Source organism: Rutilus rutilus (genome assembly GCF_951802725.1).
Source record: "Rutilus rutilus genome assembly, chromosome: 17".
Lineage (NCBI taxonomy): Eukaryota > Metazoa > Chordata > Actinopteri > Cypriniformes > Leuciscidae > Rutilus > Rutilus rutilus.
This window is the reverse complement of record NC_140230.1, coordinates 19,334,156-19,406,244: the sequence shown is the minus strand read 5'-3', so window position 1 is coordinate 19,406,244 and position 72,089 is coordinate 19,334,156. Positions and strand designations below refer to the sequence as shown.

Genomic DNA, 72,089 nt, shown 5'->3' with positions numbered 1-72,089 from the left:
TATTATTGTTCGTCAATTTTATCCATAGCGTATTCAAGGGAATGCAAGAACATTATTTAAAGAATAGAGGCATTCTCATGGGCACCACGGCTCAACACATCAGAACAAACATGCTAACCGCTAGCCAGGCCACAAATAAGATCATTTTCTTACTTTGTGTACTGTAATTCTGTTTATTCTGTTTGTCCTGAGGCGGTTTTTGCTTTCAAGAATTTTGACTTGTAGATCAGTATCATATAATTTGAGGTCACATTTGTCTCTGCCAAATTAAAATGACCTCAGACAGTTTAATGAAATAAGCCATGTCATTCATGCGCTTGAGATTTGGTTGTCTGGCCTATCAAACATGTACTGCCAACCTGTAATGCCACTGTAATGCTATTATGATTCAAGAGGACATATTGATCAAAGCAGATATAGATATCTGGCTGTATTAGCTATAGTGGTTATAAGCTCTGCTCCTAAGCTGAAGTTTAGTCAGTCCTGATCTTGAGAGGATTCCTTACTGGGACTTTCCTACTATAAATCAGATATATCCAGTTGGATAACATGACTGGAGAATATTTAATGCACCTTGTAGGGATTTAAAAATGCAGTGCTCAATTGGAAAGACCATTAGAAAATCCACTGCTTATGCCAAGCTGACTTTTGAGGTTGTGTATGTGCTCACATGCTCTGTGTAAAGTAGCAATGTAGCAATACTCCTGAAAGTAACATTTGACAAATATACTTGGTTTGCAGTCATGCATGTGTGACGCAAATTGGGGTTTGTCTGAAAAATGTTTTTTTCCGATCCGATCAGTTGAACTTTAAGTCAAGTCAAGTCAAGTCAAGTCAAGTATATTTGTATAGCGCTTTTCACAATACAGATTGTATCAAAGCAGCTTCACAGTATTAAATTAAAGTAATACAACAAGGTTTGTTTCTAGTGGAATTTATTGATTGATAAAATTAAATATCCCCAAAATATCCCCAACTGAGCAAGCCAAAGGCAACAGTGGCAAGGAACCGAAAAACTCCATCAAGTGACCTAATGGTGACCTAAAACTCCATCAGGTGACCTAATGGAGAAAAAAAAAAACCTTGGGAGAACCCAGGCTCAGTCGGGGGCCAGTTCTCCTCTGGCGTTTATGAACTAGAGACAGGATTTAACTGTAAGATTAAAAATATTATATGAATGCCTGGCTGAAGAGATGCGTCTTTAATCTAGTTTTAAACTGGGAGAGCGAGTCTGAGCAACGAACAGTATCAGGAAGGCTATTCCAGAGTTTTGGAGCTAAATGTGAAAATGCTCTCCCTCCTTTGGTGGTTCTGGATATCCTAGGTATGACCAAAAGCCTCGAATTTAGTGATCTTAGAGAGCGCGATGGATTATAGGGCGATAGAAGATCCGTTAAATAGATAGAAGATCCGTTAAATAGGATCTTCTATCTTTAAACTTGAACTTTGCAATAAGTACCTTGTTTGATATGGACACATTGGGTCATCAGTCTTCTTCATGAAGTGTAAAGTAAAAACAAACATTTGAAATCGCATGTATGTTCCAATTCTGTAAGATGATTTTTAAATGCTCTTTATTAGATTCATATCAGTGAGGTCATATTTAGAACATACAAATTTAGTTCAGTTCAAGTGGCTAACAATTTATCGTTAAATATGTGAACAGCTTAAAACGTTAGGAAAATGTACAGTACATTTGTGGTCAGTATGATTTTTTTTTTAAAGAAACTTATATTTTTTATTCAGCAAGGATATAATAAATTGAGTAATGTCATTTATAATCTCACTAAAGATTTCTATTTCAAATAAATGCTCTTCTTTTGATCTTTCTATTAAAAAAAAAAAAAAAAATGCATCACGGTTTCCACACAATAAACAGCACAACCGTTTTCAACTGTGACAATAAGAAATGTTTCTTGAGCACCAAATCAGATTGATAAATCATGTGAGGATTATGTAACACTGAAGATGAAGTAATGGCTGCCGAAAATTCAGCTTTGCCATCAAAGAATTAAATTACATTTTAAAATAGAAAAGTGTTATTTTAAATTGCATTAATCTCAATATTGCTGTTTACAGTATTTTTGATCAAATAAATGAAGCCTTGATGAGCATGAGCAAGACAAATCTTTTAAAAACTTAAAGAATTGTACCGAGCCCAATCTTTTGAAAGGTAATAGTTTGGCAGTACATATGATTATATAGATACTAAAAACATAACACACAATAAAAGATAATAAAAAGGAAGAATGTATATGTGCTTGCAAAACTGCACAGCATTTTTTTCTCTATAGTAATGAAACAGACGTCATGACTGAGTAAAAGTCGAATTAAGTTTCGTAGTTGTTCTGTGGGAGGGGTGACGTTAATGGACGGGGTGCTGTTATCATCCAGTCAAAGGACAGTGTAATGCAATTAGTTTTAAAAGTCTTAAGAGCTCAGGTAGACCTCAGCTTTTATCCCGCCCCAGCTGCTCATCTACACATGCATGTAAACATAGCTAACACATATGTTTACATTAGTGCTGCTCAATTCCAACATACAATCACCTTACAGGAAAAAAGAGGATATCTAACTAAATATGTACAAAATATTTGTCATATATTTCATACCTTTAATGGACTGAAGATTAAGTAATGGAGTTAATAGTTTAATAGTATGCATTCTTGTGTGTAGTGTGCCCTGGGTGGTGTAAGGACAACGTCTGGCCTTAGTTACAAATAATCCATGTCCCTGGGTTCATCTAATTATTTAATTAGGTCAAGACATCCGATATCTATAGCAACCCAAACCCAGTGACCCAAGCTGAAGGACTCGAATAAAGCCAAAGCAACTTCCAAATGAAAACGGCATTTCATGAGAATTGTTAAAAATTACAGTGCTTTACAGCGCTAAGGATTTTTTTTTTTCATCTGGTCGGGTCAGTAATTAAATTTTTTAGTAATTAAAATTCAGTAATTAAAATTTTTACCTGCCCAGCCAAAAGGTTTACTGGCCCCACCAGAAAAAAGTATGTTTGACAATTCTGTGTGAATTTGTCCGTTCAAGCACAAGAAGATGAGAAAGAGACCTCAATTCAGTATCTTTAGCATTCAGGCGTGGCTTTCTATGTTCTCAGACAGCGCGCAAATACCGAGTTTTCTTTCGCTTCTTCTTTGGCTTAAATATATTTAAATGGCCAAGGCTTAAAAACACTTGTAAATGACACACTTTTAGAATGTCTCATCTAATCTAGTCTAGGAACATTTCTGTTCATTAAAATCCCAATAAATGAAATTGGCTCCAGAAAAGAAAATGTCCAATTTTTATTAAACTCATCCAAGATTTGAATAGGAAATGTGTCAGTATCTTATTGGTCACTGTGCTTAGTTGAAATCTCATGTCAAACTGTATAAAGCTTACAGTTTGAGGATTTTACGCAGATTCTCTCTCTTTTTTTTTTTCTGCTTTTTCCACTTTAATTTCCTTTTAGTAACTGGACTACATAAGTGTAAGACTGAACATACTGGTTGAGGCCTGGTCTGAGACAAAATGGCCCTGCTGGCTAATTAACATACGACCTCCCCCATACAACCTCACTTCCTCTTCCTCAACTAAGAACTCACACAAGAACATGGTTTAATGTGAATGTTTATCATTGACTGTTATGTTTTTGGTGTCATTTGAAATGTCTCAAAGTGAGTGGTACAGATGTCTCATAACCAGATAGATCAAATAAAAGGAAATAAGGTTTATAGAAGTTTAGAGAAAACTGGTTCAGAGATAAGGCCAGATAAGGCAACCCCCCTTTTGTCGGATGGAAGCCATTTGAGGGTGGTCTCCCCCATCCCCCATGTCACCTGGTCAAAGAGGATAAAGGAAGGTGTTCTCTCTCTCTCTCTCTCTCTCTCTCTCTCTCTCTCTCTCTCTCTCTCTCTCTCTCTCTCTATCTTTCCCTTTCTCTCTCTCTCTCTATCTCAGGTACAAGTTGGGTAAGATTACCCTTCATTTATGGAGTCAGATGAAATAACAAGTAAATACATATGATTAATGTATTGCAAATTTAACCAACCAATACTTTGCATGAGTGAGGACGGAACACGTGATAACCTTCCCCGTGTATTGGCGAACCGGCGTTGGACCAATATATCGGGCCTTACATAAGTAACAGGAAATGGAAAGTGATGAGTGTTGATATTTTTTTGTGTAGGCTATATCCCATATTAATCAATGTTTTCCTGTGTTTTTTTTATACTTAACACACACACACACACACACACACACACACACACACACACACACACACACACACACACACACACACACACACACACAACAGACTGAGATTTCCATTTCAAAATATGTTCCAAAAATATGTTTATATATTATTGTATAATACTTTTCAGTTATAACAGTAAAATAACATGATTGGAAATTACATTAACATATTTCTCAGAGGACTGATTTTGGACCATTAATGGTTTTGGTATTAGTCTGGGGAGCATATTTGTGCTTGCATAATGTGCTAATGCTTAAGCTTCATATACTGCACTGCTGTACTTTATTTCCTACATGACAAACAAATAGAAACTGAGTGATGGGCAGAAATTCAGTGTCTATATATAACATTCATCTGTTGAGAGCTGTATGGATGCAGCCTTAAAAAGGATTATGCATAAAAAGAGAGGGGATGGCGAAGAGAGAGTGGGAGATGAGATGCCTAGAGGGTTAAAAGTGGAAAAGGATGCAAATCAGAGGGTGATAAAAATTCTCAGCAGTTGGAGAGCGAAACATTTCAGTCATGTTTGCCTCGATACACACTAACTGACTAATGAAACACCCTTTGCCATATATAGACCGGCCGTATGACTGACAGCTCACATGCTTGCCACATTTAGCCTGCAATAGAGGGGTAGAGAATGGTGATGATGTCGCTCAGAAATATGAAGTGGCCATTGGCGATACGATTGGACAGTTATTAATATCATTAGTGCTGGATTAGCTCTTTGGTTTTTCCCCACTTCAGTCCTTCCCCTGCCAGCTCTAAGCATTACACTGCTAATCTCATCTCCCTCCAGTAATGACACTTTCACTGTCTAGTGTTTACGGTCATTTTGGAAAATTACAGAGAAAAACAAAATCATCTGGAGCAGGGTGCGAAGGCAAGGTTAATTCTCTGTGTGAAAAATGGCGCGATTTGGGCTTCCGAGGAAGCGCTTACACAGAGTAATGAGGCTGCTGAAGGCACTAATGAGTATTTGGGAATCATTCTGCTTTGAGGAGAATCAAGTAATCGTTTTTCTGAGAAGTATTTTAAGTCGCGCGCAGCATGTCGCCTACATGACTAATCATTATGGGTATGCTAATGCATGCTAATTTATGCTAACATAGTTACACTGGAAAATTATTTCTGATTGGGCCATATGGGGTGAGTGGGTGGGCCTTATTCACACATTAAATTCTCATAACAGATTCCCCTCATTTCACTGAGTCAAGACGGAAACCACGGCAAACCTGGTACCACGGAAACCAACAGTTATAGCACTGAGCAATAGGAAGTGGGTGGAGAGGCTTCCTCTGAAAGTTCAGCAAAGATCAGGAAGTATCTTGTGGAAAAAAAAAGACAGACGTGCACCTTGTTCTGTCCTCTTTGCATTAGATTTTGTCTAGATTTAGACAGACACAAACCTCTTAAACTGCAGATATACAGAAAAAAAAACTGTAAAAACATAAAGGAATAGTTTGCCTAAATATAAATATTTTGTCATCATTTACTCACACTGTCCAAAATTCATTATTCACTGATAATTTTCTCCCTTAGAGAGCCGTTAAAGGGTTAGTTCACCCAAAAATGAAAATTCTGTCAGTAATTACTCACCCTCATGTTGTTCCAACCCCGTAAGACCTTCATTCATCTTCGGAACACAAATTAAGATATTTTTGATTAAATCTGAGTCCACTTTTCATTTCCTTCTCTCTGGGCCTCGAGTCTTTTCACGTAGTGTTTAAGCGTAGCCTGTAAGCGTAACTTTTCACGTAGTGTTTAAGTGTTTAAGCGCATCTGTGTTGCACGTCACCACGTATGACACACATGACCAGCGTCGGCCAATAGTGAGCCTACGTGGTGACGTGCAACACAGACGCGCTACGCTTAAAGGGACACTCCACCCATTTGCATTAAGCTTTGCATTGTTAGAAACCCAGTCATACTATTGAATGGTCGTGCAACACTCTTTCATTTTCCCCTGAGACGGGAGAAATCCGTTATTTACCTTTTACACTTCCTCCTACAATGACGCAAAAATCGTCATTTTGCGCCATTGTAGGAGGAAGTGTAAGAGGGGGGGATTTCTGTTGAGACTACAAGCACTAGTTCCTCATCTTTCCCAGGGGGCGGGACCCGCTCACGCTACAGACCTATTACAGATCAGTGGGTGGGACTTTACTCTCTGAAACTGAAAGCAATATCCTCCATCTTGTTTGAAGCTAAGCTAACAGGCGCTGTGGAGACAGATGTAAAGTTATGACAATAGCGGAGGAGAGTGCTCAATATGATATAGAAGAAGAGGATTTTGGAAGTCTGATGCTTGAATCAGGTGTTTGTGGCTACCTTTACAAGCCGCATTATAGCGAAGAGCAGCCGAGGCAGAAGACCTGCCTGCCGCGGACGAGGAGCCCGGACTGGCTCGAGTTAGGGCGGACTGGTGGCGCCGGTGATCTCACTATGCAACTCATAGACTGTAAGATGCAACTACGAACACAGAAATAGAGTCCGTCTGCGGCAAAGAATTTCAACGATGACGATTTCTCCTGGACGAAATCTCTGAATCAGACGAGGACACGGACGTTTGTGTTGAGAACTATCCTAGTTTCGCACCGCATATGTTCTGTCTGAACATCCAGGTACCATGCAATAATTCACCTTTTCGAAAGAAATACAAACGAGGAGTAATGAGTTCGCCAACTAACTAGACATTTTGTGTGAATGTGAAATTAATTTCAAGCTCTGGTGGTAGCTAGCCTTGTAGACGGAAGAGTGATTTCTTTTATAGGCAGATATGCGCTTTCTGGATTAGTGGGAGTGGCTTGCGGAGCTGTGCAATGTGGTGCATTGTGGGAGTTGTTGTCTTTCAAACAAATGTGTCCTGAAGTTATTTTTTGTCTTTCCTCGGTCACGAAGGCACCAAATTCTAAATTTATTTTACATTTCGACTACATATATGACCCACTTTAAATAAAAAACAATGGGTGGAATGCCCCTTTAAACACTACGTGAAAAGACTCGAGGCCCAGAGAGAAGGAAATGAAAAGTGGAATAAAGTCGTTATTTTTGTTTGTTTTTGCACACAAAAAGTATTCTCGTCGCTTTATAAACTTAAGGTTGAGCCACTGGAGTCACTTGGACTATATTAACAATGTCTTTAATACATTTTCTGGGCCAGCAAGTTATAATGTCTTGGAAGCCTATGGAGGAGTGAGACAGCACTCAGATTTAATCAAAAATATCTTAATTTGTGTTCCGAAGATGAACGAAGGAACGACATGAGGGTGAGTAATTACTGACAGAATTTTCATTTTTGGGTGAACTAACCCTTTAAAGGATTAACTTAGTTCACTTCAGAATCTAAATTTCCTAATTTTTTGTCTAATTTACTCACCCCCACGTCATCTGCAATATTCATGTCTTTCTTTCTTCAGTCAAAAAGAAGTTAAGGTTTTTGAAGAAAACATTCCAGGATTTGTTTCCATATACTTCAACGGGAACTAATGGGTTGAAGGTCCAAAATTCAGTTTTAATTCAGCTTCAAAGGGCTCTACACGATCCCAGCCGAGGTATAAGGGTCTTATCTAGCGAAATGATCTGTCATTTTCGGAAAACAAATTAACATTTATATACTTTTTAACGACAAATGCTCATCTTGCACTAGCTGTGATGCGCCACACATTCCGTAATCATGTGGAAAGGTCACGCGTGAAGTAGGCTGAAGTACAAACCTAGTGTTTACAAAGTGAACGTGCAAAGACTAAGTAAAACAAAAATGTTGAAGTTGGATTTTGAAGAAGTTTTTCGCCCTAGCCTAAATTTCCCCCTACGTCAGGTTACCGCCTTACCTTTCCCACGTGATTACGTAATGCGTGAAGTCCTGGATGTGCAAGACGAGCATTTGTGGTTAAAAATTATATAAAAGGTTTTTTTTTTTTTTTTTTTTAATAACCAATTGTTTCGCTAGATAAGACCCTTATTCCTCGGCTGGGATCGTGTAGAGCGCTTTGAAGCTGAATTGAAACGGCAATTTGGACTTTCATCCCGTTAGTTCCCGTTGAAGTTCACTATATGGAGAAAAATCCTGCAATGTTTCCCTCAAAAACTTTAATTTCTTTTTACAACATTTACATCTTGGATGACATGGGGGTGAGTAAATTATCAGGAAATTTTAATTCTGAAGTGAACTACTCCTTTAACCACTGTGACTGGATCGTTGAATCTAGTTGAATCTGAGTTGAACTAGATCAGTTGAATCATTCAGAATTAATCTTTTTTGTGTTCCTTGGAACAAATAGCTCCAAAGTCTTATTACATGAGTAAACTATTTGATTAATTTCTCCAGAGGTACAGCATCTGTGTTTGCAAATGCAGTTTGAGTAGGCTATGTAAGAGTGAATGTATATGTGTTTTGAAATATGGAATCTTTTCAATACATTCATAAGAATTAATTGATTCATTCTGCAAACAATCTGTATACAGAACAACTGTAAATGTCAACTGTCAATGGAAATGTAAAAATATTGATGCACCTGGCTCATAGTCAATAGCTCTGTTAAAATGTGTCTGTGCAATCACTGTCCTTGTTTCACATGGATATTATATCATAACCTGCTAGACTCAATCCAGATGGTGTATCTCTTATACAACAGATACAGTGGGATTAATTTATGGATAAGGAAAAACTATCTACAATATAATTTTTCTGAATGTACAACAGATGAAACAGAGACACCTGGTGGTGACCTTAAAGTTAAACCGCACCTGAATGTATGAGAAGGTCTATGTCACTTAGAGTTTTTGGGGCCTATGATAAAAAAAGATTTTATTAATTATAAAATTATGTTTTTTGTTGTATAGTGAGGTAGAACACACTGATCCCGCTGTTCTCACTCTTGTCCTGCTGATTAAATTATGTAACAGTGTTAAACAACCAGAGCTGAGTACATGATCAGTGAAGACCGTTCTAATCCAATCTAATCTTTTAGATCTTGATGAGGCAAATAAATGTTTCTGTAACTATATTTCAACGTGCTATATTTGCAGTGAGATGCTTGGTGTACAACCACAATAAAAACAATGTAAATTCTGTTATCATTTACTCGCACACGTAATTGCAAACCTGCATGAAGACATTGGATCCCTTTCAGTTAGTGTATGGGCAAAAAAAAACTTCAAAATAGTTTTGTTTCTGTTCACAGAAGAAATTCATACAAGTATAGGATGACATGAGCAAAAAGGGCATGAGCAAAAAAAAAAAAAGGCAAAAAGAAGAAACCAGAAACTACTGAGGCTGAGCTAATTGCCAATGCGATGTTGTCAAGCCATGCTAGGATGCATTTTGCTTATCCTCTGTTGTTCTAAACCACAGAGACCCCAATTGATTGTGAGACTTTCAAAGACTATCACAGCCTTTTAAAGGGCAATCCTTGTTTCCTCAAATTTGAGGTGTCAATTACAGACTTTTTCTCAACTCTGGTGGCCAGCGACAAAGATTCTGGAAGTAACGGCATTGCTGATTACACACTAATGACCAGCCTGAAGGTGCAGACCTTTTCAGTTTGCAAGTGGAACAAGACTCGGATGACAAATTGCCGCAGCTCATTGTACTGGGCAATCTGAATAGAGCATCAAGATTCATACGACCTGAACATAAAGGTGGTTGATGGTGGCCCTCCACCCCGCTAGAGTTATGCCCTGATCAGGATCACCATTACAGATGCCAATGAACCTAAATTTGAGAAGTCACACTATGATGGTGAACTGCCAAAAAACAGCCCAGTGGGTCGTTCTGTTCTACAAAGTAAGGCCAGTGACTCTGACATGGGGCCTAACGGAGAACAAGCATTACCAGTAGTCCACAACCACAACACAGGCACCATTTTTGTCAAAGGCTCTGTTGATCATAGAAATCAGCATTCTCAAGTTCTACGTCCAAGCTAAAGACAACGGTCCCCAATTGGAAAGCTCCAAAGTCCTTGTATCAGAGTGAAAAATCAGAATGACAACACAGCCTTTATCAGGATCCAGGGCATCGGCCTTGTGAAGCATGAAGATGGCGTCGCTAAAATATCGGAGAACATGCCTGTGGGCACAGCTGTGGCTCTGGTGGATGTATCAGATTGTGAGGAGAGTGAAAATGCAGTTGTGACCTGTGTGGTCACTGGGGACATCCCATTCCAGCTGCGTTTAGCTTGTGAAAACAGTAATGACCGCAAGATGAAGTACTTCTTCCAGTACACTACTGGACTATGAGGGGATCAAAGACTACAGGATTGGAATTGTGGCAGTGGATTCTGGCAACCGGCCTGTACTGTCAAGCACAAACTCCCTGAAGGTGCAAGTGACATACATGAATGACAACTCCCCGGTCTTCTAATCCACTTTGTACGTGATAGACTTTGCTGAGGAGAATCAGCCAGGTGAACAAGGTTTTGGATGTGTAGCCACAGATGCAGACAGTGGGAGTAATGCGGAGTTGACATAACAGTACAATATCACTGGTGGATCAGTCCCTAAGGAGCTTTTCGAAATTAACCCCAACACAGCAGAAGTACGTGTCACAAGCCAGTTGGAATGTGAACAATTACGGCCGTTTCACACCGCAAGCTTGAGCTTCGCGTCAGCGTTGCTACATCGCCACCGCAGACGCGCGAGAGTATTCACATTGAAAGCGTTTGTACAGAGTAACAACAGCAGCTCCAATGCTTTTGTTTACGTCATCTACCTTGTGCACGTTTACAAGACTGCAAACTCTGGTTTGATTTGGGTAGTGCTAGAGTCTATATACTTGCAACTTCCAAAGACTGGCATGGTACCACAGAAACGTGGTGTGGGCTGGAAGTGGAACTGAATAAATGTCAAACCAAAACTGCACTAATCACAACGCAATCATGAACATCGTGACATGCATGCTTTATTTGTCAGCATTTTTTTTATTTGATTTTTGTGCAGTTCTACAATATGATTTATGCACTGAAGTTGTACTGAACTTATTGTAATCATATCTCATGCAAATGAAAACAATATTACATTGTCTTATTTGACATTTTATCTCAAAATATAGAGCTACTTTTAATATACCCTTTGAAATACATTTGTGGAGTACTAACCTTTAGGTCAGAGAGATTTGTTTTAGTTGAATGGCAAACCGAAGCTGCACTGATCACGAAGCAAGCACATCAATCGATTAAAAGAAGTTTGTTTTATTTCCTCTCATTTTTACAGTATCATTTATGCTCTGAAGAAACCATATTTTAATTATATCTCATGTAAATGGAGACAATGTTACCGTTACATTGTCTTATTTAACATTTTATTTTCATTAGAGGGAATTTTTCAGTTGTACATTGTTTATTGCTGCCCCTTAAAATACTTCAATATACCCTTTGGAACACATTTGTGGAGTACTAACCTTCAGGCCGGAGAGAGGTACCTTGTTTTTATGTTTTTACCTTGAGTTTTGCTTTGAAAGAATCTTTTCTAAAGTTTTGCTGTTGTTTTTTTGTATGGAAGAAAAAAGGTGTGTTGAATAGGTTAAAACACACAGGAAGGACATTCAAATTCTATGACGTGTTTTGTGTTCTTTTGTTATGTTATTTGTCATGCCAAGGATTCATTGAAAGCCAACTTGCATTGTTTGTCAATTTAATTTTTGATTTTTGATTTTTTTTTTGGACATTGTCCTTGCTATATCACATTTACCAATAAACATTTGCTTTTTGTTAAAAAAATAATAAATACATTTAAAAGCCTGAAATGGATACATCACATTAGCCTACAGTACGAAGCTAAGATTGTCACCATAATTGTTTACTTCCTTTGTGTTTTCAGTTAGCCTTTGATTAATGAGGTAACAGCATTCTGGTCTTTTCATTCGTAGAACACGATAGGTTTTTGATCGGGCATCGAGGAGGGGGGATATATATCTTGTCTGATACCAGAACTGACTGTAGGCTATGAGCAAAGATAGTTAGGCCTACCTCAAGGTTGTAGGCTACTTCTGCTAGGTCCTGCAGCAGCTGAGCGATTAAAGTCGACATGAAACAAACGCTGCGATAGTCTTTTCTTCCCTATTGTGATATATCCGCGTGAAACGGCCTCTCGAACAAGAAAAAAATGTTGGGAGGGACTTGATTTTCTCCATCGGGAATTGATTGGATCTTTGTTGTGGTTTGCTGCGCTGTGATATCATGAGAAACACACTGCTCTTGCGTCAATCAACGAGGGCACATTCATTTAAAAAAAATATATAGTAAATGCTGATGCTAGCCTACTGTAATATTTCATAAATATATTATATATATAATATAATATTTCATAATATTCAAAAAGAATCGTCAATTTTGAATTCATGGTGAATTTAACCAGCAGGGAGATGCTGATAGACTCCTTTTACTAAACTTTGCAGTTATTTATAACTTTTTTTGTTACTGAGGTTTTCCACTCATAATCACTTAACTTCACAGTGGCCTACAGATGTTCAGTTGTTAGACCTGTCTACGCCATTGTACTGGTCTACTTAGTAACATGGGGAATTTTACTCATTAGCTCCATCATTTGATTTAACGAGGCGCCTTTGTCCTGTTCCCACAGCAGATGAAGTCACCGTCTGCTCGGTGTGGCCGGTAGCAGAAAGCAGCGGCCGGGTGTCTGGTGGATCAATCGCCGTTATTGTTACAGCGTGTTCAGACGGTTTACTCACGCGCCAAGCCACAAAGAGTCATTAACAGAACGTCAGTCATCATAGGCTATACAAGTTTGTGCCTCAACACATCGCTCTGAATCAAGCTCCACTCTATTAAGATGAGAGAAATCTCATTATTGTAATTCAATTCAGCAACATCTATTCTGTAGCCTAACTATTAGAGTTACGGCCCGTCCACAGACTCCACACCAAGATCGATAACTATTACGTCCACACAGGGCCGATAAAGTTGATTGTTGAGACGTTACATTGCAGTTATTTTATATTGTAGTATTTTATAAAATTAATTTTTAGTGCAGTCTAAATTAGAAATAAAGCAAATGACTATAACTCAACTAAATAACTAGAAACATTTTTAAATAAATACAAAAACACTTATTGAATTGATTATTGATACTGTTTAAATTTTCATTCTGCTTTCAAAAGGCTGGTTGGAATTTATGAGATAAATTATTCTATAAAAAAGAAAAACCAAATTTGCACATCACTTTGTATAAATAAACTGGTATAGTAGGATAATCTTGCACACAGACAATTATGTAGTTATCTGTGTAAGTTGGCCCATGAAAGATTGCACAGGATGTAAAAATTGCTTGGATGGGTCTTATTTTTAAAAAGTGACATGCCAAGCCCCGCAATGTGGATTGATATGTAGAAATATCTTCATAAAGAAGTGATTAGATAAGAGGGTCCCAGCATCAGGTCGGCCTGATAGTAATCCTTTCATCGCACACTGCGCAGAGATAACCAACACTATGATAATAGATTCAAAAGAGACGATAGATTGAACAAAATACAAGAGATTACAAGATTGGAAAAGTATGGCTTGTTTTTGATGACAGCAGTGGGAAACCTGAAACTACATTTTATTTTTCAGATGGGGAATCAGAGTGAGGGGGAGGTAATGTTTGTGTAGGCTACTCTTATTCGATTTAGTCCTTTGGTTTCATCTGACAGTGATCAAATTCAGAAGGACATTTCAATACCCCAAAAGACGAGTTCATAAACTGTGTTGTTGTGTAACAAATATGAATCAAAGGCTTGGTGTTTTTTTTTTTTTTTTTTTGCATGATTATTATTATTATAAGCTTTGTTATGGTTTGTTCAGTTTACAGTTTCTTTTTTCAAGTTCTTTAAATTCATTCCAGTTGAAGGTAAACATGATTGTAATTGGTTGTTTCCAACACTAATAAATGCTTTTGTTGTTTCCTCCAAAACAATACAGTTTCTTTGACTCGCACCCACTCACACAGAAAATGCCTATAATAAACAATGGAAAACAACCTGCATAAACACACGCATTCACACCATCCTCTAGCTTTATTACCTTTTGATCTCTCATTCTTTCGCACACACACACACACACACACACTGAAAGGCCATTTAGGCTAGTTTTAAAACAAACATCAAGTTCTAAGAATTGCAGTCTAACACACACACGCACACACAATTCTCGTGTCCAAGTTTTTGTAAGTGCAACATTTGAAGAGTGATACTTTGCCTGATCCACTCTTCTGAAATATTACATTTTTCCATCAAAAAAAAAAAACGAACCCCCGAAACCCAAATACAGAAAAAAACTACTTATCCTCAACCCAACGACTTTGAAAGACAACATGAAACAAATTAAATGTAGATTCAAGTCTGTAAATGATCATTCCGAGCATTCAAATTAGTGTTCAGTTTGTTCTGAAGTTGCTCTAAATCGGTGAAATCACAGCAGCCATAGTAATGGAATATAAAGTAGACGTAATGTTCCACATAAACTGAAATTATTATTATAGCAGAATGATACAATAAACGGCTTTATCAGTTGTTTAAAGACAGCCTGTAGGTGTGAGAGAAGGTGTCCATTATGAATTAAGTTAGAAAACCTCTACCACACATCATTTCTCCTAAACCACATGCCATTGCTAGTTTAAGCAGTATTTGCATGTCTCTAGAGCGAGAAGCAGCGCTGGTTGCTATTATCATGAGCCATGATATGATGCCGTTACCATCGTGATAAGGTCCTAGTCTATGTAAAAAGAGTTAGAACTTTAATTTTGAACCTTGTTGTAAAATGATTATGCATACACTGCCGTTTATCCCTTGAACAGCACGTAAGAATGCAATAACTACCCACCCAGTAGCAATTGTGTGTTTGTATTACTCTTGGCAAAAGTGTCACCAGAAATGTTGCCAGTAATTGCTGTTATTTCTTTTCATGTGTGTTGTTCTGATTTCCTGCTGGACTCTAGTGCCTTTAGGTGTGTGTATAGCTGAATAACTGTTGCCGTAGAAACGGATTATAACCACCAGACCCCTCAATTTTCATTTGGTCTTGCTGATCACCACCAAAAGTAGTCAAGTAGCAAGCAGTGACAACCGGTTCGAACTGGAACAATCCCGCTGAAGATGGTTTGGAGTTCTTCCGAATCCAACGGGTATCAGTGCGGAGATCGTCCACAATATCCACACATAAATAAATGCATGTGTTTTATGTACAGTGTCTGTGTAGGTGTCCATCTCCGGTTCAAGTCCATAAAGTCTAGAGGAGATTATTCCAGCATCACTGAGCTAATGCACTCACACACACATACGCTCTATCTCTCTCACTCACAAACACTCTCACTCACCCATTCACTCACAATCAGTCAGTCACACCCATTCACTCACTCGCTCTCTCACACACACTCACCCATTCACTCACAATCAATCAGTCAGTCACACCCACCCACTCACTCACTCACTCTCTCACACACACTCACCCATTCAGTCAGTCAGTCAGTCAGTCACACACACACACACACACACACACACACACACACACACACACACACACACACACACACACACACACACACACACACACACACACACACACACACACACACACACACACACACACACACACACACACACACACACACACACACACACAGTCACTCACTCACTCACAGTCACACTCACTCACTCCCACACACACACACACACTCACTCACTCACTCACTCACTCACTCACTCACACACACAGTCACTCACTCACTCAGTCTCACTCACTCAGTCTCTCTCACTCACTCACTCACTCACTCACTCACTCACTCACTCACTCACTCACTCACTCACTCACTCACTCACTCACACACACACACAGTCACATACACAGTCACACTCACTCACTCACTCACACAGTCTCACTCACTCACTCACTCACTCACTCACTCACTCACACACAGTCACTCACTCACTCAGTCAGTCTCACTCACTCAGTCTCACTCACTCACTCACTCACTCACTCACTCACTCACAGACTCACTCCCACTCACTCACTCACTCAGACTCAGTCACTCACTCAGTCACTCACTCACTCACTCACTCACTCACTCACTCACTCACTCACTCACTCACTCACTCACTCACTCACTCACTCACTCACTCACTCACTCACTCACTCACTCACTCACTCACTCACTCACTCAGACTCAGTCACTCAGTCTCACTCACACACTTAAAGCACCTTTTATCAAAAGAAAGAAGGAAAGAAAACAACAACAAAAAGCTATTTGGCTTCTGTTTGTCTCATTGTGTTTAATGCGTTTGTGCGGGCGCTCGTGCGAAATCACTTCTTTCTCAATTTTCTGCATCACAGAACAACCATATCGGCCTCTGCTTTCATGTGTGACCATGTTACGTTCAAATAAGAATCAAATGTAATTGGATTTTTTTTAACGCTTTATAAATTGTCGCCTCGTCAATAAAAAAGTAAAAAATGAACTGATTTCGAGTCTTTGAGATTTCTATTATAGACTTGTTTAAACTCATCAAATGAATATTGCTGTTCATCCCTGACGGCTATTACATGATCATCCAGCGGTTTGTACGTCTCTCTGGCAACAGAAACACACAGAGAGAAACAAACACTTTTGGAATTGGATTAAACGGTGGTTCAGATATTTTGCCGGGTTCGAAGCGAAGAGTAACCTGAGCTCCTCGACGCTTTCATTTTCAGATCACATCAGACAGAATCTGAGACGCTTTTAAACTCTTAACCTGCCAATTCACAGATAATGGAGCCATCAAACCTTCAGAGCGAAGGAAAGATCCACTCCGCCCCCAAGCACCGAAGGCGCCACACAAACACATAAACACACACACACACACACACACACACACACACATACAATCTGCACTATTGAAACCGAAATGGCATAGTTCTCATTATGGTGTTCAAATCTGTATTAGTATCGTCTGCACGACATGAAAAGTATGTCGCTTATTTAAGACATGAAAACAACTGTTGAATTGTGGGCTGGTGCTTGACACTTCGTAAGCTGCTGCAGCATCAAGTGTTCCATTTATTTCCTTTCCCAGTTTTTAATCGGCAAACTTATCGGCCCTGGATCCTTCCTTTCTCCCCCCCAAGGCCTCGTTGGTGTGGTGACGGATAAAAGGTGGATGCTAGGAGACAGAGAGGGCGATGAAGAAAAGTGATGCCACGGTTAGGAGAAGGCGATCTCTGGATGGACTGCTACCGCTGATGCTCTTCTCCAATTTAGGGACCTCGGGATTATCATAGTCATCTAGAGAGAGACAGACAGACAGATCAAAATTACCAGCTGGTCTAGACACCATTGTTGCGTGACTCACTAAGGTATAGAAAACCAGCTGAGGCCTAAGGGAAGGAGTTCAAAATAAAACGCGTTGACTCAGCCAGGTATGCTCTGAAGATGTCTGTGTTTGCGTGGAGTAGACAAGCTTCATTGTGAACACAAAATTTAACTATTATTATCAGCTACAAGAGGAATGTCCGATGTGCCCAAGTAACCTATGGAATTTTGCAACATCATCACCGGAGACGAACATCTAACATAACCGGTTTGTTGGTGTCTGCGACTGCGAGCCATGTCTTCCAGCTCAGGGACTCTGTGATAGACAGACGAGTTTATAAACACACGTCTTCACTTACAGGTGAAAAGGAACAGTGTGTGACGCAAATTGGCTGCCAAAAGAAAAAACATCTCCAGACACGCACACACGAGTGTGTTTTTTACAGAATAATATGATGTTACACCACTCAGACAAAGGATGTGACAGTTTTTCCAGAGACATCGGGGGTGCTAATTTTCCTTTTATCACCTTTTTACGCAGATAGCATTAAATTAACATTTGAATCACAACAGTATTTAACTATGAGACTTAATATTATTATCATTCTTGTTTAAATCTTTTGCTTTTTATATTCCTTTTGTTAAATAATACCTGTCAGATTAAAAGTGTACAAGTCACTGTGCAAATAAAGTGCATTATAATCACTATGGCAGGGCAATGTTTGATTGACAGGAGTCTTTGGATGCCAGGCAGGAGAGAAGAGCTGTGTGGGATGTTCTGGAACATGTTTACCTGCTGGAATTCAACACGCTGTGCCAACATGACAACTCTGGCCAGATACAATCACATGACCAATTTGTACTTTGACGTGTCATCTGACTTTGTGAAGTTGTTTTTCGTTTGGAGAATGGATTACAGAGATATTTGATGAGCTTGTCCTATCAGTGACCTGAACGGGAAGTCGAATCTCACATTACGGAACACTAAGAACTTTGCGTCAGATGTAATATTGTACAATAAGGTTCAAATGGTTAACATAAGTTTCAGTTTGCATTCAGGTATAAAAAACCAAAAACAATTTACAGCATTCGTTAATCTGGGTCAATGTCAATAAATAAACGGTTGTTCATTGTTAATTCACATTTGTTTATAATACATTAGCTAATGTTGATTTCTACAACAAAATGTTAAAATATATAGATAATTTCGAATGTGAAATATAGACACATTCAGCAAAGACCGCAAAGACACATTAAACTGATCAAAAGATACAGTACTGATTTTTATATTGTTACCAAAAAATTATATTTCACATAAATGTGGTCAAAGAATCATGTTTCCACAAAAATATTAAGCAGAACAACTGTTTTCAACTGTAATAATTAATAAATAAATAAACAAACAAATAAAAACTGTTTCTTGGGCACAAAATCAGCATATTTATTAGATTAAATTGCATTTTAAAGTTAAAATGTTTTTTTTTTCAACAGCTATTTTAAATTGTAATAATTTCACAATATTACCGTTTTTATTGTATTTTTGATCAAATAAAAGCAGCCTTGGTGAGCATAAGAGACTTAAAAAGCATTTAATAAAAATGTACATAGACACCAAACTTTTGAAAGGTGGTGTATATATACAAACTAATACTATTTTAGATGAATAAATGCTGTAAAAGTATTGTTCATTGTTAGTGTAGGATGTCTATTGCATTAACTGAAGAATTAACCAATATCCCTTAATACAAGCAGGAAATGGTTTATTTTATTGTTAGAAAAAGCATATAAAGAGAATGGTATATGAGCACAATGCCACACACATCTTCTTCTTGCTCTGTATTATTCCCCAAAGGCCAAATAAAAGTTGCCTTTGTGTTTCTTGCATCTGTATTTGTGATTGCCGAGTCGCTCTGTACTAATATCATGAATTCCTTTCGTGCCGTAAAACACGCTGCCATTATTGGGACTAACTGCTCCAGCAGATTTACAGAACTGACATTTAGAATCCTGCAAATGAGAATTTATGTTTCTAACGACTTCAGAATCCAATTTTATTTAAATTAGTAAGTGCTTATGTATTTTTTTCTTTTATTTTAAAAGCACTTGCAGCATTCTAGAGTTTAATGTGGCAGTTTTGTGAGTAACTTTTGATTTGTTTGTAGAAGTGCACTTTAGAAATGTATAATTTCCATTGTTTTTTTTAAGTTGGTCAATACTAATCCTAGAGCAGTGACAGGGTTTCTTTTGTCTGTTGGACACAGATGTATAGAGCACTACTGAAACGTGTGGCTTCCCGAGACCCGGCTGGCCTCTTGCGGTTGTTCTCTTCCCCTCTCTGGCCTGTTTGAAAACTGAACCCCTGATCGGAGCAAGCGGGAGAGAGCCGGTACTCAGATTCCAGTTATTGGAAATCGTTGGGTGGCTCTGACCCAGAGACGACCCAAAACACATCCATCTGTCTCAAAACACACGCTCGGGAAAAAAAACACGAACAGATCGATGCCTCTTTATTCCTTAAAAACACTTGAAGTCAAATCAATTTATTTTCTCTCATTTAAATGGTGCGGTCGTCGCTGTCCTTGAGTCAGGTTACCGCGGTGGTGAGGAAGTGCAGGATGTGACTGTACGGCTGGGAACTGGAGGGCTAGTTCTGCCACTGCTAATCAGCGCTAACACTAGCCTCGGCGCTAATCAAGCTAACTATAGCCAGGCAGCTCACGCTTCGTTTGCCTTTTAGCTTGTGGCTTCATTAGTGTCAGTCATTGCCCATAAGATGTGTGTTAGCAGATATAGGCTACTGTGTTTGTTTGGGATACGCCGTGTGCGCAGGAAAAGCAAATTAGAGTTGATCTCATATGCATTTTTATTACACATTCAAATGACATGAAGTGGATTTAGCTTCTTAACTTCACACCCAATTTGATTTATAAAAATAAATCCGCTCTTACACGCACACGCATGATTTATGAGCTTGCTGTGCAATTACGAAAGAGCCGCGTGGATGCCACAGATCTGGGCGTAGAAACCTTGGGTGTAAATGTCAACTTAGTCAGTGATTTATATGCATATGTATAAGTGTCAGTGTGGTCCGTCTGGTGTGCGCGTAACTCACCGAGGTCATCGATTTTGATGTTAGGTCTTAGAGTGTAGTCTGGCTCTGTGGGCTGGGGTTCATCATCTGAATCAGATGCTGGGAAGACATGAAAGGAGAATCAGAACACACACACACTCTCCCCTCTCTCTGAAGGATCTTATGCATGCTCTCAAAGGCCTTGGGAATTTATTTGTAAGCTCCTCCGGGTCATACAGCACTGGATGGAGGCTACTTACATCAAAGGGATGCGTTATAAATCACGAAACAATGGTCTACTAGGTCGACAACTTGTCTAACAACTAACAATTACCAACAGTCAAGGGAGTGAGCACTAGGGGACCCAAGGAAAATTTGATCGAATTTTTTAGGGCTATCAAAATGATGACAATGATTATTTCATATTTTTATTCTTTTGACTGCCATTCATTTTAACAGTAAAATAATAATAATAATAATAATAATAATCTGCAAATAGTTTTGTGAAAAAAAACCCCCAAAATATTTCTTTCAAGAATAGTTTGGGTTATTCTCTGTTAATCTGCTTTGAAACTATATTATTTTGATATTTATTTTAGGTATTTATTGTAAAATGCTTAGTGGGTAGACAAAAATACAAATTGTCAGGTAATATTTTAATAAATTGTTTTGCCTTCAGAACAAATGTACTGTGAAAAATCCAATTAATATTCTGAAATAATATTTTTAGCTTTTGTATTTAGCATTGCTTTAATTTAGCAAAAAAAAAAAAAATTTCTTTAAGTGTCCCATTACAAGCGTTGTGATTTTTAAGACGGCGCATAAAGTTTGAGTCCTACTTTTAAAAATGCATTGGAAAACTACTGCATTTTGTTTCGTTCTTTTTTTAGCTCAGTGGATCCAAATCTTGGTTTTAGAGTCCTCATGAATTTAGATTTTTAGTTATTTGGCTTATAGCATGAATATGCTAGCCTTAAGGTAATCTATAAGCTAGTTTGCTCCAAAACAAAGACAAAATTTGCATTTAGAAGATATAACCATTCAAAATGTAGTTTTTCATTTCCGCCAATATGCATCAATGATTTTGATGACATCATTCTGCACTTCAGCTTCTCATCAGATTTCTTAGGAGTGATGATATATGCAAGTCGGTGCATACACTGTCAGAAATAGGGGTACAGTAGAAGTCCATTTCTGTTCCCCAAGGTACAATCTACACTAACGTACCCCATAGGGCTTATTATTGGACCTCAAGGTACATATGTACCTTTTTGAGGGTCAAAAAGCATTAACAGGTACATATATGTACCGTTTCTTTTAAAGGTTAAGATACAATATTGTACCCTTAAGGGTACAGCCCCAGTGACAAGCCATTGTACCCCTAAAGGTACAATTATGTATTTTATTTTCTGAGAGTGTACCAGAAAACATATCGGACCCATTTGAATTCTGCACAGAATGCTATATTTTAAAGCGGTGTGGTGGAGATTAGGAGGAGAAACGGTTAGAGATTAGGAGGAAAGTGCGGCTTTCGCTATCTCAACGGCTCCGAGCTGTGATATAAACGAAACGCTATTGGCTATTTTTTAAAAAGGAGGAGCTGTTCGATATGTCCCACCCTGTCTTCAAGTTTCAGAGAAAATTACGTGTTCAACACATGCCATTGAACAATGCTGCGAGTTTCAAGGCACGTCGTGGTCCTTTAAATGCCCCCCATCACTGCACATGTTTTCTCTCTAATCTAACACACCTGACTCAACTCATCAGCTCATTAGTAGTTTTCCACATCCTGATAAATACATCAGCCCTGCTTCAGCTATTTGATCTCAAGGCACTGGAGTTCAGACCTGACTGAGCAAGACTAACAGATTCATCTTGACACAAGAACTCAGAGACTCCAAGATAGAGGGCAGAGGTTAAGACAGCACACAGTATGCTCTCTCTTTCTCTCTCTCTCTCTCTCTCTCTCTCTCTCTCTCACATACATCCACTGAGCTGGAATATTATTAATGAACATGAGCACTGACAGAAAGAGAGGCTGAGGGGTTAAAATAACACTCAGTGCCAGCAAACTGACTTTGAGAGAACATGAATCCTGACAGGACCTGGAAACAAGAGAGAAGAGGGAGAGAGAGAGAGGGGGAAGAAATAACAGAGGTGGAGCAATAGAATGGTTTATAGCAGTGTTTCCCAATCTTTGTTTTTGTCTTATATACTCTTAGTTTTTAACTGCATTCAGCTTGATATTGGCCAAGACATTTTAAATAAAAAGCAATTATAATTTACAGAGACCCACACATGACAAGCAAGAGAAAAAAAGATATATGTATGTCGCAGCCACAAATGAAGAATTCGTTCCCTCGTTTTAGTTAAATCATGGCCACGATATAAATTAAACCGAGGGAATGAATTAGTACAATGTGGCCACGATTTACTAAAACAAGGGAATATATGAATAAGTGTGGAAACAAAATCTTAATTCATGGCCACGACTGAGCTAAAACAATTAAACAAAATCTTAATTTGTTCTATTTTATTATATAATTTTCCCCCATGTCATGCAGGGCTCCATAATATATTTTTTTATTCGAATAAGTGACAATTTCTGTTATATACACTACTTCATAAATTTAGGGTTGGTACATTCTGTTAATGTTTTCGAAAGAAGTCTCTTATGCTGACACAGGTTGCATTCACTTGATTTATTCCTGTGAATGCAAAGCTGAATTTTTCAGCATCATTACTCCAGTCTTCAGTTTCACATGATCCTTCAGAAATCAGTTAAATATACTCATCTTGCTATTATCAATTGATGTGCTGCTTAATATTTTTTTTAGAAACAGTGATACATTTTTTCATGATTCTTTGATGAAAAGATTGTTAGATATAACAGCATTTAATTGAAATAGCAGTATACATTTCTTTACTGTCACTTTAATCGATTTCATGCATTCTTGCTCAATAAAAGTATTAATTTCTTTAAAAAATAAACTTACTGACTTAAGTAAGTTTAACGAAGTAAAGCCAAAATCTTTTCAAGTACACCCTGAGGTACGCGTATCCCTGGTTGGGAATCACTGTAGTGCCAAAAAACAACATTAAGACATGAAACCTATTTGGGAAAGAGAGGGAGAGAGAGTGCTTTCTGTGTAAACAGATTGATTAAATCCTCAGAAAGACAGATAGTAGAGTTAAAGAAAACTGGACTGAGGTGGGTGGACAGGTGGATTAATTGACTGAAAAATAGAATGGATGGATGAAATGATGAGTTGATGGATGGATGGATGGATAGAGGTCGATACCTGTTGAGCAGCAGACATACACTCTTAATCTCAGGCAGCTCCGCCCGTGGTGATGAGTGGGTGTGGCTAAAAAAACAAGAAAATGTCAATCATCTGTCAGTCATCAGAAATACTGTAATATTCTGTAAAATTGTCTGCAATATTAAACACAGAAAAGCTTTAAATAAGTAATACTATCTAGTATCTAAAAAAAAGCTTGTACTATTGGATGTACAGTAAATGGTAACTTGTATGACAACGCAAGCATAAGGTCCTACAGATACAGTGTATAGTGTTAGCATTGTGTGTGTAAATATAATAGTATGTAAATGTGGATTATTATGCACTTACTGTATACAGTAATGTAAATAAACCGATTTATGAACTTTATAGTTATAAATATATATAATACATACATTTAAATACAATGATTTATTTTATTATTCGAAATCAACATTTATTAAAAGCAGAGCAACAAATTTAAATTAATATTCACATAATAATGACAATTTGGGGAGGGTGATGATGTACTTAATTGTTATTAAAATAATGTTGTAATTCCAAAACAATAACCTTTTTTTAAGCAGAATATATTTTTCTTTCTTTTGATGGACATGTCTGACATTCATATACTATAATACAGTAATGTAAATAGCTGTGTTACAAAACACTATACTCACAGATATAATAATACTCGTGCCCAACGTGGAACTCATAGCCGAGCGAGAAGGCGCTGTAGCGCTGAAACTTTTCCGAGAACTTGATTGGTGCATGCGGGGCGTGGGGGCGGTTACACTCCCAGCGTTTGAAGCCCAGCTGCGGGTCACACGTACGGTAACCACGATAACTGACCATGTAGAGCACGTACTGCTCAGCGACACCTCTCTGGCTGCTGTTGTAGTGAGGACAGTAGATATCCAGATAGTCATTGACATTCACCTGCACAGTGTAGCCCTCCTTACGAAGTCTGATGACAGAGAAACACACATTATAGTCAGTTATTGCTCAGAAAATGCTGAACATATTTGGCATCTTTATCCATTTACCCATACATTCACCAAGCTACATTCCAACACATTTTCAACTTCATTTCCAGACTCAAATTTCCAAAGCTCTTTGTAAATTTGTCAGACCATAATTAAACGGTTCATACATCATTATTTTCAGCATTATATATATATATATATATATATCAATATTTTCACTTTCTGTTTTTAATTGGTTTTCTTGAAGTGATAACATGCACTAAAATGATGAGAATAAACCTTTATAACCTGCATTTTTGCATAATGAAAATTTGCTCCTTGAAATCATTCAGTCGTGTTCGACAGTCACTAAATGATCACAAAACTTTTGCCATGAAATCTCTCTGCATGTTTGTATGATAAATAACAAAGCTGAATGTGAGAACAACTAAATGCCCTCAAATTTATTATCAGTCAAGCACATCTGATTTAAAATAGCAAGAGGTCAGGTGCAGCTGATTTCACATTCTTCCAAAATGAAAAGCAAAAAAAAAAAGAAGTTATTTTCAGCCCCATGTGACCTCTACTATAGAGAAATACTATTTTTTTTAATAGATTATACATTATTTACATTTACAGTATATTACACATCAGAGCAAGGTAGCTGTTTTGTAAGTCATCACATATATACACACACACACACACACACACACACACACACACACACACACGTCTTTCCTTTTCCTTCAAGGTTAAAAGGAGGACAAATAAGTTTTCACACGATGATGGATGCATTTTCTTCGGCTGAAGTTCAGGCAGAATCAGTGCAAGCTTGTATCAGACATTTGCATTTCGGGGGAAGCTCCCTCGGGCCTGAGAGATAGAGTGAAGGTGAGCATGAAGAAGGGAGAGACGAGAGTGATGGCTGTGTTGGGACCTGTAGTAGTAATATATTGTTACACCGCTCCAGTGCGCAGCTGTATTGACAATGAGTCTTACCATTCCAAGACTGTGTCTGATGAAAGCCCGCGTAACGCAACGTAGGCCTACTGTATAAACAACGAGTGAATGCAGCTCTCGCGGGGCCAGTCTTAGTCGCGGTTGGAAAAGTTGCACTGCAAGTGTCAGGATTCAAAACACAAGCGCGGTACCTTCTTCACTGCACTCGTTTGTCAATGTCACACCAGTAGACGCCGAGACGATGGAGTGAAACTCAGCTCTCTCAATGATGGGAGGTTGCCATAATAACATCTGACCAGCAGGTGTCAGTATTTAGATGCGCAAAATGAATATCAATTTCTTTTCCTCGGTTCTAGGTCACTTCTCCTGGGAGATTATTATTCAATTATTGAATGAAGATCAAACATGCTGCATTAACGCCTCTCCCGCTTCACACTTCGTCTCTGATCCTCACTCACTCCTCTCATTCTATTCCTCCGTCTCACTTCTGACTTTTAAATGCAAATGATGGTGTGTAAGCGCAATGTTTGCTTTTTGTCTGTAGTAGGCTATATCACGTCACACCCATCTACACACACATTCATTCATTCAACACCATGTGCAAAACGGAAAGGAAACCACGGGAAAAAGTAAAGATTTTATTGCAACAATATGCTAGCCTTTTTTTCAATAAAATTTAGGCTAGGCTACTTAATTGTACTAGCAAAACTGTAACTTGGTATTATTAGCGATTGATGTTATGTGACTCTGCTACACTGTTTGCACGAGTCCCCAGAGGGAAATCCGGAGGCCGTCAAACTTTTGGAACTATTCACTTTTCACCGAAACTAAGTCAATGGGGCCATCAAATGTTTGGTCACCAACATTCTTCAAAATATCTTCTTTTGTGTTCAGCAGAAGAAATAAATTCACACAGGTTTGGAACAACATGAGGATGAGTAAATGAAATTTTTTGGGTGAACGATCCCTTTGATGGCCAAATAAAGGTAAGCTACGTACACTTCATTGAATATTTGTTGACCAATAGTAGGCTAGGGCATGTCAGATGCCATATTAAATTGAACACGGATGCAAACGAGGCTGTTAAAGATAGACGTAGGCTACATTCTTTGTGGCACTCAATAAAGGCCATGTCATTTTCACAACACACAACTTTTAAAACGGTTTTGTAAAGTTGTCGTCTTCTTTTTTTCCCGGAAAAGACATTTCGTCAGCTGAACAATCGGTATGTTGTTAGAAGAAACCAGCACAATCCATTGAACGCACTGTATCCCTCACAGCCTCCTTTTCATTCATGTCAAAAATTAAATAGCGCTAACTCCCATGGTCTATTATTGAGTAGTTGTCACAACGAAATCTGCCATTACATTGAGCACAATTCAAACAGTAAAACAATTATTAAACAAAATAATTCACGAGATAGAAAAAATGTAAAAGGTAAATGTAAAATATATTATCATAGCCATCATTTTTGCCAATAAATATTGTAATGAATTTAAAATCAGATTAAATGTTTAACATTTAAAAGACGTCAACTTGCCCAGTCCTGAATTTTTCCAAAAGGATTTAGACTATTGTTCAATTAAAATATACCCTTAGGCCTATACCCTCGACCATTGCATATATGTAGGCTAATGCCAGTTTTACTTGTTTGTTTTTCGTTACAAACTTATTTGCAGTGCGGGAATGATGACAGTAAGTCAGAGGGGGAAGACTGATGGAAGGGAATCTGCAGTTGTTATTATGTCCACGAGGGGGCGATGAAGAGAAGAAACGTTCCCTCACTGTGGGAGATTTCAAATCATTAAAAAATGATCCTAGAGTATTTAAAATAGGCTGGCACACATTTTCTTCTCAGCTCAGAGTAGTAACCCCTCTGTATTAAAGGGCAAATTCCTGGAACTACTGAGCTAACATTTGAAAGAACAAACATACACACAAGGTTTACGTGATTGTATGTGTGTGTACAGGCTGTGTGGGTCCATGATGCAAGATGCTGAGCTAGGCAGCAGGTCAGAGCAAGATCAAGACTCAGTGGATCAATGTCACAATGAGAGAGAGAAAGACAGAGGCTAACGCTTCTACAAGAGAACAAAAGCCAAGAAAAGCCATAATACCAATTTGATAAACAACTGCCTATATAAGCGTTTTAGTTCGCTTCATTAATCAAATGTTGCAAGTACACCAAGACATCCCATTATTATGGTCCATTTCATGTTTTTGGACACATATTAATTAAAATCCCCATCCTGTCCATGTAGAACTTGTGTAAGATGCACATTTCTCATAGTTACATATGTGCAGAATGATTGTGCCTACAGAGCATATCTGTAATGAGAGAGAGAGAGAGAGAGAGAGAGAGAGAGAGCAGAGCTGAATCAGCACCACAGGAGAAACAGCAGCTCTCTTCTCTTCCCTCGTTGTTCTTTTCTGTTCTTCTAATTAACCCCCTCAATCCGTTTAATTAAAGGAGAGCATCTGTCCTGCGAACAGTTGACAAAACACATGAGAGGTGTGTTAATACACAAACACACAAACGCACATGCTGTGCTCTATAAAGGACACCTGCAGATCCACTGATGACTGTGGACTAAAAGTAAAAATGTGTTAACATCCAGACCTCTGCATCGAGTCAGTTAAGCAATATAGGGGCTATCACATTAACAAGAGTGCTGGTGTTACGAATATCATGCGATTCGACCGCAGGTAATCACAGCTGTGCTGATATTCAGACCAACAGCGCCATTTTATACAACAGTTAAATAAACATGATCTTCATATTAAGTAGCATTTTAGACGCAATGCCTGTTACCTTGTCTAGTTTTGCTAGGGAATGAAAAGTTTCAAACAAAGCCAAAGGTGTTCATTTACTTGAGTAAATTATTCAATGACTCACTCTCTTTAGTATCAATTGTTTGAGTAAATGATTCAGTGACTCAATTGTTACAATCCTGAATAAATCAGTGTTTTGGAATGAATTGCTTAAGTAAATGATTAAATTACTTCAATATTTTGAACAAATCACTTGAGTAACTGATTCAGTGGCTGCGTCCGAAAGCTTAGGCAGTGACTTGTTGCCTCGTTGCCCTATCAGGCAATGACTTTGCAGGCAGTGTTTGAGCATGAAGATACCTCACGTTTTTTAGCTCAACTGTCACAGAATGGAAAGCACAGGATTGTGGGATATCAAAGGCAACGAAGGATACATCTATGCTGCCTTCAAAAATCGATCTCAGGAGACAGGAAGTTAAGCTAACACTGGATTCGGACGTGCCTTGATGCCTTCCTACCTTGGAATGCATCACCCGAAGGCAGCATTGTAAAGCTTTCGGACGCAGCCAAAGGCTCACTCACTTGTTACGTTCCTGAATGAATCAGTGTTTTTGAACAAATCTCTTGAGTAAATGATTCAGTGACTCAATCTGTTTCATTCCTGAATGAATCAGTGTTTTTGAACAAATCTCTTGAGTAAATGATTCAGTGACTCAATCTGTTTCATTCCTGAATGAATCAGTGTTTTTGAACAAATCTCTTGAGTAAATGATTCAATGACTCAATCTGTTTCATTCCTGAATGTATCAGTGTTTTTGAACAAATCTCTTGAGTAAATGATTCATTGACTCAATCTGTTTAATTCCTGAATGAATCAGTGTTTTTGAACAAATCTCTTGAGTAAATGATTCAATGACTCAATCTGTTTAATTCCTGAATGAATCAGTGTTTTTGAACAAATCTCTTGAGTAAATGATTCAATGACTCAATCTGTTTCATTCCTGAATGAATCAGTGTTTTTGAACAAATCTCTTGAGTAAATGATTCAATGACTCAATCTGTTTAATTCCTGAATGAATCAGTGTTTTTGAACAAATCTCTTGAGTAAATGATTCAATGACTCAATCTGTTTCATTCCTGAATGAATCAGTGTTTTTGAACAAATCTCTTGAGTAAATGATTCAATGACTCAATCTGTTTAATTCCTGAATGAATCAGTGTTTTTGAACAAATCTCTTGAGTAAATGATTCAATGACTCAATCTGTTTCATTCCTGAATGAATCAGTGTTTTTGAACAAATCTCTTGAGTAAATGATTCAATGACTCAATCTGTTTAATTCCTGAATGAATCAGTGTTTTTGAACAAATCTCTTGAGTAAATGATTCAATGACTCAATCTGTTTCATTCCTGAATGAATCAGTGTTTTTGAACAAATCTCTTGAGTAAATGATTCAATGACTCAATCTGTTTCATTCCTGAATGTATCAGTGTTTTTGAACAAATCTCTTGAGTAAATGATTCAATGACTCAATCTGTTTAATTCCTGAATGAATCAGTGTTTTTGAACAAATCTCTTGAGTAAATGATTCAATGACTCAATCTGTTTCATTCCTGAATGTATCAGTGTTTCTGAATGTATATTGATTAATCATAGCAATCTCGCGAGAGCGATTCGAAAGCATATGGAGCCGTCTGCTCTCCAATCGCTCTCACAGTACTTTGATGTCATACACCGATTGGTCTGCGCAGCGCCGCCTCAAAACGAACACCTAATGATACCGCGACTCCTGAATGAATCAGGGTTTTTGAACAAATCACTTGAGAAAATTATTCAGTGACTCACTAATCAAGACTTCACCATGTGTCGCTAACTACTGGGGAAACAAAGTGACTTGCAGAAAGGTTCACTGAAAAATCTCCACCACTTCAGCACAGACTGACAATCATGCATAGATTTTGAGTGCAATTTTACTGGATTTTTAAAAAAGGTTTTTAATTATTATTTAAAAATGTTTCATTGTTCTTTAATCCATTTCCTACAGAAAACACACACACACACACACACACACACACACAACAACAACAACAACAACAAAAAAACAGGTGCATGTCTTCCCTGATAGTATTTAGTCCTCCATGTTTCTTTCACCCTGTTTCTTTCTATCTCCATTTTGTGTTTCCCATCTAATTTTTTGGTCAATCCCTACTGATTTTGTTCCTCTCTCTCTTTTTCTCTTCACTTGTCCTTTCTTTCCTCCTCTACAGCGGTAAATTATTGAAAGGTTATTAAATTCAGAGGCATCATAGAGCCACTGCCGCCGGCTCACGCACACACACACGCACACACACACACGCACACACACACATACTTGCGGCTGAAAACGTGCCAAATGCCACCCCAATAACATTAATACACGATTCCACTCTCTGCAGCCAAACAGATGTTTACTATTCACTGGGTTCAGAGCAGGTTTTTAATCAATCAAACTTTCTCGTAATCAGCGGTTCAGCCGGGAGAGAGGAAGAGTGTGTGTTTGGTTTTAAATCTGCTAAGGAATTGATATGTGTCTGTGGGGGAGAGTTCAGCCGCTGTTACCTGCTCTCAAGGCCAACCTCATCACCGCTCCCCTCACATCAAGTGAGTGTGTGTCTGTGTGTGTGTGTGAGCGTAAATCACACACACCTCCACTCACTTCCCCTCGTTTCAAAGCCCATTTGCCACAGGCAATTAGAAACCAACCAATCTCTCGTTCTCGCTCTCACTTTAACTCCTCTCTGCGGCTCATTCTCTACGTCTCACTCCTTTCTGCCGTTCTCCCTTCCTCTTCTCTCACTCTTTATCGATGCAGTCGCTCACTGTCACAGCACTGATGGCGAGTTTTAGCCTTCTGAACTGTACTAATCCAACAGATAAATTCACTCTCACTCACACAAAGTGCCACTTTCCGACGTTGGTCGATAGTACGTGAAGTTTTAAGTAAACCCAGGAGAGTCTGTTTATTAAATTATACTCATCCTAAATAAATATGATTTTCAATACACACAATATTTCATCTATTTCAATATATCAAGTTCAGTCTAGCCATTTTCAATTTTCTTCACAGTCATCTCTACACAGACCCGGTGAACCGGCCTCTCTCTCTCTCTCTCTCTCTCACACACACACACACACACACACACACACACACACACACACACACACACACACACACACACACACACTCGCTGGTCATCACTTTACTGTTTATTACCCCCTTTCTTCTGAACAACAATGAGGATATGGCTCTCTCATTCTCCTCTGCATCTTTCCTTCACCCCCTCGCTCTCTTTATTGCAAGTTCAAGTAAGTTTACAGAACACAGCTCCCCTCTGAGCAATGAAGAGGGAGAATATATACTTCTGTTGGGACTTGTTTCTTTGTGTGTGTGGGCACGCCTCTGTTTATTCTTGTGTGTTATTATAAGTGTTATTATATTAGCTGTGGGCAGTTGATCTCCCATCATGCACCTGGAGAGCAAAGCTTTTAATGTATGATTGCTCAATTGTTTTGTATCATTTAACTTTGGGATTAGTTCTAATTCTTGGGATCGCATAGAGATGTCACATTCAACCGCTCAAGACATTTCGACGTGTCTAGCTTGGAACGGTTAACATGGCGCTATTCATCACTTACACTAACAAATCAATGTAATGCTATGGAAATATAGATATTCATACATGTGAATAGGTTGTAGATGTACAGTCAACTTGCTCTCGAGTGGCCACAGACTGGATTTGACTGTTCCAATATAGCTTACGTATAGCAGCCCATAAAAATAGACACTAATGAGGTATCTATGTATATATATCTATGGTGTCTATTTACCACATATGTGTTAGTATTGCCAAGCCGCTGTCTGTCCTGTTGTATAAGGCTGTCTTAAGTGTGTTGATTTTGGTTAAGCTCTGTTAGGCATATCGAGTGCAACAGTAACCGCCCATTTTGTCAGTAGCCTTGGTTCCAGAAGTGTTTTCCCATTGATTTTCTCCATAGAAAACACTTCAATAAAGAGTTCAAGGCCATGAATAAAACCACTCCCAGCTCCAAAATGAATCACTAAATCACAACCTTTAATTCAAAGATAAAAGGTATATGAATGTAAAAAGCTAAAAAGGATATGAAACACTAAATGTGTTTTTATAAGGGAATGACTGAAACATAGCTAAGTACAATATAATACTATAGATTTTAAATTCATTGATTCTGTGTATAAATTAAATATTTGAATTTTGCCAAAATTTGTAAAACAATTAAAAAAGAAATTAATGCTTTTATTCAGCAAGGATGTATTAAATTGACCAAAAGTGACAATAAATACATTTAAAATGTTACAAAAGATTTTGATTTCAAATAATTGCTGTTCTTTTTCACTTTATATTCATCAAAGAATCCTGGAGTTTTCACAAAAAATATTAAGCAGCACTACTGTTTTCAACATTCATAATGGAGCTCCTAAATGAACATGGAAAAAACGATGGGGGGAATAAAAAGAGATGGGAGGAAAAATTACATGTCAGTGTTTTTGTGTTCTCTCGTAAAAAGAATGGAGTAATGAATGGACACTAAAGAATGGTTAAAAATTCAGCTCAGCTTTAAATGTGATTAAAAAGAAAAAGAAAATTGAATCATGCTGACTGATCGTTTCAATGGAAGCATACACCTACATACAAATAAGAACTCTGGAGCTCATTGTCCATGTCAATGTTTTGAAAGGTTTTGAAAGATTTCTACGGAACCATTGAAAATTAATTTCTCTAAAGCTAATGAATTGAAATTTAGTTACTGAATTTGAATGGTACACTCATTCCATTCCTGGCATTCAATTACTATAGAACCACATTATTGTTATATATGTCTGGCCGGGGTGGCAAGATAAAAAAAAGATATTTGTCAAATATACTGATCAGAGAGTGCATACTAAACTTCATTAATATCAAATCTTACCACTTTGCATTTATCTTTGTATATTTATCATTTTATTACTCCCCAAAGTAATGAATCAATTGTTTCTTTTAGACATCACCAGAGAGCAAATGAGAAAGTTTTCTAAAGTCTCCAGGTGATCTTTCTCCAGAGAAAAAGACTTGTAATCTCAGACGTGTCTCCTCAAGCGTTTCAGAAGTGGTCTTAATGTTCCAAACTGTACTTAAAGGGATACTCCACTTTTTTTGGAAATAGGCTCATTTTACAACTCCCCCAGAGTTAAACAGTTGAGTTTTTCTTGATGATTGATTATAGAATCTTGATTATTACGCAGGAATGAGAGTATAGTTCCTAGCCATATCAGCCTAGAAAATCGCAACTTTACATTTTCCGTCGGTCTTAGTACACGATGTATCTACAGAAGAGTCAAGTTTTAAATAGGAAAAAATATCGAAACTCTTTGGTCATTTTTTTTTTGAGAGATGCTAATGGTCTTGTCCGATTCAATGATCTATGCTAAGCTATGCTAAAAGTGGTACCGCCAGACCCGGAGATCGGCTGAATGGATTCGAAAACGGTAAACTCAACTGTTTAACTCTGAGGGAGTTGTAAAATGAGCCTATTTCCAAAAAAAATTTAAAAATAGGCTCATTTAAATTTGCCAATATCCTCAATATCTGCAAGGAAAAAGTCAGAGATTTCAAATTCTCATCAAATTCTTCCAAGACCAAATCACGTGAGCTCTATAAGCTCATTCTATAACTCTATACTCTGTCAATAGTTTTTTTGTGACTTTTTTGACACTCCAATAAAAAAATTATACTTAAAGAGATAGTTGACCTAAAAATGAAAATTATGTCATCATTTACTCACCCTCAAGTAGTTTCAAATCTGTATGATCAGTGTATGATTCAGTGGATAACAAAAAAAAAAGAGACAAATTTTCATTGTATGTAAAAAAAAAAAAAACTTTTATCATTTTGTGCTCCAAAGAAAAAGAACATCTTGGTTTGAAACGACATGAAGGTGAGTGAATGATGACAGAATTTTTATATTTAGGAGAACTATCCCTTGAAATGAAACATACAGTATTTATGTCTCCTAAGAGCAACCTTTGAACAAATACATTTTCGCTCCGTTCCTTTGTTTGTTTGTTGTTCGCCTTACTCTGGAGCTTTAAATGGATCTCTAAAACAATCTGTTAGCCAGAAAGGAAAGAGGGACAGAGAGAGAGAGACTGAAGCAGTGGTCTAAGCTCTGGGTTCCATTCCAAAAGCATCATGAGTACAGGCCATGTGTCATGAATTAAAATTGAATTAGCATTGACTGTGTGTGCGCGCGCATGTCTCAAAGAGATGGATGATGAACGACAGAGATGGATGGACACATTCGGGCGAGTGAAGGGGAGGAATGAAGGGATGAGGAAGAAGAGGAATGCAAATGAAGAAATGAACGACAGGAACAGAAGTGGGAAACTGGGACGGAGAGACTAGGAGAAGGTGAAACAGGACGTTGAACTAAAGAGGAGAAAGAGGACGTGTCCATCAGGCTCAAGTCCTGAACATATACTCTAGGCCAGTGAGACTCAACTATAGTTTCACCTTAGAACCCATTTGTTCAATACATTTGTTTACTTTTGTGTGATTAAACAAAGTTATCATTAAAAAAAATTATATGAATGAACTTAATTGAATAAATCTCTCCAAATTAGAATTAATAAGTATATAAATAATTCATCTTGTCAGAACAAAACATTATTCTCATTGCAAGTGAACAAGTATTTTAGTGTGGATTGCATTTTATTTTCTCGCAAGGGCCAATATTTTTTAAATATATTAACATATTTTGCAACCTTGTTTTTAAAGGGGGGGGGGGGGGGCATAATAATTATGCTAAATGAAATAACTGGATTTAAAATTGTTAATGTTCTACCCACTTACTAACCACTTTTAGAGGAATGTTAAATGTATAAACCTGAAAACACTTTCAGTTAAATTTAAATGTATTATTAGTTAACTTTGACAGTCCTGTAAAAAACATATTTTTTCCCTCAATTTTTTACAATGGATTTTTTGCTTTTATTTTAATTTTAGCTCAAGTTGTAGTAATAATAATTAAAAAAAAATGTACACAAATTAAATGAAAATGAGGAAATGCTTTGGCAATTATCTGAAATAAAATAAGTTTCAGTTTTATACATTTTATTTTAAGAAATTAAATTTTTAATTTAAAATTTAGTTTTAGTTAGCAATAACAACAATGGGTCCCGGACCACAGTTTGCATAGAAGACTGTGAATTGTAACGTCAGTTCTTTTTGCGTTTCATCTTGCTGATCAAGTTAGCAAAATTATTTAAGGGTAACGTTCCTAATAATAACAATAACAACCAGTTTAACAGTAAAGACATTAACTGACATTTACTCCCTGAGGTTTGTTACGGCCAATTTCTAGCCTTGGAGAGAAATTGTAATTTGAGATATTGAGGACAATGGACAAAAGTTTGACTTAAATGAGTGTTAAAGGGGTGGTTGATTATGATTTCACTTTTCTAACTTTAGTTAGTGTGTAATGTTGCTGTTTGAGCATAAACAACATCTGCAAAGTTATAATGCTCAAAGTTCAAAGCAAAGGGAGATATTTTCTTTTAAAGAAATTGCTTTTTTTAAGTAAACTACAACAAACGGCTGGTATGGGACTACACGACATTCCTCACGGGTTAGTAACATCACTAACCCTAAAATTTGCATAAACCCCGCCCCCGGGAACGCGATTTATAGATTATCATGACAGAATATGCTAATATTGTCTGACTCCGGTTTGAACATAAAAGGCTAAAAGTTTTTGACATTTTCAGTGCATGTGTGTGTGAGGTAAAAGGACTCAAGCGGTTGAAGCTCCGCCCTCTGTGCTGGGAGCAGCAGCTCATTTGCATTTAAAGGGACAGACACAAAAACGGTGTGTTTTTGCTCACCCTCAAAACGTGACAATTTTAACATGCTATATGAAAATATATGTGGGGTATTTTGAGCTAAAACTTCACATACACACTCTGGGGACATCTGAGAATTATTTTATCTTGTGAAAGGGGCATTATACCACCCCTTTAAGTATAATTAGATGACTGTTATAGTGCTGAGGATGAAAACAAAGGCAGAGTAAATAAAGACATTTCACAGTTCCAGCTAATCTCAAACGCTCTCAGGTCTGCTAAAAACGACAAACCTGCACACCTTTATCGAGCTGTAGTTTCAAGACATTAACCTCTGACCCTCAAATTGATCCGACCCGAACCCCACTACCTCATCACATGTGCGCACAGACGCACTCCCGCCGTGTGGCATGTTTACAGCCCTGGATATTGGTAGTTGGGAGGCTCTTATGGAGAATCAATACAGCGGTTAAGAAAAGAGCAGATTGGAGCAGTGTAATGGTCTCAAGTACTCTCTAAAAGCGCTTTCTCCGAACCCGAGCCCACCCACTTACCCACACACACACAGATGCAGGGCTGTCATTAAACTACATTTACACTCGCACTAACACTGTTTACACAGAGGGGTCTCTGTCCATGAGCGGCTTTGAGCGGGGAGAAACGTGTGAGCTGCGTGTCCAGTTCAGTCTATTCCATGATCTCTTTCTGCCAGTGAGAGTCCCGAAGACACGTGAGCCGGAGTAAATGGCACACAGGACTCCGCTGTAAGTGTGTTTGTGTTTCCATTAACCTCGCTGGCCTCTCTCCTCTCCCACACGTCTAATGTTGCCATCTCCTCTTGTGAAAGACGTGGAAGTGTGTGGCAAAACAAAATGAGGAGAGATCGACAGTGTGTGTCTGTTTGTGCATGTCTTACTGATAAATATTTTAACGTGTCTTTTGCCCACCAAACAAAAGCTAATTTTGTCAAACAAGACAGACTAACCACTCTCCTTTGTTTCTTTGACCTCTCTTTCCTTGTTTTTCTTTCTATCCGCTGCTGAAAAAAAAAAACAGCTGGTGATTTGCTGGTTATCTGGTATTTAAGGGTCTCGCAGGCTAACACCCCTCTAAAACCAGCAAACCGACAAGCTTAAGAGCAATAAATTAGCTTAGGGCTGCTTTAAGCTCTTTTTCATTAGGGTTTTCATTATCTTGTTTGCCATTTCCCTTTTCAATAGTTTTCATTTACTCTGTCACTTTCTGCTCTAACTTCTGCATCTGTCTGTCTCTGTATCTCTATCCTCCATCTGTCTTGGTTTCTCTTTTTAATCTTGGGCACTCGTTTAGACACCTCTCTGCTGTCTGTCGTTCTCTTTCTCAAGACTCATTCTCCCTCCTTTACTCTCACTCACTTCTTTTTGCTTTTTCCTCTTAATCTTATGATTACTGTTGCCATATCATGTCAATACGCCACTTCAGATGCTGGTGACATCTGTCAATCATTCTCTGTATGCGTGTACTAGAACGCTTTTAATGTGAGGGTTTTTTTTTTTCAGAATTAAAAACATGGGGGAAAATCCTTTTAATCGCTTCCGAGTGAAATGCTATTTTTAAATGCTGGTAGCAGTTTATAATTTTATTATTTATTTTTGGATTAAAAAATAACAACCAAAGCCAAGAGTTGATAAAAAAAAAAAAAAAATTATATATATAAATAATAATCAACTACCAGTATCATACCAGTATGATAATAATAATAATAATAATAATTCCAATTAAAGTTTATTTTATAATTTTTTTAAATATATTTTAACATTATACAATAATTAATAATAAACTATTATTATTATTTCAGTTTAATTTTTAACCGGTTACCAGCATTAAAAAACAACTAAAGACCAGGTGTTGAATTTAAAATAATAATAATAACAGTAATAATAATAATAATAATAATAATTTTATTATTATTATTATTATTATTATCAATAAATACTGGTAGTTGTTTATATTTTTCTTTTCATTTTTTTTATTTAAACAATAACAACCAAAGCCAAGAGTTGAATTTAAAATATTAACAACATATTTAAAAATATTATTATTATTTCAGCTTATTTCTTAACCTGTTACATTTTTTTTTCATTAAATTATTATTCTATAACATCTTTTCTCTTATCTCTGAAAATATCATGGTAAAATTCCCTTGTTTAGTGCAGAAAAACAGCGATTTATAGTGTCAAGCTGAAAATACTCTCTTTCTCTAATGCATTCTATTACCAGTTGTAAAAAATGTAAAAAAAAAAAAACATTCAAAGACCAAGTCTTACATTTAAATGATATAAATGATAAAAATGATGTTTAGTGGAAATAAGAGGTGACAGAGAGCCGAATGACAATTTTAGAAATGTCATTCATTTCGATTTTCAGATCATGAGAATAGATGTATTACGTGCTTTTTTAATTCATTTTCTTGTTATAAATAGGACAATCTGTTGTTTGTTCTGTTATCTAACTTGTTGTGTTAGCAAGTCCAATACTTTTACAAGGTTTTCTCCAAAAAAAAAAAAAAAAATCATTACAATCACACACCATATCAAAAGTCCACTTCATCATACTAATATCCTCTTCATGGTTGATGAAGGCCATAATCTAATCCCTATTGGAGGCATACATAATGTTGAGGCAAAAGATTTTCTTTTATACATAAGAAGACATTTATTAACAGAGGTTTATTACATCTGTAACTCATAATATGATTTATGACTTGTGTAGATAATGAGGTCTAAAATACAGAAAAAGAGCTTATTCATAAAAAAAATACTGAAACCGTACGCATACGCACAACCAGTTCCCTCTCTATTTATTTTCCCCACTTTCCATTGTCAGCGGGCAGCCTTTCTCTTTCTCTGCTACAGGGGATGAAAATTTAATATCACAGAACGAGAGAGAGAGAGAGAGAGAGAGAGAGAGAGAGAGAGAGAGAGAGAGAGAGAGAGAGAGAGAGAGAGAGAGAGAGAGAGAGAGAGAGAGAGAGAGAGAGAGAGAGAGAGAGAGAGAGAGAGAGAGAGAGAGAGAGACTTTTCACATTCCCTTTACAGTCCATTCCATTCAACAACACAAAAAAAAAACCAATCCTCTCCATGTACAACTCAAACAAGTTCACATTCCTTATGGAAACGTGCAAACAAAACCAACTGAGCGTATCTGTAGTAACACAGAGGAGAAAGAACGAGAGAGGGAAATAGATGTGCTAGAGATAAAGAAGCTATTCAGGAAAACTAACGAAGAGCTGATTTTGGCACAACGGAGAAAAATAAAGACAAAACAGAGAAAGCAAGGAATACTGAGAGATAATGGGGAACACTGAATCAAAATGAGAAGCTTTACCGTATTAAGTAACAGAGATGTGATAAAGTCACTGCAAAAGAGTAAGAGAAACAGTCATTCACTCACGAATAAACTCACACAGATGTATACTTCCTATTAATAAATTTTTTTCTGTGTGCCAATGAACATGTAATTTTGTTTTCACTCCTCCTGTATAAATCATGCTTATTTTTCCTCCCATGACACTTTTATACTAAGAACACAAAGTTTTGATACAATATGGGGTACTTTAAGGTATGCACAATATAGGAATACCATAATGGTTATTGTTTAATTTATCTGTTTATGTTTTTTTTAATCTGTAACATTAGATCATTTCCTCTATTTTTTTTTTTTTTTTACATTTTCTGTCTAACCCTCACTTTAAAACACTAATAATTTAACTGCACTGTTAAATGCTATTTTTTAACATATCAAAATATACTTTTTCTCTACTGTACATTATAATGAACTTGTAGAATTCACTCGTAGAATTTAAAATGACTAATTTGAGTGTTTTTGCTATTTTTATTTATTCAGACATAAATGTATGATTTTTTTGTACTAATATTTTATTTGTCAAACATTATGAAGACGATAAAATCTAGACAGTAATTGGGATTTTTCCATTCCCACCAAATAAAAGAAAAATAATAACAATACGCATCCATGTAGCCTCTTTAATAATACTATGAAATATCTGCCATTTATAAAAAAATGTATCTGCTTATCTGACAAAAATTTTATATTTGTGCATCCCGTCTACTTTAATGTAATTACCATGGTGCATGAACATAACATTCAGTACAAAGTACCATAGTATTACCACGCTGTGCAAAGTGAAACTGTGCAGTTGCTACCTTTAGGCACTACAGTATAGGCTACTTGATTTGGACCCTTAGCTGGTGTAGCCTAATGTAGTCAGGTGGATTCAACCCTTTTAAATAATATTTTTGACTTCAATAAAACCAGTTCTTTTAGATGTTACCACATTTTTTAGGTTACCTGATAACATTCTTTACAGTGCTCTTTGTAAGGGTCATGTAATTCTTTTTTCCTTTTTTATACACTGTCCCTTTCCTGTGTCCTTCCTCGCTCAACTCTTTCTTCTATATTCCACTATCTCAGCCGTTATTTTTTTCATCCATTTTGTCCTTTCTTTCTCTCCCTCCCTCTGAGCTGTCACCGCGCCATATGTAAAATATCCGTATTTCTCTGTGCATTTCTCATTTAACTCCCTCCTTATCTCCTTGGACTGACCCCTTCATCTCTCCCAGCCTCCCTTTCTCGTTTTCTCTCAATCTGTTTCTCTCAAGCTCCCTCCCTCTCTTGGATGCTTTCTATCTCTGTCTGTCGCAAAGCCTGATTTGTAAATCCAGCAAAACCGACGTGACCAATTTTCAGTCATTTATCGAATTTGAAAAACCGCTTTCCGTTATTTTTGACAAATAAAAAAATCTGCTACTGCGATTCCCAAACATTCCCACAGTTAAAATAGGAATTAAAGGTGAAGAAGTGCTGTCACTGCAAAAATTGACCCGTGGAGAAACAAAAGATTTTTCAAAAAAAAAATGTAGGTAGATGCCTGTTTTTCCAATGAGCCTATGTTTGATTGTCCAGTGAAACAGATCACATTAAATCAGGTGACCAGATCACAAGACCACAGTGTCATAGGTCTTTTTTCACATATAAAAGGAAATAAACAGGAAAAAAAAATCTAGAACACAGTGCTCGGTAAGAGCATAATAGCTCATGATATCATATGTCACATTAAAAATATCAAGCATTACGTTTTACTGACGCATACAAAATAAAGCACGACGGAAAATGTACAACCCAGTCAGTCAAAGTGACAGATAATGATTCTACCAATCCTGCACAACATCACAGGAACTCACACACAAACTCTCCCTAAATCCCCTTCAAACATTCTGTCTCCCAGTATCCAGTTTCTATTTCCGTCTCTATTACAGCCGTGTGACAGAACGCTCACTTTACCACAGAGAAGAGTAAATCTGCGGTAATTAACTCTAATTAGAATAGCTTCCCCATACAATACAGTTCCCTTTCAGAGAGAGAGCAAGTGTGTACATGGGCAGGAAAAGCGGGGCAGCTGTTGATGTGTGTCCGGAGGTCGTTTCAAACTTCATCTCCTGAGGTGGAAAACTGCCCTTTGTGTTCAAGTGAGGATGAGTATGTGGGTGTCTGGAGGACGGATTCTCTCCAAATGTCCAGACTTCCTTTGTCGTAAATAATTCCAGACTGCAATCTATCATAAATAGATTTGGTGCAGCAGAGGATGACTCTCACTTATAGTGGGTAAAGGAAAGGAGACATTGAGCTTAAACAAGGTCAGGTTCTCTTCCCATTTCCTTTCTCAGCCATCTTTTATGGCCCATGGGTGAATCACCTCATTGGCACAATTTGGTTTGGCCTTTAATGTTATCCAGTAGCTCTCTTAAATAGTTAATTCACCCAAAAATTTCAATTCTGTCGTCATTTACTCACCTGTATGACTCTTTTTTTCTACAAACCACAAAAGAAGATATTTTGAAGAATGTTGGGAACCAAAAAGTTTTGGTTCTTATTGACTTCCATTGTACTTTTTGCCCATATAAATGGAAGTCAATTGGAACCAAAACTGTTTAGTTGCCAACAGTAAATTGTGACCAAACTTTTTTCTGGTGGACTACATCTTCACCCAAAAATGACAATTTAGGCATCATTTACTCACTCTCATGTCATTCCAAATGACTGTATTTCTTCTAAGGAACACAAAAAAAGACAAAAGACAGTCATCTCTTGTTTTTGGACCCCATTGACTTTCGTTGAATGGACAAAAACAGTTTTTCTAAATATCCACAGTCATGCAGGATGGAAAGAGATGAGGCTGAGTAAATGATGACACATTTGTCATTTTTGGGTTGGCTTTAAAGATTGTTATATAGTAACCTAATACAACAAACAAGTCTTTAACACACACCATTACCATTTCTCAGATCGTTTACTTGTTCAGTCTACCCTACAGTAGTGCTACATTTATAAATGCATAACTGCAGGATCCAAAACAACAATTAAAAGGCGCTGTGACCGACACTGACAATCAACTTCAGTTTCCCCGGTGTGCCAAATTCTGACCCCCGCCAGACTATTACCCCCTTAAGTCCCCAGGATGGGTTGGTTTAGGTTTGGGGGTGGGGGTGGGGTACAGATTAGGCAATTGGGTAGCAGTTTCAATGAGGGGGTAATAATTCAAGTCTAATTTCGGCACAACACCCGAACATGCAATAACATAACTAAATGGTGCTAGTTCAGCTAAGAGAATCATTCACAAGTTTCTGCACAGCCATATACATGCAGCCTAGTGTATCATTCTGTCACGTATTCACGTAGACCAAATATAATTCAGTTGATCAGTGATTTTCTCTCTCTCCAACAACGTCGCCTCTTCATTACATTGTTTTCTGATTGACCTAACTCCAGTTCCTCGTGTCTCACGTATTAGCTGAATTGTCCAGGGGTGCAGTTCCATTTTCTCGGGATCTCTTTTCATCAGAAACACCATCAGCTTTACTCACGGATATGAAAAATGAAAATATCCTTGACTGTCTTTTTGACATTTTGTCGATATTAACTTCGTCAGGTATTTACACTCTCTCCAAACTTTCCGCTGCTCACTGCACACAAAACAATAAGTGGTAAGCACCAACCAATAAGAAGGATTTTGAACTTAAGAAAGATGATTGGTAAAAATATATATGTTTTTGAGGGCCAATAGCAAAACATAACCTCCAAATACATCTGCATAAACCCGGGCTCGCTCTGTCTCACATACGCGCATGCACTGTCACCATGTAATGCCGGATTGTTTAAAAACAAATACCGGAAAGCAATTTTATGGAACAGGATCTGGTAGGATCTGGTACAAATTATGCACTGCCCTACATTATAGTGAACACCACTTCATGCACTACAATTAGATATTTACTGTTCGATACTGTATACAAATATTTTATTTGTTGACTTTTGTTTCCTCCTATTTTTTGATTTTAGGAAACTTAAAGGGGCAGCAATAATTTGTCTAATATATATATGGTTTAAGAGAATCATCTCTATCTGCCATAAATGTAAAATAATTGTCAGTATCGGTATTTCTAGCTAATTTGAGAGCCCTTTGCTACCGTGTTTTAAAATGACATCACAAATAAATAAAAAAAGCAATGTGGCGAGATGGTGAATAATTAACCAGCGGACACATAAACACACAGACGTCCTCTCACCGCAAGCACACGCACACGCGCCATCTTCTCTTTTTTCAAATTTTCAGAGTACGTGTCTCCAATCCATCAGGCACAAAAGCTCAGACGAAACATTAGAAGGACCATAATGATGATCTGTGTTCATTGCAATGATTATGACTCCAGGTTGTATTCCATTCCTCAGGGCTCTCACAGTAATGTGCTGGAGGAGATCTTCAGCAATGACGAAGCAAAGAATGTCATCGCTGCCTGGTCATCACTGAGAAATAAACAAGAAACAAAGAAGCCTGAATCCTGGCACACTGGTTTTTATAGTTGGAATCATGTTCAGACGAGTCCATTCCGGCTCCAGTGCACCACTGTCACCTTAATTCCCACTCGTAAGAGGGAAACTAAGAGGTTCTCTAGGATCTAATCAAATATTCATAAGGATGACATTTAAATGAGAAATTTCTCCTGTGCGTTTATGCTAATTTTGATAAAACATCTTTCAGCAACGTAATACATGCTCATATATGCAATTCACAAGATGATGCTGGAAGACTGCTTTCTGCATGAAAATATCACACGTTATGGGCATGTTACTAACTCAAAGGGAAAGATCAAACTAATACCCCAGTGATTATTGTACACCGATCCCAAAACTAAAAGAAACATTTTTGCAAATAAATCAAATAAAAAAGCTTGTTTTAGTAAAACAATTCCTCAACTGATTCCTTAAATATAATAACTACAAAGAAAACTGAAATGAAAACTAAAACAAAATAGCATTTATAGAATTCAAACGTCTAAAATGAATAATAATCATAATAATAATACGTTTTGATAAAAAAACGAATTTTTTTTATTGAAATAATTTTGTTTTGAAAAAAAAAAACTATAATAACCTTGATATAGATGAAGAATATGAACTTTATATTGGTGTGTGAGAGAGAATCTATAAAAAAAAAGAGAGGAAGGAAGAGCCTGAGGTCAAAGGTTAGATTGAAAAAAATATGAAAAGCTAATTCCATAAATGAATACTCAGCACAGTAGAGCTAGATGGAGGAAAAGAAAACAAAAGCGAGACGGATGGAATAATACGGACCTTAAGAGGCCAAACGCGTGAAAAACAACAAAAAAAACAGTATTTCACTATATTTATATATCAGAACTGCAACATTTCTCAAGAGCTTATTTTTCTTTACCTCAATATAATCTATCTATCTATCTATCTATCTATCTATCTATCTATCTATCTATCTATCTATCTATCTATCTATCTACAGTATCTATCTATCTATCTATCTATCTATCTATCTATCTATCTATCTATCTATCTATCTATCTATCTATCTACAGTATCTATCTATCTATCTATCTATCGCAGTGCCAGAGATTGTGGGTAAATTCATGCCTGCATTAATTCAATTTCATTCTAATCATGAACAGCACTGATGGACAGAGAGGGAGGGAGAGAAATAGAGAAAAGGAGGGAGAGAGAGAATAATCACACTTTGAGCATGACATCCAATTTCTTTTTCCATCATTCTCTTTCCTTCCCTCTCTTTCTCTCTCTCTCTCTTTCCAGGTCTTGGCCTTCCTTTCTTGTTAGAGTTTGTCTGCTGAGAGCTTCAGTAAACAGGCTCAGTCTCATATTCTGTAATGCTTCAGTCCAGGGAGCTGAAAAGAGATTGTCAGTGAAAAAGGTTTCGATTTCACGTCAGACACATAGGTTGAGTTTACGTACATAAGCTCTGTAAATAGGTTTCGATTTCTAATTCTCAACAGATGGGCACAGTCGGACCCCACCGACCCACAAATCCAGCTTTAAACACTCCGACACGAATTCGTCCTATAATACACACACACACACACAAGGGAAATCATCGCTCTGCATAGTTGTACACCTGAACCATTTGCTCTTTATGAGTGTGTGTTTCACCAGTGAGACTCCACTAACTACTGATGGCCCCGATCCCATCCTGCTCTCCCAGGAGCTTATCCCTCCATGTGTGCATGTGTGGCTCAGAAAGGGAGTCTCACTTAGTGGACCAGAAAAGCAAATTACTCTGAAGTTCACTTTGATGACTTGTTAATTTGATTGGTCAAGCATACGGTGCGAGCGTGCGCGAGCGATTAGTACATAATATGATTATTCTCGTAAGACTAGCGGTGACGATGTGGAATAGAGTCACTCTCCCACTGCGGCGAACCATGAAAAACCTGTTTAAAAAGCAATTCCTGTGTGCGTACACACACTTTAATTGTTTCATTGTTTTATTATGATGGCGAGCGCCGTCTTTAATGGTCAGAGCACTCCAAAATAGTTACCCGCCTGCGGCGCTGATGTGAGCGATCGAACGGACACGGTTTGATGCCGTCGGGCCGAAAAGAGGAGTGATAGAGTCGTTCCTCTTACGCATTTTCTCTCTTATCTTGAGGGCTAAACTAAGCGAGGCCGTCGTAATCAGCTGTGTCGTATGGAGTGAGAATGGCACTTTATAACGCACACTGCACAGTTTACAGATAAACACATTAGAGTCATATTTCACCCTCCAGCACAATGGCTGCCAATCAGCACTGCAGAGAGCCAGAGTGTGTGTGTGTGAACTAGAAGCAAGGATATGGCTCATTTATTGAACATTAAACCACTAGGCATGGTAAAAAATAAGGCCCGGAATGCGTCGCGCCGGAGCGTGGCACAAGTCGCGAGTGACCGCATTCGGACAAAGAGTGAAAAACAGCCCAAGGTGCTGAAAGTCAGATTTAAATATTTATATTTTCTACAGTACATGCTGAAAAATCTCAGCTCTGTTTAAGACGCACAGTAAGAGCGAGGATAAAGATTGCTATTGACTGTGGCCGGGTCTCATACGAGGCACACCTCAAGGTAATCTTTCTAAATATTTGATTGTCTAATACAATTTTTCTGGCCCCATTCTTTTTTCCATCGTGCATAGAAATAGTGGTCAAAATTGGTATTGGAAAGCATTGAAACACAGCGTCACTCTCTCGCTCGCTCGTTCTAAAAGAGATGTATAATTTAAATGGAAAGATTAGCTGTGTGAACATGCCGTCCGCCCCAGCAGCAATGATTCCACTCTGCTGAATCAATACTCATCAGATCCATCACTACACGGCCAAATATAAACTAAAGAAGTGAATCCAAGTTTAATGGAATCTAACGCCTTTATCTTAACCTCAAGTGCCTTTCTCACTCTCTCTCTCAGGCTTTATTCAGTCACTGCAATCACTGAGGAAATAGCTAATGTTAACAATGCTAGGTCAAATAAAGCTCTGCTATTCCTTCGAAACAAGCTGGGGTGAAAGGAAAATTAACAATTTGAACAAAACGGAGTACAAAAGACGAAAAATTCTCACAGTAAATCGGATTCCTCCCTTGGAACAAAGATTCGGTCACAGTGGGCTCTATTTCCCCTCTGTGAAGCTCTCTGTGGGAGTGATTTGTGATTCATTTCAGACTAAATGTTACAATCCAAACCCAGGCTGAGGGAACCCGCCAAATTGACATGCTAATGGACTAGCGTGCGCGCCTAAAGTAGCAATGCCAGACTCAAACGGACACATACATATGAAAAAAAGTCTGCGCTTCACAAAACAGCGTTTCAAACACACACATATCCATATGAATGCGTAGTCAGAGGGTCCTTTAAGCCCAGGGGCCGCGTCTGTTCTTTAGACCGATAGGAAAGTATCAAACCCACTGCTTTAGCAATTTAGCATTAAAATACAACAAAATCTCTGGAATAAATTGTTTGAGATTCCAGCATCAACCTTAAACCTTTCACCACACACACACTCCTGTCACACTATTCCTAAAGAAACTCATGAGTTGAGCTTTGAGTGCAGCTCAACCAAATTGCTGTCCATGCAGCTCAATGGACCGTGACTGCTCTTCTTATGGGGCATCAGAGGAGACACAGCATGGCCCCAGAGAGAAAGGGAGAGAAGGAGGAAAGAGCAAAACTGAGAGAGAAGGAAAGAAAGGGATGGATGAAAGCAGGAATGTGATGTCCCGAAGTCCCCCAGTGTGAGTGTAAGCTGTTCTATTTCACACTGCGGCTCCTCTGAGCCCAGGATTTACTCGAGCCCTCTACATGCTGTCAACTAGACTCTCAAAGATCCAACACTCATCTGTCCTCTGGCTTCCACTGCCTTCCCTCCTGTCTTCTTGGCTACAGATGATATGTATCTGTTCACCCCAATAATGTGGATTTATTTACATTGTGTATTTGGTGTGGGTGTTTGCTTCTGCTTATTCACAGGCTGAGATGCGAGTTGTAGAAGTCCTTCGATCAGCTCAGACACCACAACACAGACTCATCTCAATGTTACACTAAACGATCACTTGAAAACTCACATGCAGTGTTGGCAAAATATGAAACTGTACATGCCTCAGTCAGCGTAAGACAATATCAGAGTCCTTGCTCCAGTATACATAACACTATTACATCAGAGCAGAGGGGGTTCCTTGGCTTGCATGCATTCCTTTTCAATCTTAAACTTTATGCTTTACCAAAAAAAAAAAAGTCCTTTTCCTATCAAGAATATTATAGATTAAAGTTCTACTATAGGCTCTTCAGATCAGCGCAATGATCTTTAGGTCACATAAAACAATTGAGAATGAAAAGTTATTTGTGGGATATAAAAAGATTTTTTAAGTACAGTCTATGCAGTACATAGTAATATTTAGAACTCTTGTGCTTGATTTTAGTGAATCTTTACTTTTGTACAAACAAATAATTTTGGTACCATAGAGTGTTGGGTCAATGTAAAATCTGCACCCTGAAGCAAAAGCAGTTGAGAAACACTGTGCTATGGAATATATATATATATATATATATATATATATTTTTTTTTTTTTTTTTGACAGCGTTGGAGCTTCAAACTGGTTCCTACCTATGGCCAAATTGGCCATGGACAATGTCACGAATTCAAGGTCTGAAAAAGTCATGGAAATAAGTAAAAATATATTTAAAATAAAACTTGCCTGCAGTCCAGAATGATTACCTAAGTCTGTCTGTTTAGGGTCTAAATACAATCAATACAAAATATTTTCCCAGTAATGATAAGCCTTTGGTCAGAAAGTGTGGGAACACTGATTAGAGAATCGGTTTGTTTGAATTCTCAAGAAACCTTTGGCACCTCCCAGATAAACTGGCTGGAGATCAATAGCACTTTTTCCTTTAGTCATCCACATTGAGAGCACAGATCAAAACAACACACTACCAAGAGTTAACACCGTGACCGACATAACTAAACACCTCTGATATCCATAGCTCTATATAGCTAATCTGACAACTATCTGAAGAGCAAGATAATCCTGCAGGAGATAGCACAGCCTGCACTAAGTGTAACGCACTGTAGGGTGACAAGAATGTAAGGGTTTGGCAGTGTGGTAAAGCCCTGTATATCACAGTTCTGTGATTAACAGGTGAGGCATGCTACGCTGTACTGCAAATATCTGCTAGCTGAGGCTTCGCTAAGAAAAGCGGCAAGGGAGGCAGGTGGGCCAGTAGAGATAACCATTTGGCGGGAAACTGTGCCGTGTGAACAGTAGTTAATGGTTGATAAACCCTGCCCCCCACACAGCAGGTGAATCCCCCTTACACTAGCATGCTAGCAGGTGCCGAAATCTCATTTGAAATTCCAGCACTACAAGGTTAGAGTGTGAGAAATCCCATTTGAAAATCTCTCTTTGCACGGTTAGTTGGTGATTTCTGCTTCACAAATGAGGGATCTGTCGAACATGGCATTTCAATATTCTCTGAGGGCTTTAAGCCTAGTCTTCTACCCAAAGGGACGTGGCACTATGTTTGCCTCAGGCTAGCTCTTACTGGGCTCAGATACTGGATTTATTGCGGAGATATGTGTTGACAAGCCAATACCAATCAATCTTCACACAGCTATTAAAAAAAAAAAAAAAAGAAGAAGATATGGGACTTTTTTGTTGTTGGTTTTTTTCTGAACAGAGAAATTAGTAATATTAAAATGCATTTGATGTATGATGCAAAACATTAAAACTTAGTTTACCCTAAATATATATTTGGTTGTCATTTTCTCTCCTTGTTCTAAACCTGTATATGCCTTTTTCTTCAGTGGAAAAGTATCAGAAAAGAGAATATTTTGAATAACGTGCTTGTCGCTCTTTTCAATGCAATTGCAACGAAGCTTCAAAATAGACCAGAAAAGATATTAGCCACAATGTATAATATGTTTGTCAAACAAAAAAAAATTAAAGTGAAAATTAAATCATCATTCACAAAAGAAATCGCCCTAGCTCTTCGTGAAGCATTCGTAAAATACGTTTTTTTTTTTTATTGGATCACAGCAATAATTGATTGATCTGGTTCACAAAATCGCAAATGATTCATTGACTGATTCAACACACTGACTTGCAATGGTTCTTAAACTAAGAGCTTACTGGAAGATTATGAGTAAATACATTTTTGGTCACATAGGGCCATTTAAAATAAATAAATAAATATTTTACTTCCTGTATGAAGCTTGAAAGCTTTAGCGTAACTTCCTACAAAAGAGCGAGCAACACTAATTAAAAATGTCCAATTTACATATACCAAACGCAAAAATGTTAAATTTATTTTTGAGTGAACTTATCTTTTAATTTAGCTGCATGAAAGCAGGTTTGCAAAATCAATCAATCTGATAGAATGTTGAGTCTAAATTGATGCAACGAGGTTGATTTCATAGTTAGATCCCATGTTCCTTTCAGCAGCCTGGCAGACAGTATGCACTGGGAAATGCTACGAGTCACAGCTTGCAGCTGGTATTCTTTGACCTTGGACTCGCTATAAATAGCAAACAGGTGAAAAATCCCGTATGAGACTCTTCTGTTATGTGGTTAGCCGATGACAGAAAAGACAAAAACCACTTAAGGATCTTCTCCCAGGCTAACAAGCCAGCCTCACGTCACCTAGAGACGTGTGGTCCAAGGTCCAAGTCCAAGGCCACTAGCTCCCATCTGTAGTTACTAGGTTCTTTTGTGACACTGCGATGAAACAGGACCTTACTTCATTTGTTAGCAGCATTAAGGTATGTACGGGCTCAAAAAAAGTGTGTTCTGCCATATGTAGTTTTAATTGTCCCAATGGGAGACAGCTGTAATGCTGACTAGGACAGATATAAATCAAAGAACTGTGCAGGGCTATGTGACCAGCACTTTCTGTGTTGATTTAAGCAATGTTCTTGCTCAGCTTATCCAGTTCTCCTCTGTTCACCCCATTCACCCTGCCTGCGAAAATTCCATCAAGCAGAGACTGTGACAGGCTTCCCCCTTCTTATTGATAATCTAAGACGTGTCTGATGGGTGTAAACAGGAGGAGGAAGCAATCTGCAACAGACGCCCAATAACAAATTATAAATTCACTTCTAATTATCAATGACAAAGTTGCCGGTGGGAAACTCACATCCCTGATGGGGCGTCACTACGCTGTCGATTGATTCCAACTTCAAAACAAGACGCCAATGCCCAGTCAGGCTCTGAGAAAAGTTTATCACTAATTACGAGTGATAAAGCTGGGTTTTGGGCCCTCCTCCAACCTCTCATTCAAACATTAGTGCTGTCTTTGACTGGAGGCTGGTGTATAATTATGTCAAAGTGGCGTGTCAAAACCAGAAAATATAAGCCGATTCCGATACGCTCCATTCAGTTACGCAGTGATGCCAGGGACTCTGTTAGTGACAGCTCTTGCAGCTTTACACTCCGTTAACTTGTCTAAAAAACACACACACGCTCTCACACACACATACAGCCATCATATAGTAGGCAGCCAAGTGAAACTTGTAATGGTTCAGAGAGGCTTTTATTATGATATGTGTATCTGCAGCTGTGAAATGGACTGGGTAATTAATACTGAAACAATCAGACTGTAACAAACATATTCCACTGGCCACTTTTGGAATTAATATTGTTAATCTTTCAGGTGAGCTATCAAGCGTACAAGTGTGTGATAGAGTCAGTAGTTGTGGCCCAAACAATGTACAGTAGTATGCATATACTACACACCATGTACCCTACCAGCCAGTATATGCATTTTATCCCTTCCTTTCCACTACTTAATGAAAGCTATGACAATTGAGTGCATGAAGTGTTAATTAAGTGCATCATCTGGGTATTTGAAGTGCACTTGTTCTTTTGGAATTTTCCGTGTGAACACACTACTCACACTATTTATATAACAAAATGACATAAGGGAATATGTCCACATGTCTAGTGACACATGACTACATTACAATAAGTGTTTGGCTGGTTAGCTCAGCTCAGTTAGTCCCTTGTTGGTCGACAGTTAAGCCATTCTGAGCGCAAAAACATCTTTCTATTGATTGCCTTTCAAAAGTTGCTGCTACAACATAGCATATAAATGTTGCTAGCAACATATGCTAATAGCACACATTGCAAGTAGCCTAATTCATTATTTTATTGTAGATGTTGTCACAGTCGCTGATTATTTTTGGACGGCATGAATAGCTAAGCTGTGAGCTTCTTAACCCCATGCAAGGTTAAAAAGGGAAATATTTAATTTGACATTTTTAATTTAGTTAATATTGTAAGTGTAATTTAAATCGAGCACAGCGTCAGTTCAGACAGGCCACGTAGGCATAGGCTGCGATCAGCTGACGTGGTCAGCTGTCAAATCGCTCCAACCACTACCGTTCTCCTATTAGACCGGAAGGATATATACGCGGCACTTCCGCCCGGGAAATATGCTTAAACTGCTCGCAACCCCCCCACCCTCACCAATAAGTATCAAGCATATTTCTGTGCACCTTTTGGCTGTTGTCTTCTTTGTTTCAGATTATCAAGGCTTCCAAGTCCTAGAGTAACGGACATCATCGTGAGAGACACACACTTCCTCATAGCAAGCTACAGCATAGACGTCCCGGACTTCACTGCTACGTCTACATGTTAAACCACGGCTTAAAGACATTACTAAACTGTCTTAATCATCTGTATATTGCTCAAGCTGATGGTTCCATAGGGGGGTTAATGCTAAAGCTACGTATGTCATTAATTATGGAGCAAGAACCCCCATAAGGAACCATACCGCCAAAGATAAATTGTGTTCAATAAACTCAAGTAAACTTGCCAAAGTGGTCTCGTCCGAAAATACATTAAATCAACTTTAAGGCTAAATACAGATAAAGTGATTTTCTGCCATTTCTAATCAGGCACAGAATAAAATACCTAAAAAAAAGTTCTCAGCCATTGTCCGAGTAGGTATACTTTTGATAAAGAACAAACTTTGCAAGAGTTAAAAAAGTATGTTCTATATGGGTCATATGAATTAAATTTGGACGTACTACATCCGCCATGTTGTCACTGTCACATGCATCACTTCACTGCCATTCACAACTGCTGTCCCGGATAGTACAGTATTGATTTCAATGCGCACTTTAGAATGTTGTCGAAGTAGTAAGTCATTGAGTACTTTTCACCTGCAGTTTTATGAATACTATAATTTCGGACATACTACTAATCTCACTTACTGTTTTTTCCCAATTCATTTTAGTAGGCAAAAAACAGTATGTGAGATGAGTAGTATGTAGTAGTAGTAGTAGGCATATTCAGATGCAGGGATACATTCACTGGGTCATGCACTAGCCAAGCAACTGCCATTGAGATGAATGGGAACGCTAACATAAAGCAAACAGAAATGGTCAATTCAAATGCAGCACTATGAAGGTCCAAACCAGTGTTTGACATGGTAATGTATTTAAATATGCCGACCCCAAAACCGGACAAAGTCAAATCTCTGCGTCATTCACGTCCACTTTGTCTCCGACCTACTTCATATGACTGACTGAGCGCGACAGGCACACACAAACAGCATATGGTCCGCAATGCTGACTGTATATCACTGTGGCAGTGTCACATGAGAGTTCAATCTAATTACAATTGACCCACATTATAATTACAATTGATTGGCAGTCAGGCCTCTCTTTCGCTCTCATCTCACCCCGTCCTGACTCCAGACTAACCACCCCCCACCCCCCTTCCTTTCTCTATTTTTTCCTGCCTTGTCCACTCTCGTTTCAACTATTCCAGTTTCATTCAAATTCAAATAGGCCAGAGTCTGAACACACAAAATACAATAATACCGATATGCTACACACCACAAAAACACTCACACAGCTAAAGCTGAAAATGTAGCAGAGAAGGATATTATGTAGATTAAACAGATGAAAACACTGAAATATTATGATCAAGTAATGTATTCAGAGCTGGCGCACTGTGCATATCTTAAATTGCACACACACACACACACACACACACACACACACACACACCAGCTTTTCGCTGGTCTGCTGCAGTTCTAGTGGAAGAATACAAGACCCCTGTATGTTCCAGCTGCTGTACATCACATCAAAAATAATGACCCCGGGCTCCAGAAGCTGTGTGTGCAAGCCAGGCCATGCACATGTGTGTATCTGCATAATTATGTATATGAGCAGTACTGTGTACTGTTCCTGTGAGGAATACACACTTGTGCACAAAATTACACGTATAACCATGATGCGCTTTAGGTCACGTGCATGTGATTGAGTTTAAGTATATGTGTGCACATGCATAATGGTGTGTGTCAACCGTATTGTGCAAGCGCTTGTTGCTCAGTGTGAGTGTGTGAAAAGTCTGTTCGTGTCATAGCGCTGCAGAGTGTTGTCAGCTCGCTGTCATTTTGAGCCTCAGATAAGACCCAATCTCATAGCAACAACATGCTATCCCTCTATCCATTTCTCTTTCTACCATCTCTGTTATCCTCTCTTTCTCCACTCCCCCTCCTCTAATGAACCCTCTTCTCTCCTCTCCTCTCCTCTCCCTCTCTCAATTATATTTAACTCATGACAGCTGTTAGAAATATCTCCTCAGACCTGTGACAACTGCAATACTGAGGAAACTGTATATTCAACTTTTAAATGAGTTTACCTTCACAGAAGTGTCTGTGCGTATGTGTCTATAGCTTTACTATTTATATGCAAATTTTATTTCCGACTGTACAGAACTGGCTGAGATTTATACAGTTACGGAGTGTACTATTGTGTTGCATATCTGAGTTCACATACATTCGTGTTGGAGAAACACGGGTGTAATTTACTAGTATTATTAGGGAGATTTGTGTTGTTAATGGATACACTATATACACTGCTGTCAAACAACTATAAAATCAGTCGCTGCTGAATTTAAAGTTGAACAGTGTTTCAGGATTTTTTTTTTTGCTTAACATCTGGTGTATCCTAGAGCCTTTCAAAGTCAGAACATTGACAATCTTTTAATTAAACAGGTTGCTTTGAACAGTTTTTGCAATCAAAGTTACTTAAATGAGGGGAAAAGGCTGTTTCTTGGTCAATTTCGACAGCTAAAGGTTTGTTCGCTCCAAGGACGATAACTATAACGGTATAGTTCTAAAATAATCATTCTAAATATAAAAGAATACCACAGTCCACACCACAGCTATGACAATAACGGCACAGAGAAACGATATTGTTCGAATTACTGCCGGAACTTTTTTTTTCATCAGCTGATGAATGATAAAAACAGTGACAGCCAATCAGAATCCATCCAAGAGCTCAAGCATTTAAAGCAGCAGACGACAAAACTGCAGCGCGTGCTTAGAATAAACAGAACAATATCGTGCGCTGGTGTGGACTCTAATTTTATCGTTAGTTATATTTATAGTTATTGTTCTTGGTGTGAATGGGCCTTAAGAAACAAGTTCAATTTCTACTAGTTCAATTGAAAGCACTGACTACATATTTTTGAGTACAATTTTAACAAAAATGTAAGTAGTAACAAATCCTTTGAAATTTACATTGTACTTTGACTACAAGTCATACATTACAGTAAAAGTAAAAATGCCTCACAAACATATTTACAGTATATAGTAAGTTGTATAGTTATGTAATAGTGCAATGAAGTACTACAATAACATTTTACACCTCTGTGTGTTGCTGACAAAAACGTGAACTCATGCGTCAGCACAGAATTAAAATTAAATTAAAACCACGTTTTTGAGTAACTTTTTTTTTTACCCGTACTTAAACTTAGAATCAAATTATCAGTATGTTTTACACCCCTGACAACCCACAAAAATCGTTTGCTACTGTTCATTGCAAAAAATGAGTCTGTATTAGCATGTGTGTGTGCGTACGTGTGAGTAAACCCAGAGTGGAAGAAGAAAAGAGCTCTTACACCCCCCCCCCCCAAACACCCCCAAACACCCCCAACCCCCAATCACCCAATCTTCCTCTTTATAAATACCTACCTGTGTTCTATTCAATTCTTCTTTTCTAGACATCTCCTTTCCTTTCTCCGTCTTTCTCCCGGGATGTGACACAGAATTCTGTTAACTGCTGTGAAAATGCATTTATTACCATAAGCCTGCAATGCTAACAACTACTCTTCCCCACACACACTCAGACAGTGGGACCTGCAGTATAGGGCATTGATATTCTGTACAACCACATACAGGCAAGAGAGGATTTTGAAGTAAAGACTTATGTACACACACACACACACACATGCACGTGCACACAGAAACTGGTTTATTTCACAGAATCTGTTATACATTCTGTATTTTATGGATAACATGTGCATGGAGGAGTTACTAAGTGTTACAGAAAAGAAGGGCAGTCAGACAGAGAATGCTTCAAGAGGTAAATTGATTTAAATGCAATGAGATGGATTTTGGAGAAAAAATCTAGGCCTGTCAATTTAAGCTATTAATTTTGTGTGATTAATAATTACCATCTTTTTGACCAAATCATGTTTTTGTGAATCTGTAGTCAGCTACTTCTAGAGGCAAACGTTGATACATTTAAAAAAATATTCTTTAGAAAACCTTACATCTTTATTTTGGGGCTTTTTTTCAGCAAAATATTGGTATCTGAACTTAAATCAAACTAATTTGATTTATTAACTGACATATGAAAATAATTAGATTAAAACGTCAAACTATTGACAGCCTGAAAAAAAATAATTGCCATACACAGACGAATTAGACACAAAAACACATGCACACACACAAAAACGTACACTCATCAGTGTGACATAGAGACCCAATCCTGAAGCACAGTCTGACATTGGCTGATAAAAAAGGCCATTATACAAGGTCATAATTTAGCTTGTCCATTTAAAATCTCTCCATTAAAATCCATGATGTGCACACACACACACACTCAAAAACACACACACACCAACTTTCGCTAATTCTCTAATTATGTTCATGATTATGGTGAACAGGGCGCACTCGTGGCCTGGCTAATGATGGCTTTAATGGGCAAAAATCCCCATTAAAAGCCCCATTCTACACACACACACACGGAGAGGGAAGGAGGGAGAGAGAGAGAGAGAGAGAGAGAGAGAGAGAGAGAGAGAGAGAGAGAGAGAGAGAGAGAGAGAGAGAGAGAGAGAGAGAGAGAGAGAGAGAGAGAGAGAGAGAGACGCAAATGCACGTAAACACACAAACACTTATAAAGGCTAAGTGCTCACAATTCTCCATTAAAAATGATGTTATATGCAAAGGGGAATATGGAAAAACTGTGTCATGGGAAGCTTCAGCTGTGTTTTTTTATCTTTCAATTTCTTAAATAAGAATTAGAGTTTGCACACTCATTCTTAGCAGTAAGGAGCTATTTCTACATGAACTGACACTGAAAAAAATACTTAAGTTATTGTAGTTTGATTCAAGCATATTAAATAATATTCAAATAAATAACCATTTAATTTTACCTCACAAAACTATTTCAAGTGTAGCTGAATTCTATTCTTAGTATTTCTGATATGTCTTTAAATGGCAGAAATATACTATTATACTAGTATGTTATTCCAGATTCAACCAATGACTGTTTTCAAACTGGTTTCCCTAAACACTCATTCCATCTGCCATTGGTCAGCTAAACCGATAACCACGCCCCTAAACTCAGTTGAGTCAGTGTTGCCATGCCAGCCTGGTCAGGATTCTCAAACAAATAAAGTTTTGAAAGCCCCACAGAGCCACAGTGTTTACACTTTTTGTGAGAAACAACCAACAAATGGCTTACTTATAGTTGTCTCTGCATATTAAACTGCGAGAAAGTATTTTAACATCCAAATAAAAAACAATTACACACTTCACCTTAAGGCACTGTTAATGCAGGTCTAAACCTCTGAACACTACCACCCTTTAACCTGATGTGTTGACAAGAAATAAGATGAAAGTGTCATTTAACCACTGCTATAAACCCTGATCACGCGTCGGTCACACTAAACTAACATGAAGCAGCAGTAACTGTGATTATAACCTGTTTGAAAGCCTCTGCTTTTCAACCTCTTCACGTTTACATTTGCATATGCGATACTTTCCGTATTAGCTTGTCTGTCTAGATTAGTGCTTCTCGATCTCCTACTTGTGCACTTGTGTGTGTGTGTGTTCAAATGGATCACATGAGCCAGTTGTCTTTTGCTGATGTGAAAAGAGGGCAGAAAGCCTCCAAACTTTACAGAACACACACAGACGGGGATATATCCTGCTGTCATATGTCTGTATATCAGCGTGTACTCGAGTCCCAGGCATTTCACTATGTGTGTGTGTGCGTTTGAAGGCTTTGAATCCTGTCTGTGTGCAAGATAGCTGTTGTTCTGTGTGCCAGAGCTCGAAAGAGCAGAGTAACAGGAGAATCAGAGAGAGACAGACAGAATGAAAGACTTCAAATGCTCTTTTTCTCCTCTATTCATTAAGATGAGATGACTCTTCCATTGAGCGATTCACCTCCATCAGCCTGCTGGATTTTAAATGAGCGGGAGTCACGGCTCTTCCTGTTCAAATCAGAGGCATTTACACTGCTCACTTCCCCTTCTCCAAAGGACAAACACACACACTCACACTCACACACACACACAGAGAGAGAGAGATAAAGAGACCACACACATACACTCAGAGGGACCACACAGACAACCATACAAACTCATTTATTAGTGCGTATATGCACGTTTATGTGATCTGAAGCACACTTAATGTCTTTCTCAGCTGAAAAAAAAGAAGAAGCTTAAACCATCCTAAAATAATTGTTTGCTGTTTTTAAAAGGGGGTCTGCCAGCTGGATGCTCTGATACACTTCAAGCGAAATCGAAGAACAAACTGGTGTGACGTCATTTTCGAACAAAATCAGGCCAAAATGAAGTTTGTTACATTAGAGTTTGTTTTAGTAGCTTGAAACATCCTACCAAAGCAAACTTTCTGGCAAAGTTTGCTCCGGCTGGTAAACACCTTGGAACTTCTTTGGCATGGAAATCTTCTCCGGTTCATTTTCAGTTGTTCAGTCAGTCGAGGTCAGACGCAAGTAAAAACATGAACACACTAGAGAGCTGCTTTGTTGTAGAAACTGACATTTTAAATCTAACTGATAGACACTGACACTTTTTTAGTGTTTAATACTGCTTGTTTAAAACAATATATTGTATAAAGTGACGTGATTGGACGTTTCTCACCAGTGTCATTTTTGTGGACAGCATAGGGATGTTCGTTAACAGTAGGCCTATGTCACGCACTTACTTTTACCGCTAAGCAAAGAACGAATCTGTTTTTTCTCAAGATGTACTGAGGGAAATTTGCCAGCAAAGGGGAGACATGAGCCCTGTTCTACGCTTTGAGGCATTACAGATTAAAAATGGCCATTAATGTAGAAAAAACAACTTTCAGATAAGGACTGAATCATGGCCATTTCACAAAAAGAGGGATGACGAGACCACAAGAGATGGTGTTTCTATGCAAATAATTTGGTTATAATAAAACACAGTGGTGTGAGGCGAGAGCCGGTGTTGTTCGTTTCATCATCATGAGTTGTAGTAATGAAAGGTGTGTCAAATCTGGCCTGCTTTTGAAGTGAATAATTGGAGACTGGAAGAGGCTCGAAATACATCATTTCCATCTGCATTAACATCCTCCCTGAAGTACGAAACAGACCCCCTGCTACCGCTGCACTGTCTGTCAAAAATAAAAAAGTTGAGAAAACTAAAAATGTCATGGCGACATGAGACTACAGAAAATTTTAAATGGTTCATGCCGAACAGCATGCTGTGAATCACCAACCCTTAACAAATCAGCAAAATTGTTCAATATTAAAAATCTTAGAATTTTCAGTTAGGCTGAACAAACATCCTGGGGTCTATTCTTCGTATCTCGCTTAATACATCTGAGATTATTTGAAAGATGCCAGATCTTCTAATCGTGGTAACTGATCTCTGGATAATTTGGTTCTCCAAACGGATTTGCAGATTTTATTAAGGATTAAGTTGCCTGAGATAACTGCACGTTCTTGTGTTCATTGGACAGGGCAGATATATCGATACTTGAAACCCTGATCAGCAATTCGGCAATGTTCACACCTGGCAAAAAGCTTGACGAATTTCTGGACCTGTCTAAAGAAAAAAGCCAAACGACCAAAACGACATAAAATTCATAATAGATAAATGAAATATGTATTTATTAATTTTTTATGATTCCCAAAGATTTAATGATTTCTAAGTAGTATTTATATTAGTATTAATAAAGACTTTACATTTTTAGCAATTCATTTAATTTTACCTGTGAAGCAGATTTGTTATGTGACAGCATTAATAAAAGTTTCTTAAGGGTCAAGAACATTTTTCTAATGCTCAGCAGACAAACTTTTTTTTTTTTTACTAAGTCTGCATTTCCTGCGCTGCATCAAGCCTCTCCCATAATTGCTGTTGAAATGAATGCACAGCACAGACTAACTGTCCATCATGTGTGTAAGACTCCAATAAAATGATTAGGTAATTATTCCCTCATAAATCTCTCAGTGAGTAAAACTGTCTGTCTATCTTATTATAGACTAGGCAACATTATAATTATATTATTTTCAAATAATTTTTTTTTATTATTATTGTCCCTGGTTAAATAAGGTACACTTGATCTGCCCCTTCATATCAAGCCTGAACCTCACAGTCTAAAGCTCTTAAATGGTCACAAAAAGGCTTGTTTCATAAATATTCTAATATTTGTTAGTTTAAATAGATGTGTAATCTTGCTTGATTATCTAGCATTTAAGTCAAAGTAGCTATCTTTATGTATGATAATACCTGGAACTAGGGATTCACAAAATATGAATTGGTTATCGGCTGAGAGATATTTTTTATCTGTCATTATCAGGCAATATACTGTATCGGCCAATACTGAATTAAATAATTGTGCATTTCTGGCATGTTTTTGCTCACTTTAATGCTCACTTAAAGTTAGTCTTTAAAAAAAATATATATACAAAATAATGTATTAACACTGTTAAATGTAATCTTGAGCAAATCTCAAAATAAATATAATTTTTTCATTCTGTACATTATAATGTTGTGATGCATAAACGCCGTCAGTTTGAGTTTTTACAGTTTCATTTTAAACAAAATAGTATAGAATTTGAATACTGACCATTTATTAGTTATTGACCATAACAACAATAACTAATCTGTATCTGCCATCATTTTAAAATATATATATCAGTGCATCCAAAAACATGATGGAACGAACTCCAAAATGTTCATAAGCACAACAGTTATTTATTGGATCATTACAGTGTGCCAAGACTGCTGGGATCCCATCATGCTCTTGGAGAGTGTCACACAGTTTGGAGATGGGTAATAAAGAAATAAATGGTATTCATAAGAATTAAAAAGAGGAGATGAACGAAACGAAGGGAGGCTGAGCCGCAGAAGTATTAAAAACATTAAATGAATATTGTGTGATTATGAATAACTAAGTAAAGGCGCCGTTATAGAAAAGAAAGAGCGTGGAACATCTTCTTACATGGCATCCCCTGCATTCATTGCAACCCTTCACCATGACGAAGAATAAATAAACAGAAGTGATTGGTGTGATAAGTGGATGTGGTTATGCACAACTGCCTCATTCATCAACCTCAGTTGAACTGGCGTTATTAATTAAGACTGCTGCTCTTCACATAGATACAAACATCATAAAGCACATCAGGCGCACACACTAGCTTTCACTCAATGATAACGCAAAGTTGATGAACGAGAACCAGGTCTTCTCTGTCACTTAGATAGATCTCTCCGTTTACTCATGAATATGCACCGAGCAATTTGCATATGCAAACCTCAGACTGTTATCTGATTTATGAGCTTTGCTGTTCTGTTTTTTTATCCACCTGCCAATCAAATCCCTTGTTTGTGCATTGCTAATGACAATACAGGAAATAAGCAAGTTGGCAGCTTATCCTCAAGATTTTAACCTGCGCACAGCGTGAAATCAGCTCACCTCACCTGAACCAACCTGTGAGCGTGAGAGCCATCTGCACAACACCTGGACACACCTGTGCTCTCTCTTACACACACACACACACACAAAATGACCTGCGCATCCAATAATCTGGTATAGAGTTTCCTAGTCTTGAATCCACTACCTTTCAAAAGTTTGGGGTCAGTATGATTTTTTTCTTTTTGAAATAAATGTATTCTACTTTAGCAAAAATGCAACAAATTGATCAAAAGTGACAGTAAAGGCATTTATAATTTATTTACAAACAATTTCTATTTCACATAAATGTTGTTCTTTTGAATATTCTATTCGTCAAAGAATCCTGAGAAAAAACTGTATCGTGGTTTCAGCAAAAAAATAAGCAGGATAAATGACTTGACATTGATAATAATAAGAAATGTTTCTTGAGCAGCAAATCAACATTTTAGAATTATTTCTGAAGGATCATGTGACACTGAAGACTGAAGTAATGATGCTGAAAATTCAGCTTTGCCATCACAGGAATAAATTACATTTTAAAATTATAATCAAATAGAAAACTGCTATTTTAAATTGTAATAATATAAACTATACCGTTTTTACTGTTTTTCTTTAAATCAAATAATAGAATGTTTTCAAATATCTTACCAACCCCTTGCCAAAAGCGTATTATTATATTACAATAAATATATAAAAAAATATATATATATATAAAAAAAGGATATAACTACAATAATTTTGTGATTAATTAAACCTTAAGTTGAAATCTTCAAGGTGCAGGGTGAAGGCACATGTTCGTAAACTTTCACATATAGGTGGCATATATTCATAAGGTCAAAGTCTACTATTGCAGCTTTAAAATGTACTATTATTAAGCAGAGGAAAAACTAATTCTCACGCTTATTCAACTAAAGCATATATTAAACAAAGCGTAGACAAGACCCCTTTTCTAGATCCAACACCACTTCACTGCAGGAAGTTGAGTAACAGGACACTTAAAACTTCTTTCAGATGTGCTATTAGTAGCATCTTAGTGTGCAATTTCTGAAAGGATTACAGGAGTCTGATCCCACTTGAACCCCTAAAGGAAGGAAGCCAAACAAAAAAGTTAAATGTGCATATTACTTGTATACACTGATGAGCCAAAACATCATGACCACCTGCATAATATGCTGTTGGTCACTGCGTGCTGCACAAACAGTGCCGACCTGCCAAGGCAAGGACTCTACAAGACCCCTGAAGGTGTCCTGTGGTATCTGGCACCAAGACGTTAGCAGCAGATCCTTCAAGTCCAGTAGGTTGCGAGGTGGAGCCACCGTTGATCGAACTTGTTGGTCCAGCACATCCCACAGATGCTCAATTGGATTGAGACCTGGGGAATTTAGAGGCCATTTTAGGGAAACACCTTGAACTCTTCATCATGTTCCTCAAACCATTCCTGGACAATGTGTGCAGTGTGGCAGGGTGCATTATCCTGCTGAAAGAGGGCATTTCCACCAGGGAACACACTTGTCATGAAGAGATGTTTAGGTGTTTTACGTTCACATGAATGGCCGGACCCAGGGTTTCCCAGCAGAACATTGCCCAGAGAATCACATTCCCTCCACCGGCTTGTCGTCGTCCCACAGTGTATCCTTGTGCCACTACTGCCTCAGTTAACAGCACACACTTAAGGCCCTGATATACTTTAAGCGAAATCTAAGATCGAACTGAGGTGATGTAATTTCAAACAAAATCAGGCCAAAACACACTTCGTTTGGAGTTCGTCTTGGGATTTCGAAACAGCTTGCCAAAGCGAATCTTCTGGAAAAGTTTGCTTCGGCTGGTAAACTTTGTTCTACCATTGGTCCGTGGCGATTACGTAATATGTAGGTGTGTGCGGAGGCTCTGCCTTCTTTCACGTGGAAATCTTTTCCAGTTCATTTCTCCTCTAGAGTCCGTTGCGATCAGATGTCCGTGAATGAAAACATGGAACACACTGGAGGAGCTGCTTTATAGTAGAAAATGAAGTTTGTCATGTTTACATACGGTAAAGCTACTTGATTTTAAGCAATCTATTGTGTAAAGTACTATATAAAGAAACGTGACGTGACTTTACAACAGTGCTGAATTGCAGAACTCTTGCAAACATATCAACATTGCTATGATCAGATGCTTTTCTTATGCTTTATTAAAAAAATGTTTTTTTCTCAATTTTGATGTCTGTTTATTTTGTTACCGAGAGGAAAGCGTATATATACATATATACATATTTATCTAACTGACGCTCTCAGCAGTGTGGGGTGTCATCAGATGTTTGATAACAGTATATCGCTGCTCATGTATTTCGAACTTTGTTTTACCCCAAAACGAAGAACGGAAAAGGACTTCGCCGTGAATATATCGGGGCCTATACACTGCCGTTCACGTGATATAAAAGAAAACGGGACTCATTGGACCAGGCGACCTTCTTCCACTGCTCCAAGGTCTAGTTCCAACGCTCACATGCCCATTGTAGGTGCTTTCGACGGTGGACAAGGGTCATCATAGGCACTCTGATTGGTCTGCAGCTACTATCAATTAAATTTTGTGACTTGTGCCAAAGTACACCTTTTGGCTCGGACTATACAGGATATCCTTCGTTGCCCTTGTGCATCGATGAGCCTTGGGCGCCCAACACCCTGTCACCGGACATCCCTCATCGGACCAATGTTGGTAAATTCTCACCACTGCAGACCGGATGCAACCCACAAGTCTTGCCGTTTCAGAGATACTCTGACTCAGTCGCCTTGCCACAACAATTTGGCCCTTGTCAAAGTCGCTTAGATCTTAATTCCTGCCCATTTCTCCTGAATCCAACACGAAGATTACAAGAACTGATTGTTTGCTCACCACCTAATCTACCCAGGCCTTAATATGTGGCCTTGTTAGGAGATGATCAACAATATTCGCTTCTCCTGTGACTGGTCATAATGTTTTGGCACATCAGTATACAAGTGTATTTAAACAAGATCTTCAAATATTTTAGTACCTAAAAAATGTACACGCTAGTCAGACCATGCATTTTTACATAGCGGTAAATAGATGTTCAAAAGCAGAAATCACTTTCGCCTGAGGTGTATTCATGAATACATTCATGATTACTTTCTATATAGATTTACATATAAATAAATACATCACGAAAAACATTACAGATCTATTAAAGGTGCTTATTTCTAAAGTTTCACACATTTAGAAATAAATCATTTTTTGTGAGGAGCTAGTCATCCGAATGGTGTATGCTCACCCGCATGAGATGTGTACTCATACTAGTTTTCTACAAAATCTTTTTTTATTATGTAAGGTGTGGGTCAGTCTCCATGTTCACCATGTTGAAATGACGTGACCCGCTGTGTTTTACTAAGCATTTGAGAGAATCCTCCTCATGCTTATTGGCTGACGCTTCAGTAGATACGCTATAGTAGTAGTTTGAGTAGTTGAGTATAGAGTAGTTTGGTGTAGTTTGGTGTTGCGAAGAATGAAAATTAGACAATGGTACACAATTATTATCGAGCTTTAGCAGCGGTGACAATGGGAGAATCATTATCTGAATGGCTGAAGAAGCAGTAAAGGTTTGAAGACAGAAGAAAGAATATTCAGTAGTGATGCCCAAGTTGCTTATTTTTTTTTCGACAGGTAGGCTAAGTGAATTAATTATTGTGTAAACGCTGTCTAAAACTCATTATTATCAGTCTAATTTACATAAAACTCCACACTGAAAAGACCACACCATTGTGGTATCAGTACTTAAAGTAGCCTACATGAAGAACAGCGATGATAACACTAGCTAAAGAACTATTAAATGCATCTTTTAAAAAAATCTGTAAGATAGTTGACTTTGGCTTATGCAAGAGTCGGAAAAAGATTTAGGGATTATGCGAGTCGACGCTTGTCAGATTGCGCCCCAAAATTTTTATTTTAACCAAAGATTTAATTCTTTTTAAATCGTCGACCTGTATAAAACCACCCCCCTTACAGCAAATTCATTGTACAATATTCCCACAATGATCTTACATAATTCCTGACAATAAAGCACTGCAAAAACGAAAAAAGCTAAGTTACCTTAGCTATATTCTACCTGGTTTAACCCTTAAAAAATGTCATTCATAAAGCCTAATGTGCTAAGGTTGATTCAATCACATTACTTTTTCAATCATCTTTTGGACTTGAATAACACAGTTAAGTTAGATGTTAGCACAAAAACAAACTTTGATTGGTCCCACAGTTTCACCCAACACTGATTTGTAGTTTTAATGCTTTTCAGCAGTCGTATTAGAGACTTTCTGTTCAGTCCAGGCTGGTGTTTTCTACTCGTGTTCTGTAATTGTGCTCTAACAGAGCGGAGATGTTCGCCCCTGGAGTCCACACACACTTCATCTGTACTAACATTACACATGTGTTTACAGTACTTTTTCTCCATTACATACCACAGTGTTCCCTCATGTGACTGTAATCCTTTCGTCAGCACATGTGTGTTTGCCACGGAAAACCAGCAGTTCGTATATGCATTTATTCAACTCTGTTTTCTAATTATGCATCTGAGAGGGTTCTGTATTTTTTACGGGACACGCATCACTGGAGCGAGAGTGTAGGGCCGTTAGGATCACTGCCCACTCCACGCTCAGTAATTGTCTGTGTGTGTGTGTGTGTGCGTGTGTGTGTAAGCGAGCTGAAGGTACACTCTCAGCTATAACTCTCTTAGAAGATGAATGAGGAGGCAGTGGACTGGTTGCTTTGTTTTCGTTTTTTACCTAGCCGACGGCACCTCGCTTACTGTTTACTCCAAACGTGCTCTGCTCGAAAACAAAGACGTTTAGTTGTAGAACACTCACACACGCGCTCTGTATCACACCCCCGAGTCAAAACACTATCCAGAGAATACTAGCTTGTTCAGTGTAGTCCACGGCGAGGAGAGACAGAGTGACTGTGCAGCTCTGGCTGTAGACCCAAATTCAGCACACTGACCACAGCTATTAGCGCTATTAGCATGCTGTGCTACATTTAGGCTCTGACTCCTGAGAATAAGCAGACATATAGCGCGAGCGTATAGTTCGACATTCAACAATATAATGCTTAAATATCACAGCTTTAAATCTCTCTCTCTCTCTTTCTCTCTGCTGTATATCTAGGCCAAGCTGAGGTAACAGGGTGTCATCAGTGTTGCAGAGCAGTAATGGAGAGAGAGGGAAGTCTACACATATAATGCTAGCTTACAGGCTAATTTCCCCATACACTTTTTTTAAAAACCAAAACAAAGTACACACTTCCTGGAACACAAAAATAATGAAGAAAACAGTAGCTCTTAGTAAAATGGGGTTAATGTCCACACTTTCTACTGTGCAGTGGGCCGAAAGTGTGTAATAGCATTTGCTGTAGAAGTCTTATTAAAAATAATCCTTGAAAATAATCCAGTTTAATTTGGTTTTATCACGTAGCATGTCCGCCCCGTGCTGCTCCTGATGCTAATGCAGTTAGACAGCTCTCTCTGTATGGTGAAACTGGGTGGAAGAGGCACTTTTCATTTCTCTGCACAGTGAGAACTCTAGTGTAAAGCTAAAAGCACATGGAGGCGCAGATATAACGTAGAGCTAAACACCTAAGGCATAAGCTGGCCCACGCAATATCGTTGTGTGCAAAATGGCCCTTATTGCGTGTTGTTTTATAAAATATTTGGACTATCGTTTCTAGTTACCAATAAGTAAGACTGTCCTTGGACATTTTACCATGAATTTTCTTCAAAATCAGAAGATTCAAAACGTTTCTTAAAAAAAGGTTTGTAAATTTTGCCTCGCTGTAAGTATGTGTGATTAACGTCAAATACAATGCGTTCACACTGTATGATTTTGGCCACGAAGGAAAATTTTTGGGATCATTAAATATTTCTCTTGACGTAGGGCAGTGCTTTTCAACCCTTTTGACTCAAGGCCACCATTGTCCAACAAAATTTTCAAGGTATATATGATGTTTTATTAACATGGTTCGGGAGGAGCACGTTCAAACGATCTATTCAAACGATCAGCACAAGAGGAGGCCTATATATACGTCAAATACGTATACTCGTTTATTCTGATTATTTGAGTGTGTACACAAAACCAGTCACATGGGTCAATTTTTTGACATTGAGATATATACACTACCTGAAAGCTGAATAAATACGTTTTCCATTGGTGTACGGTTTGTTAGGATAGGACAATATTTGGCTGAGATACAACTCTTTGAAAATCTGGAATCTGAGGGTGCAAAAAATCGCCTTTAAAGTTGTTCATTTATGTTCGCGATTGTGCTGCATTCACTCACACAAATAAATGTTTTATATATTTACGGTAGGAAATTTACTAAATATCTTAATGGAACATGATCTTTACTTTATATCCTAATGGTTTTTGGCATAAAAGAAAAATCGATAATTTTGACCCATACAATGTATTGTTGGCTATTGCCACAAATATACCCGTGCGACATGTGACTGGTTTTGTGGTCTGGTGTCACATATATATATTATTAATTGATTAATAATATTTTGAATAAGTAATCCTACGGTCCTCTTGGAAGTTTGCTGAGGCCCCCTAGTGGGTCCCAGCACCCTGATTGAAAACCTCTGAATAGAGTCTTTATCATTATTCAGACTGTAAATGTTTGCATTTGCATGGCTCTGCTGGGATCAATTCATAGCATTCATCAATCAATTAATTCAGGGAGGATGTGCGAGTTCTGTCATCCTACGAACACAGACATTACGTAGTCAGTCACATGGCCATACTCAAACCTGTGGCAATATGATGATCATATGGTCCTTTGAATAAAATATGAATTATAATATTTGTATATACAAAGGCCCAAACTGCAAAAGTGGGGCAAAGCAATATCCCAATATTGTCCAATGTCGATTTTAGGATCAATTAAAATCATACAATGTGTGCCCGGCTTAAAACAGGCTCCAGAATTTCATATAATCACTGTAAAATGTGTGAAGGGTGAGTGAGTGATTGAGATTTAGATAGGAGTACCTGTAAATAAGAGGCTCTCAGGCAGGTGGGCTGCTGCAGGTCCATGTGTTTAATTTGATTTTGATTTAGGCCAAATTTGTATTCTGCCCCAAGCTACTTATTAGTGTGAACAGTACCTGTAAACTAGGTCAATTCCTGCATTGTTTCATAGGTTTTAAAACTGGTAGTGCCAGATGATAATCTAATACACCAACACACCCATCTATATCGGCACTGTTGCTCTAATTTACCGTTCAGTCAGACCGTGACCTAAACACCTCAGTCATTCTAATATAAAGTCAAATAATGAAGTGTGAGAGAAAGAGAGACTGAGAGAGAGGGTGTGTGTGTGACAGTGAGAGATTCTGAGATTGAATGGTGTCACAATGCAGGCATATTGAGGTCATTTTGAAAAAGTGCCGCTAATTACAGCAGATGGAATGAAAAGAAACTGGGGACCATGTATGATGCTGAAAGAGGGAGGAGAACGAAAAAGCAGATTGGGACGGAGAATCCCTGAGAGAAACATACAGGAGTGTGAGTGAACGGAGAAGTGATGGAAAGAAACACACAAGGAGGAGAGAGAGAAAGAGGTTCTGTGAGGACAAAGGTGCAAACCTAAGATATTTCTAATGTACAGCAGATATGTAACTGTACTAGACGCATATTTGGGGCAGAAATCACTCCTTGTCATGCCTATCTAGAGTTTCAAGTGATCGTTTCCATGTTTTCTGGCCGACTTCGACACTACCATCGAAGCTTGAGGCATAAAACTGTAAAGCTGCTTTGTGTCAATTACTTTAGTTAAAAGGAAATGAAACTAAATTAACAATTTGAACCAATTTGAGGGACTACAAAGCACTACTATTCAACAAACATCTGCCTAACCTACATATAGTTGTTTTCAAGATCAAGAAGTTAATAAAATCAATCACTCCTTCTTTAAAAATAAAAATAAAAAATGCATATTATCAAAACGAACACCTGCATTGATTATGGTCATATAAAGAGATGTACAAACACTCACATTACAACACAAATACATCCCCAAAAGCTCTACTGATGCACCTGCCCCATAAGGGAATCCCAATAAATAGGTAAACCTCTAAACTGGGTTCAAAATAGATCATTACGACATTTGGTTTATATTAGCTACTCTCCTGGCTGAAAAAAAAAACCCACACATTTTAAAGCAGGATTTAGAGATTTTAAAGCATTTTAAAAAAATCTATTTTCTTATCAATTTGGACTTAATAGTGGAAAAAGGACGATAATTGCTACTTACAGTATGTTTGAACTGTTCCAGTGTACCGCGTGCCTGGCTGCAGTCACGAGGTCAAAGTTCGTGCAGGTGAGCGTCAGAATAAAAAGACAGAGCGCGAAGAGTGCCATAATCCCTCGATCTCTCGCTTTTCTTCCCAGTCTTGCAAGATCTTCTCACCCCACGCGACTCTGCGCTGGAACCATCCCGTTTGGTAAAGAAGGACAGGAAGAGATGCGACCTAAAGCGCAGCTCGCTCAACTACTTAGATACGGGGATTCGCAATATGTTATATTTTAAGTGTTTAAAAAGTCACGAATCCATGGCGAATACCCCCTCCCTCTGTCCCCATGGCGTCAACCCCAATCCAATGGTCCGATAGGAGACCACCACTATTCGCGCGCTGATGGGTCTCCGCGGACGGAGCAGGGAGATGCAGGCAGCCGGGTGGTGTGAGTTTAAATGCGTGAAAGAAAGATATATGTCCACCCTGTAGCGCTGGAGAAACTCGTGAGATAACGAGGCTCCGTGATTGTAAAACTATATTCTCTTTTGTTGATGCTGCTCGTGAGATCGTATCTGGTTGGATGCGCGTGGAGAATCCTGCGCGCGGCTGCGGGATGTTTCACACTTACAATTGTGTGACGAACAAGTGCTCGAGCGAGTTTTATTCGCTCTCTTTGGCCATCTCTCTCTCTCTCTCTCTCTCTCTCTCTCTCTCTCTCTCTCTCTCTCTCTCTCTCTCTCTCACTCACACACACACACACACACACACACACACACACACCAGCGCGCGCGCTGTTTGGTAGGCTGTGCTCGTTCAGACACCAGCTCCGCCTCCTGCCCAGGACAAAAGCGCGCGTCCGTTGGCTCTAGCTCTGAGCTCTCGTCTTTCAGGGATGCTTTCAGACAGCTTCTCTTGCGACGGAGGAGAAAAACTTTATTTTATATATGTTAACTAAACAATTACGACGGGTACCGTTCCTAGAGCAGTTTTAATTACCACCACAATCCTCTTACTGTCTGTCAGAGTGCAGTGCTTTATATCCTATTATCCGCAAACCTCCATCCTTCTATCCACACCTTATCTCTCTCTCTCTCTCTCTCTCTCTCTCTCTCTCTCTCTCTCTCTCTCTAGACAGTGTAAGTCTTTTCTAATATGGAATAATTATGGGAAATCCTCTTAGGAGGGTGAATGGATTGATGGATTGGCTCATCTCTATCTCTGTCCTTCACTCATGGGATCTACTCATCCACACACAGGATGTTGAGCTGATAATGTTCATATGATAGTAATCAGTCTCGCTTGATCATGTGCCATGTGAGCCTTCCATAATTATAGACGCACCTTTACACACATACAAATTATCTATCTATCTATCTATCTATCTATCTATCTATCTATCTATCTATCTATCTATCTATCTATCTATCTATCTATCTATCTATCTATCTATCTATCTATCTATCTAT

At 38.0% G+C, this 72,089-nt stretch overlaps 1 protein-coding gene across 1 annotated transcript; it reads right to left on the bottom strand.

The window, feature by feature from the left end:
• Positions 1 to 16,497: 16,497 nt before the first annotated feature.
• Positions 16,498 to 71,395, bottom strand: efna3b (ephrin-A3b). Its single transcript, XM_084385029.1, has 5 exons — positions 70,641 to 71,395; positions 24,571 to 24,857; positions 23,912 to 23,977; positions 20,652 to 20,729; positions 16,498 to 17,512 (listed from the first exon to the last, which is right to left on the bottom strand). The coding sequence occupies exons 1-5, from the start codon at positions 70,745 to 70,747 to the stop codon at positions 17,391 to 17,393; spliced, it is 660 nt and encodes a 219-aa protein (XP_084241155.1). The 5' UTR covers positions 70,748 to 71,395; the 3' UTR covers positions 16,498 to 17,390.
• Positions 71,396 to 72,089: the final 694 nt, after the last annotated feature.

Coding starts and splice junctions, on each gene's coding strand:
- efna3b (XM_084385029.1), bottom strand. CDS start 70,747: ATGGCACTCTTCGCGCTCTGTCTTTTTATTCTGACGCTCACCTGCACG. Junction 20,730..23,911: donor GTATGTCTGCTGCTCAACAG/GTATCGACCTCT, acceptor ATGTCTTCCCAG/CATCTGATTCAGATGATGAA. Junction 17,513..20,651: donor CATCAAAATCGATGACCTCG/GTGAGTTACGCG, acceptor GTCTCTCTCTAG/ATGACTATGATAATCCCGAG.